Consider the following 72,089-nt stretch of genomic DNA (forward strand, 5'->3'; position numbering starts at 1 on the left):
AAATGTGCATGAAAAAGAGATGAGCAGTTTCTTCTTTTTCTAAAGCCAATGATTCCTTAATGATGCTATCATTTGTGTGGTGTGCCAACAGCCTAATATTTGGATGTTACCTTGACTTAAGGGGCTATATTCCTTCACTTTGTGTCTTATTTCTGATTACATGAAGAAGACTGTTAATTGTGCTTCCAATCCAGAGTATATATAGAAAATGAGCATCAAAGAATGTACAAAACTACTTCTTTAATATTTCTGGCCTCCAAATAGCCATTTCCTGAGGGAAGAAGCAAAGAAGAATAGATACTATATGATACTAACATAAGTATATATTTCTTAATTTATGTCCTTTTGATCTTATGATCCTAAGAGAAGTACATGGTCACAATTTAAAGAGAAAGAACAAAGCAAAACACAGTGTCCCAAAAGTTTTAGTGCATTTTTAAAGTTTTGATAGCATAAAATTTTCAGATGCTAGATGACCAACTATCAGGTGAGATCAGGGCAGTCTTGTCCAGTTATGTATTGGATTTAATGAGATGCCTTAAGACTAGAAGATTCTCTAAATATTTTAATTTTTATCAATTTATTTTTTGAATTTATTTCAGTCTACATAGTGGTGAAGCACCCAGAAAACCAAACTCTTGTTTTTCATCACCGAGGATGATAATCAAGAGTTCAGTTTCACTTTTGATCCCATTAACTTTTTTTCTATGACTTCTTTAAGGGATTTGGGGTTTAATGTGTCTGTTTTATCAGATTCTCAAATCTTGTTATGTGAATTATTTTCAAAAATGGTACTCCATACTCCTATGTTGGAATCTTTTAAAATGTACAACTCCCTGGAAAACAGACTCTCCTAAATAAATTGTTAGAAATTTGAATTATTTTTAGGACCAAATAAGTTTTATATAACCTTCCTTATAATTAAATGCAAATACACTCACACATACATACACACTCTCACACATACAAATGATGCATTCCCATATTGACAGACTACAAATATTTTATTCCACTCCATGGTCATCCTTCAGTACCAGCAGACATTAACTTAGATTTAGAAAAGAAAAGGAAAAAAAAAGTATTTGTGTACATATTTATATATTTCCATTGTGCTGATTGAAGATGTCGCATTCGAATGTTGTGTACTACCATAGACTGTTAGTAACCCATTCATATTGAGGAAACAGAAGGAGACATATTCTGGGATCTAAGATATTGTTTACTAAAACAATTCTGGTCTTTTGGAAGAGTTTAAAGCTTTGCAAAACATTTACTTACTTCTTTGCTTGATTACTCTTTCTATTCAAAATTCTCTTCACTCTCATTTTGAGTTTAATATGCTTGGGGATTTTCTGAGACATGGGTGAATTGTGTACAATGGTAGCATTTTTCACATTTTATTCATATTTAATGCTTTTGAACATTTTTCATATGACTGTTGATGATTTGCATTCTTTCTTCTGAAGCCTGTTCATACCATTCACATAATTTCATGTCATTTATTACATTTATAATAGAGAAAAACTCTTTATCTTGCTTATTTATGTTAATCACACATATAGTTGGATGTCAGACTTCAATCAGAGATGTTTGATTAAAATATTTTTATCCATCCCTAATTTTTCTTCCTATTATAGCTACATTGATTCTGTTGGCATAAAAGCTTCTTGAATTTTATTTTATTCAAAGTACTTGACTTACTTTTATTCTCTCCCTATCCTTTATCAGAATGAATCCTTGCCTTACTACAGTCATGAAAAATATCACCTTTTATAACTTTATGTTTTAATAGTGACATTTAGGGGCAGGTAGGTAGTACGTGGATAGAGCACCAGCCCTGAAGTCAGGAGGACCTGAGTTCAAATCTGACCTCAGACACTTAACACTTCCTAGCTGTGTGATCCTGGGCAAGTCACTTAATCCCAATTGTCTCAGAAAAAAAAAAAAAAAAAAAAAGTGGCATTTAGATCACTTATCTATTTAGAATGTATTGGATAAATGGAAAGATGTTACCCAAAAAACACTTCTTGGTTTAAATATCAAGACAAAATAATATTGATAATGTGACTTGTCCCTCTACTTTATTTTAAATTTTTTTCTCACATTTTAAGTTCTTAACTGTATCCCTCCCTCCTTCTCTCCCTACCCCACATTACAGGAGAGTACCATTTGACACAGATATATAGATTCAGATATAAATATGAATTTATCAAACCATATTATGTTTCTATTTGTCAATTCTTTCTCTACTGATAAATATTATTTTCCTTAAAATGTCCCTCATTAATATTTTTCTGACTCAATAAAAATAATTTAAAATAATTCAATTTGGATAGCATTGAATAAATAGATTAGTTTATGTAGAATTGTTGTTTTTATTATATTGATTCTGTATCTACAAACAATATTTCTCTAATTATTTAAATCTAATTTTAAATTTTTTTAATTTTAAAAATTTTTCCCTAGTAAATTTATTTTATTTGTAGTACACATTGCTTTATGAACCATTTAGGGAGAGAGAAATTAGAGCACAAGGGAAAGACCAAAGGAAAGATTAAAATAAAAACAGAAAAAGAAGTGAACATAGAATGTGTTGTGAATATCACTTTTTTTGTAAAACAAAAAAGTGTTTTATTATTAAAACACCTCATGCAATTCATATATGTCCAAGTAGTTCCTGAGTTTGTTTTTGCAAGTATACTCCATGTATTTTATGTTACCAACTGTGATTTTAAATGAGTTATTATTCTTATTTCCTGAAGGATTTTGTTTGATGATATGTAGAAGTGTTGATGATATGGATTTGCTATATATCCTACTACTTTGCTAACAATATTTGTTTTTTTCAAGTAGCTTGTTATTTGAATATTCAAGATTTTCCAAGTATGTCATATTATCTGCAAAAAGAGATATTTTTCAAATTTTTCCTTCCCTTATTGCTATTAAAGATTGGTGATGATGAATATCCTTATTTCACTCCTGATTTTATTTGGAAGGATTCAATCATCCCACTACAGATAATGTTTGCTAATGGTTTTGATATTTCCCTTCAAAAATTTTTATTTATTTTGAACTTAAATAAAAAAGACCAAAAAAAGGAAACATTTCGATGTCACATATGATAACATAAAAAATAAATATGTATATTGTATATGTATGGATATATGTATGTAGACATGTAAAACCATACTAGACATTTTTCTATTTATCAGCTTATTTATCTTTCTTTTCCTATCTAGCATCTTCCTTAATAGGTCCTTCGATGATGATTTCAATTGTAATATTCAAATGACTTAGTTATTTAAACCCATTGTTAGAATAATAATTGCTGTTATTGGTCCTACTCATTTCACTCTTCATTATTTCATACAAGTCTTTTTTTCTTCAATTGTTTTTAATAGGAATAAGTGTTGCATTTTTTTTCAAATAGCCCTTTAAGTATCTATTGATATAATTATATGGCTTTTGTTATTTTTGTTATTAATAAAATTAGTTGTATTAATAGTTTTCTTTATGACAAACTATTCTTGTACTTTTGTTATAAACTCCACTGGTCACAATATATAATCTTCATGACTTACTATTGAAAATCCTAGCTAGTATCTTGTTTAAGATTTTTATTCCATATTGATGAGTGAAATTGGTCAATAATATTGCTCTTTTTGATTTAGTTTTCATCACTTTGTCTTAAAAAAGGAATTTGGTAGAACTCTTGCTTTTCTTATTATTTCAAATAATTTATTCCATATTGAAATTAGTTGATCTTTAAAAAATTTGGTAAAGTTCATTTGTAAATCTCTCATGTCCTGATGCTTTTTTCTTAATTAATTCTTTTAGGTATGCTCAATTTCTTTTCCTATAATAAGTGTATGTATATATGCTATTTCTTTATCCATTAATTTAGGCAATTTATATTTTATAAGTATTCTTCTGTTTTACTTAAACTACTAAATTTACTGTCATGTACTTGGGCAAAATAATTCACAATAATTGCTTTGATTTTATGTTTTTAGTAGCATATTTATGTTTTTCATTTTTGGTATTAGTCATTTGATTTTCTTCTCTTTTTTATTATATCTATATTTTTTCGTAAAACACCTCCTAGTTTTATGTTTTAATTTAGTGGTTTTCTTATGTTCAATTTTATTATCTCATGTTTGATTTTTTGGATTTCTAATATGGTGCTTAATTGAGAAATTTCTATTTAAAATTTTATACCAATTTTATATCCATTATGAGGCAATTAGTATATTTTAAAGCCAGCAATTCTATTATCAAAAAGAAAGCAAAATAATTTAAAGGTTATTTCAGTGTCATCTCTGAAACTGGTGCCTGGGTACATAGAGAATTCTCAACTCATTGATTCTAAAATAAGAAAATTTCAATGTATTCTGCCATCAGAGACTTAGAAAATTCCCAAGTCATTTGGATGCATACTTATTGAACATTTTTCTGGTTACAGGAAATTGAAGAATCTGTGGAATGGAACTTTGGAATATCACCTCAATAAATAGTTTCTTCCTGGTTGGAATTCTCCAGGATAGCAAGTTCCCTGAACTTGTCTGTGCTGCTATCATATTCCTGTATCTGGTGGCCATAACTAGTAATGGTCTTCTGCTCCTATTGATTGCTATAGACAATAGACTTCATATGCCCATGTACTTCTTGCTCAGCCAGCTCTCCCTTATGGACCTGCTATTCACAACAGTTGTTGCCCCCAAGACATTGGTAGATTACCTATTTGGACAAAACACTATCTCTTTTATAGGCTGTGGACTTCAGATGTTTCTGGCCCTGACACTTGGGGGTGCAGAAGACATTCTATTGGCTTTCATGGCATACGATCGCTATGTAGCCATTCATCACCCTTTGAACTATATGGTCTTAATGAGACCAAAAATTTGTTGGTCCATGGTGGCTGTTTCTTGGCTCTTGGCATCTCTAAGTGCCCTTGGTTATACTATTTATACTATGAATTTCCCTTTTTGTAGAAATCAAGAGATTCACCACCTTCTCTGTGAAATCCTTCCATTACTAAAGCTTGCATGTGCTGACACTTCACAGTATGAATTTATGGTATACACAATGGGTGTGACCTTCCTTCTTATCCCCCTCTCTGCTATCCTTACTTCCTATATCTTAGTATTGAATTCTGTGTTTCACATGCCCTCAGCACAGGGGAGACAGAAAGCTCTCTTTACCTGTTCATCCCACCTGACAGTAGTTGGGATGTACTATGGAGCTGCCATGTTTATGTATGTCCTGCCCAGTACCTACCATAATGCTTGGCAGGACAATATCCTTTCTGTGTTCTATACCATTGTCACACCAGCCCTGAATCCCTTAATCTACAGCTTGAGGAACAAGGATGTGCTAGGGGCTGTGAAGAAAGTTATAGGGAAAGAACCCTCAGAGCCAAAATGGTAGCATCTTTATAAGAATATTTTCTTTTTTAGTACTCTCTGTTAGTCTATGAATTCTCCTTCCTGTTTCCACCACTCTGAGATGCTTAGTGTAATATGTCTTAGATGCTTTATGTCTTAGATGCTTTCTAAACTCATAATCTGAGTTCATTCCTTTATCTTTTACCAGTCTAGATTTTGTTTCTAGAGGGCACATCCATTTAGTTCTTATACCTAGATTTTATATGACATTATTAAAGTTCTCTTTTTAGTCTGATTTTAACAGCACTGAGTTCCACACATGAAATAGTGTACATTCTTTTCTTTTTACAAACTGACAACAATTTAACCCAAATAAAAGTATTTTTTCTGTGTAATATATAAGGAATCTCTAGGAGGGTGGTGCCAATGTGGTGGAGTAAAAGGAGGAACTTAGTCAAATTATCCCCCTAACTGCTCCAAATTCCTTTAAATAATGATTCTAAACAAATTTTAGAGCATCAGAACACCCCAAAAGACAGAGTAAAACATTTTCCATCTGAAGACAACTTAGAAGCTCAGCAAAAAAGGTCAGTGACATGGGAGGTGGGAATCCATCCTGCAATGTGGGTGCAGAGGATAATGGTGCAGTTTCAGCCCAGCCCCACCCCGGCATGGGCCAACCTCGGAATCAGCAACAGTACTGGTGGCTTCCAAATATCTCAGCCCAGAAATATCAAAGAGAACCTGGAAATTTAGCAAAAAAAAAGTCTGTAGAACCAGAGTGGGACCCTATTCTGCAGTCCCAGGGAAAACTCAGCTTTGGCCTCATCCTGTCCCTGACCCCAGTGTCAGGGAAGCCAGATCTCTAAATCAGGAGCAGTTCTGGAGGTTTCTGGACCACTCATCCCAGGAACACCAGGAAGGACTCTGAAGGTCAGTGGACAGGATATATGGCAATGAGATGAGAGTCTGGTGGGCAGTTCCAGCACAGTCCCAGCCAGTGGATCCCTAGGCCCAGCTAGCACACTAGAACTTACAACTACAGTGGGGCCAAGACACACCAACAGCTCCAGAGCAGAAAAGAGGCCTTGTGATCAGATTCCTAGAAGAATTTCTGGAAACAGCTGCACAAATCCTTTGAAGTTTGGGACAGTGCACCCCCAACTCTGAAAACAAAGCTCTACTTTTGACAGTTAAAAGCAGCAGAAAAAAAATGTTTCTTACCATTGAAAGTTATTATGGTGACAAGGAAGATCAAAACACACTCAGAAAATGATGACAAAGTCAAAACTCCTATATCCAAAACCTCTAAGAAAAATAAGAATTGGACTCAGACCATGAAAGAGCTCAAAGGGATTTTAAAAATTGAGGAAGAGAAAGAGAGGAAAAATTATATAAAGAATTTAAAGAGCTGCACAAGGAAATACAAAAAACTAATGAGAAGAATGACTTAAAAACGTAATTGGCCAATTGGGAAAAGAGGTACAAAAGCTCACTGAGGAAAATATTTCCTTAATAGAATTGAGCAATGGAAGCTAATGACTATGGGAAATCAAGATACCATAAAGCAAAAACAAAAAAAATGAAAAAAATAGAAAAAAAATGTGAAACATCTCATTGGGAAAACAACTAACCTAGAAAATAGATACAGGAGAGATAATTTTAAAATAGTGGCCTATCTGAAAATTATGATAAAAAAGAGCTTGGACATAACCTTTCAAGAAATTATCAAGGAAAAATGAATTGATTTTCTGGAACCAGAGAATAAAATAGAAATTGAAAGAATCCACCTATCATGTCCAGAAGAGATCACAAAGAAAAACTCCCAGGAATGTTATAGCCAAATTCCAGAACTCCCAGATGAAGGAGAAAATATTGTAAGCATTCAGAAAGAAACAATTCAAGTACATTAGAGCCACAGTCAGGATAACAAAAGATTTATCAACTTCTACATTAAAGGACAGGAGGTCTTGGAATATGATTTTCAGAAGCAATGGAATTAAAATTGCAACCAAGAATCACCTACCCATTAACAATGAGTATAATACTTCAGAGGAAAAGGTAATCATTCGGTGAAACAGCATTTTCAAGTATTCATGATAAAAAGAAGAGAGCTGAATGGAAAATTTGATTTTCAAATGCAGGACTCTGTAGAAGCATAAGGAGATAATCAAGAAAGTGATATCATAAAGGACTTAAAAAGGTGTCAATTTTCAGATGAAGAAATTGAAACTTTCTAGATATATGAAAAAGTGCTCTAAACCACTATTGATCAGAGAAATGCAAATCAAGAAAACTCTGAGGTACCACTTCACACCTTTCAGATTGGCTAAGATGACAAAAAAAAAAAAAAAGATAATGATGAATGTTGGAGGGGATATGAGAAAACTAGGACACTAATACATTATTGGTGGAGTTGTGAACTGATTCAACCATTGTGGAGAGCAATTTGGAATTATGTCCAAAGGGCTATAAAACTGTGCATATCCTTTGATCCAACAGTGTTTCTGCTGGGCTTTTATATACCAAAGTGATCATAAAGGAGGGAAAGGGACCCACATGTGCAAAAATGTTTATGGCAGCCCTTTTTGTAGTGGCAAGAAACTGGAAACTGAGTAGATGCCCATCAGTTGGAGAATGACTAAATAAGTTATGATATATGAATGTTATGGAATATTATTATTCTATAAGAACCAAACAACAGAATGATTTTGGAGAGATCTGGAGAGACTTACATAAAATGAAGCCAAGTGAAATGAGCAGAACAAGGATATCATTGTACATGCCAACAAACAAGACTATACAATGATCAGTTCTGATGGACACAACTCTTTTCAACAATGAGATGATTGAAGCCTGTTTAAGTGGTCTTGTGATGAAGAGAGTCATATACACCCAGAAAGAGGACTGTGGGAACTGAGTGTGGATTACAATATAGCATGTTCACTCTTTTTGTTGTTTGTTTGCATTTTGTTTTCTTTCTCATTTTTTTTTCTTTTTTGATCTGATTTTTCTTGTGCAGCAAGATAATTGTAGAAATATGCATAGAAGAATTGCACGTGTTTAACAAATATTGGATTATTTGCCATCTAGGGGAAGGGATGGGAAAATTTAGAACATAAGGTTTGCAAAGTTCAATGTTGAAAAATTATCCATTCATATGTTTTGAAAATAAAAATCTTTAATAAAATAAAAAATAAAAAGGTTTATCTATTCACATTTCTACATGGAAGGTTGATACTTGTAACTCATTAGAATGTTCTCATTGTTATGGTAGTTAGAAGTACATATAGACAAAAGGCATGGGTGTGAGTTAAACATGAATGGACATTATCTTTTTTAAAAAATGATGAAATTAAGGGGTAAGAGAAAAATGTACTGGGAATAAGGGAAAGAAATAAGTGGAATGATAAAGTTATTTGCCATTAAAAAAAGACAAGAAAAAGCTTTTGTAGTGGAGAGGAAGAGGGTAAGTGAGTGAACCTTACTCTCATCAGAATTGGTTCAAGTAGAAATAGCATACATATTCAATACCGGTATAGAAATCTATCTTACCATGCAGGAAAATAGGAGAGGAATAGGATATGGAAAGGGGGAGTAATAAAAGAGAGGGCACATTAGGGGAAGGAGTGATTGGTAGCAAAAAGTTTTGAGAAGGGACAAGGTGAAAAGAGAAAGAGAATAAATGGGGGGAAATACAATTAGCAATAGTAATTGTAAAAAATTTTTTTTTGAGTTTTCTCCGATGGAATATTATTGTTCCCTGGGAAATGATGAGCAGGATGCTCTCAGGAAAAAAAATCTCCTGGAAAATCCTCTCTGAACTAGGTGAACTATACTATATACAAAGTAATAACAATATTCTGGAATGACCAGCTTTAAATGACCATTATTCTCAGTAGTACAATTATCCACAACTCTCTGAAGGACTTATGATGAAAATTTCTATCCTTACCCAGAGAAACTGATTGTGTCTAAATATAGTCTGAAGCACTATTTCTCTATGTTTCTCTTTATTTTTAATTTAATGAGAGTCTTCGTGTTCATTGGGGTGGGAGATTTTTGTTTTCTTTCATAATTTGACTTTTGTGAAAATGTTTTGTATTACCTCACATGTGGTTTTTTAATTGTGGGTAGGAATAAGGGAAAGAACTTAGAACTCAAAAGTCTTTTTTTAAAAGTTGTTTTAAATGTAACTTGAGAAAATGTTAAATAAATAAATACATAAAATTTTTAAAAAAGGAATCTCTAGGGTGGAGGCAGTAGAACATTGGTGACTAAAAGGGAATGTCTAAGATTTTTCTAAAAGCAAAGTTTTAAGTTCTAAGCACCTTTATCCACAGACCCAATTATCTTTTCTTTTTAAAATTTTATTTTTAATTTATGTAATAAAACAAGTATTTCCATAACAATAAAAAAGATGATTACATGCAAAACTCAAATCTATTATGCACAACTTGCTATTCCTTTCAAATGTACAAAATTATCATGTAAATTTCTTTTTCTTCCCTCCCCCACCCTAGAGATGACTACAATTAGAAAAAAAATTATATATTATATATTACATCTATATGTATAATTATTCTATATGTACTTTTATTTATCACTTTCTTCTCTAGATATAGATAATGTCTATCTTCACATGTCCTTTATAGCTAATATTGTTGTTGTAGTTAAAATAACTTATTTGCTCAAAGTCATTCTGGAAACAATATTGCTTACTGTATACAATATTCTCTTAGTTTTACTCATTTCCCTTTTCATTATTTTGTGCACAATTCTCCATTATTTTCTAAAATCATTGAACACATCCTTTCTTACAGCACAGTGGTATCCCATCAAAATCATGTACCACCATTTGTTCAGATGTTCCCCAATTAATAGGCATTCTTGCAATTTCTAGGTCTTTGTCACCAGAAATAAAGCATCTGTAAACATTTTAGAACATGTAGATTCTTTTCCTTTTTTCCTAATATCTTCAAAAATAGACCAACTATTAGTATTGTAAGGTCAAAGAGTATAGATAGTTTAATAATTATTTGGCCATAATTCCAGACTACTCTCCAAAATGGCTGGATCAATTCATAGTTCCACCAGCAATGAATTAGTGTCCTAATTTTTCCACATCTCTTTCAACACTTGTCATTTTTCATTTTCATCATTTCGGCCAATCTGGTAGAGGTAAAATGCTATCTCAAGATTGTTTTAATTTGCATTTCTTTAATGAATAATGATTTAGATCATTTTTGTATGAATATAAATTATTTTGATTTCTTCATCAGCAAACTGCCTGTTCATATTCTTTGACCATTTCCTATTGGGGAATAAATGAGATTCTTATAGTTGTTACAATTTTTATGTATTTTTCTGTTGTCCTTCTGATTTTAGGTGTTTTATATGTAAAAAATGTTGGTTTCTGTCTCTTGTTTATTTGTAATTTATTTGCCTATAAATTACGTCTGATAAGTTATATATTCTGTATTCTTCTATTTTTTTCTAAATTCTTTTTATATCTTGGTCATGTATCCATTTTGATTTTTCTTGGTAAATTGTATAAAATATTGGTTTTTGTCCAATTTTTGTCACACTGCATTACAGTTTTTCTAACAATTTTACCAAATAATAAATTCTTAATCTCCAAATCTTGACTTTATACTTACTTATTATGTTTATTTGTTGCTATAAATTTTATGTCCCATTGATCTATCTTCCTATTTTCAGCTAGTAACAGACAATTTTCATAATTATTGTCTTACAATGCAGTTTAAAATTTGGTGCTGCTAAACCTCCTTCCTTTACATTTTCATTCAGTGTTTCCTTTAAAACTCTTGACTTTTTGTTTTTCCAAGTAAATTTTGCTGTAATTTTTTTTCCTAATTCACATTCAAAGTTTTGTTTACTATTTGTAAATTTCCTACTATCTTATTTTTACTGAGCTTCTTTTTTCATCTATCCCTGTTTTCCTCTTACTTTCTTTTTCTTTACTTTGGCCACTCCTCTAGAAATTCCTCCCTTATCTATTCACCCCATTCTTTTAATCTTAATCTATATATCCTTCTGAAAGTCCTTTCCCCATTTTATCCCCCAATTTTTTTCACCTCCCTAGAAGTTCAGAAGATTTCTAAACCTCTTCTGATGTACAGATTGTTTCCTTTTTAACCATGATGAGAGTTAGGCTCCAATATTACCAGCTCTCCACCCTAATCTACTTCCTCTATACTAGTTCTTTATTTTAAGCCCTGTTTTCATAATTTCATTTTTATCCTTTTCCTAACCTATTTTATTTTTTTAGAATCACTTAATCATCCAATTGAGCCTGAAGTTTTTTTTCAAAGTACCTTAATAATGATAATAGTTTTAAGAATACTGTAACTACTACTAATAAAACTAATAATCATTTATATTGATAACATTTTCACATAGTACAAATAAATATTTTATCCGTGTCTTAAAATTATTCTTCATTAATTTTCTAATATTTCTTCTGGATCTTTCATATCAAATTTTCCATTGAGTTCTGATTTTTTTTGCTCCAAACATTTGAAAGTCTTTTAGTTAATCAGATATCCATTTATTTCCCATTCAGGATTATAATCAATTTTTGATGCAACCCTGTTAGGATTACTAAGTGAGAACTGAGGTTTTCTGGACAATTACAAGGTGAGAACTCAGGTTGACTTGATAGAGGGGGCAAGCTCATTGGCTGGGGTGGTTCTTCCCAGAAGCCCTTGCATTATCCCACGCCCATTCTCTGGGAGAATAAAAGAGAGGACTCCCAGAGACAAGGAGAAGACTCTCTGCATTACATCAGGCCTGACGGGGCTCTCTGCAGGAAGGGAAGTCACTTCTAAGGACAAGAGTTAACAGCAACTGCCTGGAGACAACGGTTCACTACAGGAAGAAGAATCTGTCTTAAAGATTTGAGTAGACACAGCAGATCTCTTCCCAGAGAGCGATCCGGCAGCTTCTAGAGACGACAGCTCGCAACAATTGGCGTCCACACGTGGGGCAAGGACATTTGCTTATCCTGACAAGAGGAGCTAGACCAGACCTTCGCAATTTGGCGCCCGAACTAGATCTCAGTCTCTCTGACCCAGAACCGTGAGTAACGAGGAAACTTTGTTAAAGATTAAGTGAGCGTGCTAATAGATAAATAAGGAACTTAACTTATTAAGGGCTAAACCAGGAATCTCTTATAGTGAAATGGGGCAAACACCTTCTGTTCAAGGAAAATGTTTGGAGAGCATCATCAAGGTTATGAAAAGCCAAGGATTGATTATAATTTTAGAGGAGATTACTGAACTTTTAAGAACTGTGAAGGTTATATGTCCTTCTTTTTCTCTGGAAAAAGAATTGGATCCAGATGAGTGGAAATTAGTAGGAGAGCAATTAGGTGAACACTACAATTGCCTTTGTGACATTTTGCCCTTTGGTTCCAGACCAAACTCAGTTTCCAAAGATACAATTCATACCTACAATTTAATCCAAATGGCTTTAAAAAATGTTATTCTAAAGGAAGAGATGAAGGAGCAAAATGGGGAGGTGTCAACTAAACTAGGTGAAAAGGATGAATCAGATAACAATGAAGTTAAGTACAATTCTGAGCAACAGGAGCACCTCCCATCTCCTCCCTCAATTAACCCTTCATGGGTGGAGCAAGAAGGAGGAGAGGAAGAGGCAGAAACACAAACAGAATTGCCTGTGAAGCAGCCTAAGCCTATGACAAGATTAGAAAAAGCATTGGTTAAAGCTAAGAGAGAAGGACAGGATATAAGTGATTTTATACATGCATATCCTGTGATTGAAAATACTGACTCTGTAGGTAAAAAAAGGAGAAGATATGCACCTTTAGATTTGAATAAAATTAAGGATTTGAAAAAAGGTTGTACCCTTTATGGGGCTACATCAGCTTATGTCAAAATGTTACTAGATGGTTTGTCTTATGAAGTCCTAACCCCAAATGATTGGAAATCCATAGCAAGGACATGTCTGGAACCTGGAGAAAATTTATTATGGCTTGCGGAATTTCATGAATTATGTAAAATTCAAGTCAGATGCAATTTGGAAATAGGAGTTAACACACAATTCACTTTTGAGCACTTAGCTGGTGAAGGTCAATATGGAGAGAATTCGGAACAGATTCATTATACCATGACAATATATGAACAAATTGCTAAGGCTGCAATAAAAGCTTGGGGTGTCCTTCCTGGACAGAAAGATCGTGGAGAGGCTTTCACTAAAATACAGCAAGGTCCCAATGAACCTTTTGCAGATTTTGTGGGACGTTTGCAAACTGCTGTCAAAAGAACTATTGGAGAAAATTCAGCTACAGAAATAATGACCAGACATCTGGCTAAGGAAAATGCCAACGAGATTTGCAAAAGAATTATATGGGGATTAGACAAAGATGCTCCTTTAGAGGAGATCATAAGACGCTGTGCTACAGTGGGAACAAATGCTTTTTACACCCGGACAATGATGAATGTGGAAAGACAGGGTCCCTCCTGGCAAGGGCCTTCTAGAGAAACTCGGCGATGTTTTCAATGTGGAAAAATTGGGCATCTAAGAGCTCAGTGTAGGTATGGAGATACAGTGAGAAGACAGGGTGAAAGAAGACCTAAAACCCCATGTCCAAAATGCAACAGAGGACTCCATTGGGCATCAGAGTGTAGAATAATTCAGGGAAATGGGATGAGGGGCCCAGGTCCAGGGCCCCAGGCAAAAAAGACTTGGGGCATGATGGCAGCTGATGTTACACCCAAAGAGCCTTTAGAAGGTCAGGACTCTGATTTGATCAACCAACAGAAAAGCAATCACATGGCAGAAAGGGATTACCTGATAAGTGAGCCAAAAGGCAATCAGATTGCAAAAATGGATTACACTTGGGGAGAATACAGGCCTTTTAAACCAACATGGCTGTATCCAGTGCAAACAATTCCAATGTAATTGCCAGATGATGAGAAGAGATTTAGAAAGTGGTAAATAGAAGGTAATTAGATAGGTTAACTGCCTGGGGGAGAGGGTTTGCTTGTATTTCTTCAGCAGGAGAAGGAATCAGATGGGTGCCAACGAGTCATATTCGCCTTGTCCATCAGAGAGAGACAGAAAAAGAGAAAAACCTCAAAATAAAGGAGAAGATCTAAGAAACATCTGACACTGAAAGAGCATGGATAATAAGAAGACTGTTAAAGAACTTTAAAAACCAGCAGGAATCATTGGACTTCCTCACACAAGATGAGACTAATGGACAATGGACTTATGGACATTTATAAATTTTCAATTTATGATTATGTTATATACTTCTAGCATGTGTTATGTTACTATGTTACTATATGCTTATGTAATTTATGTAATTATCTGTAATACTTCCCATATTGATGGATTTATGTTTCAAGGTCATTTATGTAATTATCTGTAATACTTCCCATATTGATGGATTTATGTTTCAAGGTCATGACTGTCCTATGTTCTAAATCAAAAGAAAGGGGGAGATGTTAGGATTACTAAGTGAGAACTGAGGTTTTCTGGACAATTACAAGGTGAGAACTCAGGTTGACTTGATAGAGGGGGCAAGCTCATTGGCTGGGGTGGTTCTTCCCAGAAGCCCTTGCATTATCCCACGCCCATTCTCTGGGAGAATAAAAGAGAGGACTCCCAGAGACAAGGAGAAGACTCTCTGCATTACATCAGGCCTGACGGGGCTCTCTGCAGGAAGGGAAGTCACTTCTAAGGACAAGAGTTAACAGCAACTGCCTAGAGACAACGGTTCACTACAGGAAGAAGAATCTGTCTTAAAGATTTGAGTAGACACAGCAGATCTCTTCCCAGAGAGCGATCCGGCAGCTTCTAGAGACGACAGCTCGTTACACAACCCCAGCTCCTTTGCTATTTGAAATATAATGTCCCAAGATCTATGGCCTTTTATTGTAGAAGCTATTATGTCTTGTGAAATTCTAATTGGTTTTCCACAGAATCTAATTTCTTTTCTTGTTGATTAAAATATTTTCTCTTTAACTTGGGAATTTTGAAACTTGGCTCATGACATTCCTGTAATTTTTCTTCCTATGATCTCTTTGAGGTGGTGACTGGTAATTTTTTTTTTATTTCTGCTTTACTTTCTAGAACTTAAGGGAATTTTTTCTTAATATCTTGTAATATTTTATTCAGATTCTTTTTTTAAACACAACTTTCAGGTAGTCTGACAATTCTCATATTGTCTCTTCCAAATCTGTTCTTCAGATCAATGATTTTTCAAATTAGATTTTTTTCAGATTCTCTTATAAATATTTAATTCCTCTTGCCCAATTCTAGTTTTCTGAGTTATTTTCTTCCTTAAAATTTTGTATCTCCTTTTCTAATTGGTTAAGTTTCCCTTCATTATTTTCTTAGATTGCTTTTATTTTATTCTATTTTTTCTTGTTCTCTCTTTGATTTTTGATTCCCTTTTTATTTTCTTCCTTATGATTTTGTATCTCTTCTCACAACTGTTTAACTTTCTTTTCATAATTGTCTTGAATAACTTTTCATTTTTTTCCCTAACTTTCCTTCATTCTCTTTAATTTTTAAAATATTTTTTTAAAGTTTTTCCAAGATTTCTTTTGGGACCAATGACCATTTGACATTACTTTTTATGGTAGGAGTCACTCTTTTACCTCACTATCAGCCCTGATCTTCTTTTTATACTGAAGTACTATCAATGATTAGTTTCTTGTTTCTTTGCTTACTCACTGTTATTTATTAATTGAATGGCTTTAACTAGTATTTACTGGTTTGAACCAGTTTGGGCTTTTTTGAACTGGTTTAAACTTTTGGTTTTCACATTTGTCCAGATTAACCTAGTCCAAGCTAACTTTGACCTGTTTAAACTGGTCTATCTAGTTTTGACTGGTTTCAATTGGTTTTGATGAATTTGAAATGGTTTTTATTGGGTTTAATTGCTTTTAGGATTACTACAGAGAAAATTTGATCAATGTGGTTTCTAATTTTTTTTTTTTGCCCAGGTCTCACAGGTCCTCCTAACTTCAGGGCTGGTGCTCTATCCATTGCACCACCTAGCTGCCTCTTGGTGTCTAAATTTTTAAACATATTACTCTTTTTTATAATAGTTTTTATTTACCAGATATATGCATGGGTAATTTGACAACACTGACAATTGCCAAACCTTTTGTTCTAAATTTTCCCCTCCTCCCCCCCGCCCCAGATGGCAGGTTGACCAATACATGTTAAATATGTTAAAGTAAAAATTAAATACAATATATGTATATAAAACATAGTGCTCTTAAAAAAAAAACTTTCCTTTACATCATTTTGGTCATTTTCAGAGGCCATTATCAAGTTTTATCTATCTATCTATCTATCTATCTATCTATCTATCTATTCATTCATTCATCCATTTATTTATTTACTTATTTACTTATTTATTTATTTACTTACTTTTTTATTTATTTCAGTATCAAGATCTTAAGAAAAAAAGGGAATAGTTCCACCAGGTAGAAGATAGTATGATTCCCACCCTGACTTTTCTGTGAATAGTCTCTTCCTATCCAATAGCCATGGAATACATTGTAACTTCAAATTACTTTCCAATAACTACATTTACAATAAGCTGCTGAGGTTATAGTTCCACTTCCTTTAATGTCTTCAAGATGGCAACAAGGCAAGAGAAGACAATGGAGAAGGGAGAATTCCAGGGAGGGAAATAAGTATTTCAAACATAATATATATATCTTACTTCTTGATGAATTTGAAGTCTTTTCAAAATTATACAAGTTATACTTGAACAAAATAAAAATGTAACTATGCATACAAATGTACATCATAGACAACATTATAAAGAAAGTTAGAATATTTATCACATTATGTGTTTTAAAAGAGGGTTTTTTATGAAAGGAGAATATCTATCACAACTTTATGTGTTTTAAAAGAGAAGTTGAAAGAGTAAAGATATTTTAAATTTTACTAGAAAAAATTATCTAATAATGAGAAAACCTAATCTTCCAATGCTGATCAATATCTGTTCCACAATTTCTAATATTGAGAATGAAGAGGAAGAGACACTAAGAAATCATATTACTTGGTTAAGGTCACTCTGTTAATATGTATTGGAGTCTGGAATCCAGTTTTTCTGACTCCAAAATCTATACTGTTTACACTATTTCAGGTTTACTTTTCTATTAAGATTTAGTATATTAAGAGATGAGCAAAAACAAACCCACATGCAGAGAGAGAAGCAAAAAGAGGTAAAAGTCAAGACAAAGATCATAGATCAATCTGTAAAGATAACAAAAAATGTGAGTTTAAGATGAATAAAGTTAACATACATATTTTAAATAAACTCCACTCAATTCTATGATGTACATATTTGGATAGAAATCCTTAGGACACAAGAGTTGCTCCCTTTCTTAGCAGGTAAGGGAGTCAGGGGAATCAGGTCAAGAAATGTTTCCTTTGGGACTCATTAAAGACTCTGACCCTAGAACAGAAGGTCCATGATGATGTCAGATCAGGTAATCAAAGAATTCCTTCTATGCTGAGATTAAGACAGAGATCCAATCTGCAGAAGAGGCATCTGATGGGACACAGATATGACTCCCCCAAGAACATGACTCTTACTGATTTCATTCTTCTTAGAAGACAATAAAACCTGATTATTGAAAAATCTTACTTTAGCACTCTTCCATTTCTTCTACTGCTCTTCCCACTCCATGTCATTTTTCTCTTAAACCTTGAAAATTCTGAGCTCCTGGAGCTAGAGATTTCAGTTTGCTTCCCATTGCTTCCCCCAGGAAAAACTGATTCAGTGAGAATTTGATAAAATAAGTAGCTTCTTCCCTTTCCTCACCCATGGAAGAAAGAAAAAGGCAATGGATGCATGCTACTTTAGTATGAATCCTGAGCTGTGAACATACCTGTCCAATTAAATCAGCAGAGAAACCAAGCATTACTAAAAATAGATGCACTACAAATCATCTCATTGTAGGAATTGCATCCTACATCAATAATTGGTAGAAAACATATTTTTTCCCCACAGGTTTCCACTTGATTACTTCCAACTTTCTGTTAACCATAGAAGAACCATAGAGTCAAAGACTGACCCACTCCATGACAGGTAAGTGAGAAACTACTACCTCAAAGAATCACACAGAATCTGAATTTGCATTTGCTTTAGGGAGAGGAAATGGGAGGGGGGATAGACTGGGAAGGGTAGAAACAAAATAGATCTAAAATACTCTGCTTCAAGTAAGGGGAAGAATGATAACATTCATAGTGTCTTTATAATGAAAACATTACTTACACCTGCATACATATCTTTTTTTTTTCTTTTATACACATTTTTTTCCATTGAGACATAGTCCCGGTTGATGAAGACAAAACTAAGGACCAGTGATGGGCATTAATTGGTCCAGTGTCATTCAGGGAGTTATATTCAAAGCTGATGCTAGAACTTATATCTTTTTAGAGTGCCTTAATTTCTGATTTCTACCAGAGTGTTTCCTGCTGTAATCAGCCCCTTGAACTATATTCAACCATAGTCCACGCCTACTATATCTTCCCATGACAGACAGGCTGGAATAGTTAATAATTTTTTTAACTAGAAATATTTGGTTATTTTTAATCAGCTATTGATATATAATAAAATAAAAGAATTCAAATGTCACCTAATTCAAACATTTAAAATATCCCATTTACTGTATCCTTCTAATCTGAAACACAGTATAATTTAAGCCTAATCTTCAAAATTGTGCCTTTTATTTCCAGGAGAGCAGAAATTTAGTCATCCAAATATAATTTACAATTGGGGAGGCTTATTTGGTGCATTTGGCAACATGTGATTTTATAGGCATAGTGGTAGACACAATGTTGAAGAATAAGCCTACCAGATGGAAGAACAATGCTAAATTACAAAAAGCAAGGGACATGTAAAACAAGGTACAAGGTATATCTGTTGACCAATTAAATGTTCAAAGTATTAAATAATTCACAGAAATCAAGTTCTCCATGCTGTCTGTACAAATTAAAGAACCTGTGCATGCCCCCAAAATTCAATCTGGCAATAGTCTCTGAACAAAAGAGACAGCTCACAATTTCAAAAGAATTTAAAGCATTACAAAAGTGACCCGAACCTTCTTTCTTTAACCATTTACTCTAACAGCAAAGATTACAATTACAGAATTTGAATGATCAGAATGTAAAAGTATTTGTGCAAAACTGCATTAATTACTCTTACTATCTAAGATTTGTGAATAACACCAATGACAGCACAGGGACAATGATGAAAATTAAATACATTTGAAGGAGCTCTCTACATTAGTGTTTTTTTTTGTTTGTTTGTTTTGTTTTGTTTTGTTTTGTTTTGGAGGCTGGGGTTAAGTGACTTGCCCAGGGTCACACAGCTAGGAAGTGTTAAGTGTCTGAGACCAGATTTGAACTGGGGTCCTCCTGAATTCAGAGCTGGTGCTCTATCCACTATGCCACCTAGCTGCCCCTCTATATTAGAATTTTTTTTAAAATGTGAACTATATTATGACTAAACATTAAAAGAAAATGTGGCACTATGAGCAGCAGGAGCAAAAACAATCTGGCAGTTATGTCAGCAAAAGAAAGCTGACAATGGTATATGCCAAAGTTTCTTTCCAAAGCAGCCATTGATCCTAAAATCTGAAAACAACTGTAGGACTTTTTCCATTCAATGTCCATATCCTTGGCTTTGCAGATTTAAAATAAAATGTTTGAGAATAAGCAGTGTTTTGGTTTTTTCTCTTCCTTTTAGGAGGGAGGAGTGTGCTTCTTCACTGCATCAGCAGTCCTTAAAAGAGCTGAATCATTGATTCTCTGGATTTTCCTACACCAATCCATTTAATTGGAATTTGAAGCTCATCTTGAATAAACTGAACATAATTCTGTGCATTGACAGGAAGATCTTTAAATGTCCTTGCATTTGATATGTCTGTATTCTATCCTGGGAGAGTTTTATATTGTACTTCAACTTTAAGACTTCCTGGTTTGCTGGAACATGAGGTATAATTTCACCATCTAACTTGTAGGAAACTCCAACTTTTATTTCTGTAAACATGTCCAAAATACCCAATTTGGTAAGAGCCAACGCAGTAAATCCATTAATCATATGAGAATATAATCTTGAGAAAAACAAGATCCAACCAGCAACACCTTCTTTTTCTTCCAGTGGTCACACCAAATTCTCTACCTCAGGTCTGTAATAATTCCCCAATTTCGTTGTTCTGTTCTGTTGGAAAGGCTCCAATTCCAACTCTAGTTGTATATGCTTTAACAACTCCATATACCTCACCCACGTTCTGAGGAGGCATACCCAAACCTGTGCAAACACCTCCAACAGTACAATTTGAAGAAGTCACTAAAGGATAAGTACCAAAATCAATATCAAGCAGAGCTGCTTTCGCACCTTCTACCAAAATTTTCTTTGGAGGGCCATGAAGAGCCTCATAGAGAAAATAGACTCCATCCATTACCATTGGCTTAATTCTTTCCATATAACCCTTGAGTTTTTGTAATTCACCTTCAATATCAATTTCCAAAGTGAGATATATAGATTTATATTGATTAGCTAAAACTTTGAACTTCTCAGAGAAGCCATCAAAGTCCGAAACAAGATCATAGATCCTGAGTCTACTTTGAGAAGCTTTAGAGGAATAAACTGGGCCAATTCCCTTTTTTGTAGTACCCAAATTCTTTCCAGCTTGCTCCTGTCTCTGTTGTTCTTGAATGCCATCTGCTGCTTGATGGAAGTCAAATACAATATGAGCTCTGTCAGAAATTATAAGTCTTTTTTCCCAATCTTCAAGACCTTTTCCCTTTTGCACATTTTTCTCTGCTTCTTCAAATAATCTTGGTAGATGAATTACCACACCATTTCCAATGAACGCAGTGACATTTGGATTGATGATCTCACTTGGTAGGAGATGAAAATCATATTCCACAGAATCCACAATAACTGTATGGCCAGCATTGTTTCTTCCCTGGCAGCGGTAAATGATGTCGGTGCCCTCTGCCAGCAGATCCACCACCTTCCCTTTGCCCTCGTCGCCCCACTGTGCGCCCAGCACCACCGTCACTCGTTTTCCTCCTGGCCAAGCAGACGGGCTGCTGCACTATCTGTTGGGCACCGAGGCCCCGGCAGGACCAGTCTTGCCAAGCAATATGGTTGTTGCAGAGGGGCACACAGGGAAGGCGACACTCGGGAAAGGAAAGAGGCTCTGATAATTTTTATTTTTTGAAAGCAGTTTCTCACTCATACCCTTACTTCAATAGAATTACTCAGGTCTCTACTAGCCCCCCAAAATAATTTCTGCTCTTATGTAATGATCAAAGAGATGTCCATCACATTATCTTCTTCTATCTCACAATTTACATTAGATATTCAATGCCTTGTGATTATACTTTGTCCTAAGAGAAGCCTGTTGTCTTTGGGCAATAGCTAAGTCCAATTTTGTCCAGTAAACTGTTAATATAGCCTCAGGGGAAAAAAGATGGGGAAAGAAGTTAATGAAATGTTTTTCAATTTTTATTTTCTCAAACTTTCTGCTAAATGTCACCTCAAATTGGATGATACCCCAGAAGGCATCAGGTTTTAACTTGGGTTTGAGGCTTTAAGACTACATTTGTTTTTCCTGATTATAAGTAGAGGTCAAAATTGGCCCACTATTGATATTAGTTGTTTGCTATCTTGGGTAGAGTATAAATACAAAAGTCTTAAATGGCTTTTGAATTATGTGTGGAATTTTTTTTCTTCTCCAGCACAAACTTTATAATAAAGTAGTCACTCATCCCTCAAATTCCCATCATTTTTCTTGAGTAAGCACTTCCTCATCATTACTCAAAATCAGGGCCAGCAAAGTTCATCAACTGTTATTTCCTTGTTGATTCATCTGTAATTTAAAGAATAAAAATTTCCATTTAATCAAAGCATAAAATTTTCAACTGCTCAAACACCAATGCAATGTCCAGGTTGTATGGGAGTTCCCTATCACTCTACCATCATACTGCTATCTCATATATGTGAACTGATTCTCAAACTTCTTGTGTAAATTATTCCTTCTGTCTAGCTTATTTGAATTATATTCCCACAGTCATGCCAGCTCTGATTCTCTATCTATCACAATCACCCAAATGTTCTAGACTATATTCCCCCCTTGCAGCTTCCAGGATATTACATAAGTTCATATGTATATAACTTCTTAATATGCAATGCTAATTCCCTTCCTCTTTTAACTTTTATGAATATGGTGTACTCTTCTAGAAGCTACTCTTATCATAAATATTTAATCTCCTTTAATTTCAATTGAATCTACAAGGACAAATTTTCTTTATGAGTTAGTACTATTTGACCCTTTAATCCTTCTTTGGGCTTATATACACATTTTATAGGTTCTTTATTTTATTGTTGGATTACTTATTTTATTTCTCCTGAGAAATACACTTATTAATAAATTGAACTTAAAAGCTTTTTATGTTAACTAGATTAGTAGTTCCATGCATACATTTTCCTCTTGTATCTGTCCTTTTCAGTTTAAAGTATATTAGTTCCAACTAAGTGATTCTTCTTTATAATATGGTCTATTCTCAAACTTCCTAATACATATTAGAATCTAGCTTTCTTTTCTCAGATGTTTTCTTTCTCTCCTTAAAGTAATATTCTTTTCTTTTCTTATCCTACTATCACTTCCTAATGATTCTCCTCTCACCAAGTAGAATTTCCTTAGTAACACACACACACACACACAAGAAACAACAACATTGCTTGTGTCATTAAATATATATTCATTATGTACTGATAGTTCACCCTCTCTATGCTGAAAAACATAAGATATGGTTCATAATCTTCTGAATTCCAAATTCACTGCTATTCTTTCAAAGAATACTTTGTCATCACTAAGAATTGAAAGTAGAGAAACATTCCACTAGGACTTTCACCTTCTCTTTCAGAATGGAATCCTATTTTGGAGGGGTAGTAAAGCAAAAATACCATAATCCCAGAAAGTAACTGCAAAATTATGCTATCACAGTTCTTTAAAATTGGAAGGTTAAATTTCTTGGGAAAAGGGTGTGATTAAATATTGTGAAAAATTATCTGATTGCCCTACATATACATTGATCTGTATTTGTGACAATGTTCCAAGATCACACTAAAAATTCTCTAAAGGTTCTTTAAGCAGATATGATAGGCTAATTTTGACACAAATATACTGTTCTTCTGTGGCAATAAGCACTTGTATATTTGAAATTGTGTGAGTTTATTTCTGGAGTGATTCACATGATTATGTTCATAACAATTCTTGTTTTTGTGCATTAATTGCCTCTAATCTTATCTCTCCTGACTAAATGCAGTATGTTCTTCCCATTCCACAATTTGTCATCAAATTGTTTCCAAACCACAACTATAAACATTTTTCAAGTCATTATTTAACTAAAGATATTGTATGTATTGAAAGGATTTGGGCCTTAGTCCTGGCTGCACTTGTGGTGATTGCTAAACTGAAATGAAGGTTGCTCCCAGAGAACCCCAAGAAACCCCAACAAGAGAATATTACATTTTAAATAAAATATTACAGAAAGCAAGAATATTAGCTACAGGTATGTCTTTGCATTTCTATTATAATGGTTCCATACCATAAATATATACACAGAAGGAGACCTGCTTAGGCACAAGTGTCATTGATAGACACTCTACCTTGAAGTTTGTACATGATCTGAAGGTAGAAGATTTAATTAAGTTCAATGGTTTCTTTGTTTCCCAGAAATTCAGAAACATTTTTTTTCCCTGTTAACACAGCTTTACTTCATAAAGTAGCTGATCACTGTGAAGAAGTGTTTGGATCTATGGTTCTATCCAGTAAAAATTAATGGACTTTTCTGCCTCATCCCTTCAGTCCTGCCTTCTTCAATTGTTCTAACTATATTTTCTTGAACATTAGTCATGGGAACTTTGCATAATGAAATTGGCTATCCATAGAAACAGATATATGTAATATAAATAATCAAACAAACAGTATTTAGTAATATTGCAATGCAAAATTAAACAAAGGTTTTAATTTATGAAGCAATTGTAGACAGCTTATCTCTCACCCAATCCCTACAAAGTTTCCCCATGAACCTCAGGCATAGGATCAATCTAGATAAAAGGGTTCTAGAACATGTATAGTTTGAATTTGTTTAATTTCTCTTTTATGGAAAATTATGCCCACTCAATACTGAACAGTACATTCCAAGGTATTTTATTGTTCTGCAAACTCTTTCAAGACCAACAGCCGCAATAACAAATATGCTGTGAATCACTGGAGTAATTTAGTAACTATATTAAATGCTTACATGAACTATAATACTTTTGCCCAAAAAAATTCAAATTCAAATTTATACTATATAATTATGTTCATATATTAAACCAATTTATCTTCTTATAATTTTAAAACTTCATAAATTTTTTAAATTGTATTTATAAAATTACAAATATTTTATATAATTATTTTGTAAAAATTTAAAGCAATCTAACAAGATCTTACATTTATACTGATATCTGAAAAACTTCATATTAAATTTACTTTATAAATTGTATTTAATACATAAAATATCTTTAGTTAAATGACTTGAAAAAATGTTTATAGTTGTGGTTTGGAAACAATTTAATGACAGATTGTGAAATGGGAAGAACATACTGCATTTAGTCAGAAGAGACAAGATTTGAGGCAATCAATGCACAAAAACAAGAATTGTTGTGAACATAATCATGTGAATCACTCCAAAAACAAACTTACACAGCTTCAAATATACAGGTGCTTATTGCCACAGAACAACAGTATATTTGTGACAAAATTAGCCTATTCTATCTGCTTAAAAAACCTTCAGAGAATTTTTAGTATGATCTCCTTGGAACATTGTCACAAATACACAGAAACCATTAAATGAAAACAATTGCTCTGAAAAAGGTGGAAAATGAAGATTACAGTTTTATATAATAGGTGAACACAGAGTTCCCTTTCATACACTGGGCATGGAAATCAATCCTACCTGTTTTATCATTGTCATTAACTACATGGAGGCCATCATGAAATAGAATGAGTAAATTTGTCAGAAAGCAAAAAGGATGTTGCCATCAGAGTTCTGGAAGCCATTTATCTCTGACCTAGAACTTCAGTTTCTCTTTCTCTCACAACTCTTATTCTTCCTGTTTCATCTTCAAAAAAATTCCTATCATTTGAATTTTAGGGGAAAAGAAAAACAAAATTAAAGGAAGGTAAAACAAAAACATAAACTCATAATATCATAGTGTAATGTTCTGTTGTCTACAGAAACTGCCGATCGCTCTCTGGGAGGAGATCTGCTGTCTCAACTCAATCCCTCGGTAGCCAACTCTGACCTAGAGCAGAGACCTTTTTCCTCCAGAGAGCCGCCCCAACTCTGGCCCAGACAAGACTCTCCCCTTGCTCAATGGAGTCTTCTTTTATCCTCCCAGAGAATGGGCACTCAGGGGCTTCTGGGAAAAAAATACTTCAACCAATGAACTTGCTCCTCCTAAACATGTAAGCTCCTCCCCAGGAGTTCACAGGGGTAAAACTTCCCTAAAGGCCGGAACTAGAGAATTGTTAAGTACCGACTTAGCACTTAGTAGGAACCTAACATCATAGGACTGAAACAAATAGAATATCTATTCTTCTTACTACTCCCCTTCAAAATTCATTCTAAGTTCCCTGCCCACTTGAACTTCTCAAATTAAAACACAACAAATAAATAAATAAATTGTTTTGGGACAGAAAAGAATAAACATTACAAACCCAAACAAGAATTTAAAAAAAAAATTATTAAGAAAATCTAAAGGAATAATTCTGTCATATCGCTCCAGATATTTTGAAAGTTGTTATATGCTTTGTACAGCAAAATAATACTGTTTAGACTGCAGGGGTTCTCAAACTATGGCCTGCAGGCCAGATGCAGCCTGCTAGGTTATGGCAAATGGGCTGAGGGGAGGAGACAGAGTATGAGTTTTTTACTATAGTTTGACCCTCCAACAGTCTGAGGGACAGTGAACTGGCCCCCTATATAAAAAGTTTGAGGACCACTGGTTTAGAGATTTATACTTCTACATATATTTTAAAGTATTTCATGACCCTTTATTTAGTTCAATTTGATGGTCATCTCTGTCAATTCTTAGATAGGAAATAGTTTTATCAGAAAGTAAAAACAATAATTGTTGGCATGAGTCCAGTTAGACAATGGGAAGACTCTCACAACATTAGCTTAACACTTCAAGACTTTTAATGGCCTGTAACATCACATATTTACAGTTTTCTTGGATTTGTCATTCCTATGCATTTATCTCTCTGTTGTGATCCAGCAAAAACTAATCTATGCAATGGAATTCTGGAACACCACCTTGGAGAACATTTTCTTCCTCATTGGAACTTTGCAGGACAGTAAGTCTCCTGGTCTGGTTTGGGCCACAATTGCCTTCCTCTACCTGGTGGCCATAATCAACAATGGCCTCCTGCTATTATTGATTGCTAGGGATAAGCGGCTCCATGTGCCTATGTAATTCTTACTCAGCCAGCTCTCATTTACGTATTTGCTCTTTACAACTGTCATTTCCCCCAAAACACTAGTGGATTACTTGCATGGACAGAGCACCATCTCTTTTTCAGGCTGTAGATTTCAGATGTTTGTGATAATGATACTTGGAGGAGCTGAAGACATTCTGTTGGCCTTCATGGCATATGACCGCTATGTGGCCATTCAGCATCCCCTGAACTATATGGTTTTCATGAGACCCAAAGTTTGCTGGTCCATGATGGCCACATCCTGGTTCTCAGCATCTTTAAATGCCCTTGTGAATGTCACATACATTATGCACTTCCCTTTCTGTAGAGCCTGGGAGATTCACCACCTGGTCTGTGAGATCCTTCCACTGCTGAAGCTCACATGTGCTGACATCACAAAGTATCAGTTCATAATATACACAATGGGAGTGACATTCCTCTTCATTCCCCTCTCTCCTATTTTGCCTCTTATGCACTAATTTTGACTACTGTGTTTCATATGCCATCAACACAACGGAGACAGAAACCTCTCCTTACCTGCTCATCCCGTCTGACAGTGGTTGGGCTCTACTATGGAGCTGCTGTATTCATGTATATTTTGCCAAGTTCTTACCATAACCCTCAGCAAGATAATATTCTCTCTGTGTTCTATAGTGTTATTACTCCAACCCTAAACCCCCTGATCTACAGCTTGAGGAACAAGGATGTACTAGATGCTCTGAAGAAGGTGCTAGGGAAAGGCACCCATAAACCAAAATTGTAGGAGCCTAGATATGTCTTTGCTTGATCTCTCAGCTGATAGCCAGTAACTAGGAAATACTCTCTAGGCTTGTTTCCACTTGTCTGAATCATTTCATATGGCATAGTAATAAAATTTTCTCTTTTATTCTTACTTGGATACTATTGCATTCTATCCACAAGAGAGAAGGTATAATAAAAGGGAAATTTGAGTAAAATATGAAATATTTGACTTTTCTAATTCATGGCAATAATTGTGCCCAAGTAACATAATTCACACTTAATAATGCATTCTGCAATTCTATTTAAGGATTTGTAATCAAAAGTAATAGCCTATTTTTTTGAAGAATACACATATTCAGTTTTGAAAAATAACTTAAAACTTGTCCCTCTCAGTATTGTGATGCTTCTCTCAATCTTCATGATTTTTCAAAGATCACAAATAAAGCTCAGCAATCACTTATGTGAATAGCATTGCCTATATAGTAATTTCTCCCAAAAGTCCATTCAGTCTCTACTTGAAAGTATCACAAAAGGATAAATTCACTATTTCCAGGGGAAATTCAATTCTGATCAACTATGTTAATTAGTTTATACTTTCATCAAATAAAGTTGAGGGGCACTCAATGAGCAAGAGAGACAAAGATACATGCTAGAAATGGAGAATTACACTAGAAATGGAGAATTATTTTGAAGATACAGTGGAAAGGTGCTATAAGTAGGCATGCATAACTAGAAAAATATGGGCAAGTAACACAGTGATAGCAAGAAATAATCTTTAGACATTGTTCCATTAATGTCTATGTAATGTCAAGAAAAATTTTAAATTTCCTTCCAAGATTTTCAGAAGGACATGTAATAATTTGTATAAGATGCATAGGAATGGATGTGGTACTCTTTCACATGAATGAGAATACTAAGCTGTCAAAATATAAAAATAGTGTTTGATCTGGATGATTTTTGAGTCACATTTGGATTTTAGGATTAAAAAGGAGTTATATTCCTGGGATCATTATGGGGATTGGAAGGAGGTACTCTTCATATTTCGTAATATAACACCTGTATTTAAAAAGAAAAACTTGGCATTTAATAATGCCATACATTGTAAAAGTACTTTTCATAGTTGTTAATGGAACTATTTGAGTCCATAAAACTCCAAATCTCTTTTGGTTATTCCTGAATCTAAACTACCACTATGATGGGGGGTCTGCAGCAAATTTCCCTCCTGGGTCAAACCTCTTGCATTTTCCCTCTCCTTCCAGGATCAATAGAATGTCCTTTTCTAGAGCCAAGCAGACCTGACTAAAAATACAACCTCATACACACACCAGTTGTTTGACTTGGGAAAGTCATTTAACTGTTTCCTTATTATTTTTATTTTCTTCAAAGGCATAAACTTCATCCACACCTAGTATAAAAAAATTACCTGCTATAGAACTGATTAAAGTATCTCAAAGCAGATTGGATAAGAGAGGGAAAGGATAGATAAAATAAAGTTATTTCTTTAAAATAACAATTTTACTCAACAGTTTTTCAGTCTTCTTTTCCTCTTTGTTTTTCTTTTTAAATATTTTCTTTATTCATTCCTTCAATGTTTTACATTTTCCAAAATAAGCTAAAGAACAGAGGAATGTTGGGAGTTCCAAGGAAATATCCTGGGTTTTTTAACATGTGTAGTTTTTTTCTCAACTTTGGAAGAAATATAAATTATTGCAATAGGAATTCCCCCAATTCTCTCTCCTGTGTAGCACCCTTCTCTTTTCTCTATATCCTCTCAATTTCAGGTCTCATCATACCACATAGATTCAAAATATCATCTTTGTGCAGATGATTCTCAGATCAATATATGCATCCCCAATCTCTCTCCTAAGTTCCTAACTCCTTTTACCAGCTGCTTTTTGAACAACTCAAATCAGATGCCCCATAGTCTTCATAAACCAACATATCCAAAAAAAATCTCATTACCTTTCCTCCAAAGTCTTTCTTTCTTTTAAATGCTCAAGAAATCATTATTCTCCCTGTCACCCAATTTCTAAACGTTGGTACATATCTTTCTCTTTCTCTGTCTCTCTGTATGTGTGTGTGTATATATATATATATATATATATATATACGTATATATATATAATCTATTAGAAGAATAAATTTTCCAAAGAATTGTCTTATTAACTTCAATTATGCCAAAAGAAGATTCTAGAATGGGATGTATACATTGAGTAATCATTCTAAATAATATGAACTAAATAAGTTGCTAATTATGAAACATTTTCAATTAATAGTCATGTTTAAATAATAACCCAGAGTAAAGGTAGATATTTCTTTAAAAAAATGCAAGATAAATCATAATTCATTCATCTTTTAAGATAACTAATAATATTGAATTTCTTTTCATTAACAAAGAACAGAAACCAGTTATGATACTAATGAATAATAGGATTATAGCCTGGTTTCACAAAATTTTACATCATTGCTTAAATATTCTCATACAATTGTGAGATGTCAAAGGATTTAAAGTCCTATATGAATAAATCACTAATAAAGATAGATGAAAAGATAAAATACTCATTTACTTAATTGTTCAGAATATAGAAAGAACTGAAATTCTAGGCTAAATAGCTCAGTACTTACACTTTATTATAGTATCTCAGATATGTTCCAATATTAGCCTTTGAGATAAAAATCTGATATTGTGTTCACACTGATCACAGTATGATCAATAAAAGAATAACAGGAACATATCTTTAATGTAAGAGGAAAACATTCCCCTACCTTTAGGTCAGGTTTAGACTAGAGTCATATAGTAAGTCACTTGTTTTGAACCAAGCTTAAATGATGGGATACAGTTCATTCAAGAAGAAATTAACACCTACTAGGCAAAAGAAAACAAAACAGTTCTACCTGAGCCAATGCCAGGACTCAACCTTCCAGAATTTCGCCTGAAAATTCCACCTGCAATTCATGTACTTTAACCCCATAGCTGGCATCATGGTCTATAGCAAATCTAGCTTAGGGAATAAAATTATAGAAGCATGAAAGCTTTATGGTCTTCTACTAGTTGTTGAATCATTTTGGTTGTGTCCACCTCTTTGGAACCCTATTTGAGTATTTCATTTTTTTTTCTTAATAATATTTTCTCAATTACATGTAAAACTAGTTTTCAACATTATTTTTTTTAATAAAACCAGTTTCAAATTTTTCTAATTCCCTCACTTCTCTTATCCCTTCCCTAGATAGCAAGTATTCAGATATAGGCTATACCTTTATAATCATTTTAAACATTTGTTTCATATTATTAGTCTTGTTAAAGAAGAATCAGAACAGAATGGAAAAATCACAAGATAGAAAAAAAATAACAAGATACATGAAAAATAATATGCTTTAATCTGCATTATCTTTTTCTAACCCAGGGATATTAAGTAATTTATTTCCTTATCTGTTAATATGGGCAATTTATATATTTATAAATATTCATCATTTTACTTAGATTATCAGATTTATTGGCAGACAATTGGGCAAAATAGCTCTTTATTTTCATTTCTTCTTCATTGGTGATAAGTTCACCCTTTTCATTTTGATACTGGGAATTTGGTTTTCTTTCCATTTTCTAATCAAGTTAACCAAACCTCTTTGACTGCATTCTTTACATTTTGGTATGTTGTCTCATTATTGTCATTCTCTTGGATGAAATTGTTGATTGTTTTTATGATTTGTTATTTGACCCACTTTTTAGGATTAGATCGTTGAATTTTTTAATTTGTTTTTAATCTATTTTTCCATGGCCCTTAATTGCATGAATTTTTTCTTGCATCATATCTGAAAAGAATACTTTTATTATTTCTGGCTTTCTGCATTGAATTGTGAGGTTTATGCCTGAACTTTAACATGGTTAATTTTTGTGCCACATACCACTGAGGACAAAAAGTATTTTCCTTTCTATCTTCATTCAATTTTCTCCGAAGTCCTATCATACATAACTTTTTTAGAATTCTATTCACCTCTTTAATTTTTTTTATTTATTTTGTGATTAAATTTATCCAGTTCTGATATACGGATGTTGAGATCCCCCTCTAGAACATTACTATCTATTTCTTCTTGCAACTCACGTAACTTCTCTTCTGTGAATATGGATGCTATACCACTTGGTGTATATATCTTTAGTACTGATATTACTTCATTATCTATGATACCCTTTAACAAGATGTGGTTTCCTTTTTATAATTTATAATTAGATCTATTTTTGCTTATGCTTTTTCTGAGATTAGGATCACTACCCCTCTTTTTTTTTAACTTCACTTGAAGTATATATATTCCATTTCAGACTTTTATCTTTACTTTATATTTATCATTCTGCTTCAAATGTGTTTCTCATAAACTACATATTGTAGGATTTTGATTTTCAATCCATTCTGCTATTCTCTTCCATTTTATGAGAGAATTCATGTCATTCACTATTAACATTACTTATTGTATTTTCTGTCATCCTATTTTTTTCAGCTTATACTTTTATCTCTTCTTTTACCCTTTCCTTTTTCACTAGTGTTTTGCTTCTAACCACCACCTTTCTCACATTGGTCTCCATTTTTTCACCCTTTTCTTACCCCTTTCTCCCTCTACTTCTGCCCTCCCTTCTATTAGCCTTGCCCTTCCCTTTCCCTTTCCCCTTTTACTTTCCTATAGGGTAAAACAAATTTCTATGCCAAACTACATATATATGATATTCCCTCTGAGCCAAATCTAATGAGACTAATATTCAAAACAATGCTCATCTCTCTCCCTTCTTTCCCTCTATTGCAATAGGTTTTTTGGTGCCTCTTCAAGTGATGCAATTTACTCCATTTTACCTCTCTTTTCTCTTCTTCCAATACAATCCTTTTTCCACTCCTAATTTATTTCTTATGTCATCACATTAAAGTTAACATGCCTACATGCTCTGCCTAAGTATATCCATTCTAATTGCCCTGATAAGATAAAGATACAGTTCTTAGAGTTACAAGTATCATTTTCCCATGTAAGGGTATGAAGATTTTAACTTTTAAAAAAGTTTTTTTTTTCTTTCCTGTTTATCTTTTTATGCTTCTCTTGAGTTTTATATTTGGAGATCAAATTTTCTGTTCAGTTCTGGTGTTTTCATAAGAAAGAGTTTAAAATCCCCTATTTTCTTCCATATTTTATATGCTTATTTTGCTTTTTTATTTATTTATATTTTGTTTATTATGTTTATTATTTATTTCATTATTAATATTTATTATTATAATGTTTAATTTTGCTGTGTTGTTGACTCTTATTTGTCATCCAAGTTCCTTTGCCTTCCAGAATATCATATTTGAGGTCCTCTGATCCTTTAATGTGGAAGCTGCTAACTCTTCAGTAATCCCAATTGTGATCGGAATTGCTCAATGTTTCAATTCTCTTTCTTGATGCTTGCAGTATTTTCTCCTTTATAATTCTGGAAGTTAGTCATAATATTCCATGGAGTTTGTTTTTTTTTTGGGGGGTGGGTATCTTTCAGGAGGTAAATAGTGAATTCTTTCAATGACTATTTTACTCTGTTATAATGACAGTATTCCTTGATTATTTGAAGATGTTGTCCAGGCTCTTTTTCTTCATTATAGCTTTCAGGTAATTCAATAATTATTCCATTGTCTCTCCTAGATCTATTTTTCAAGTCAGTAATTTTTCCAATGAGGTGTTTTAGATTTTCTTTTATTTTTATTTTTTTAAATTTTGTTTGATTGTTTCTTGATGTCTCATTGAATCATTCACTTTCATTTGTCCAATTCCAATTTTTAATGATTTTCTTCAGTTAGCTTTTTTACCTCATTTTGCATTTGACCAATTGTACTTTTAAGAGAATTGTTTTATTCAGTGGATTTTTTTCTCCATTTTGCCAATTCTATTTTTAAGAAGCTGTGTTCTTCAGTATATATTTTTTCTTTTTCTATTTCATCAGATTTATTTTTAAGAAGTTGTCTTCTTTAGTATATTTTTCCATTTTGTCTAATTTTTAAGCTTTTTTCTTCAAGAATTTGTGTGCTTTCTTTTCCAAATGGTTGCCATTTCCCCAAAAAGCCTTTAAAATTCTCCTGTAAAGCTCCCATTTTCCTCCCTATTTGTCTTTTATCTGCCTTGTTTGAATGTTTCCAAGAGTCTTTTGAATCTGAGCCCAGTTCATATGCTTCCATTTTGAAGCTTTACCTATGGTCATTTTGTTTTTGCTAACTTCTGGGTTTGTCTTCTGATCTTCCTTGTCTACATCATATCGTGATATGGTCAGAGCTCTTTTTTGCTTTTTTTCCTCACTTTTAGAAGCTGAGTTTTGCCTTCTACTATGGAGCTGCTGTATTCATGTATATTCTGCCCCGTTTTACCACAACCCTCAGCAGGACAATATCCTTTCTGTGTTCTCTACTGTTATTACTCCAACCCTGAATCCCCTGATCTACAGCTTGAGAAATAAGGATATACTAGGTGCACTGAAGAAGGTGCTGGGGAAAGGCATCCAAAAACCAAAATTGTAGGAATCTAGACATGTCTTTGATTGATTATTAGCTGACAGCCAGTAGCTTGCAAATTCTCTCTAGGCTTGTTTCCACTGTCTGGATCATTTCATGGAATACAATAATAAAATTTTCCCTTTTATTCTTACTTCAACACTATTATTGCATTCTATCCATAAGGGCATTCAGAAGGGCCAATATAAGAGAAATTCTAGTGAGATACAAAATATTTGACTTCTCTAATTCCTGGTAATAATTATGACCAGGTAACAAAACTCACACTTCGTAATGCATTCTAGAATTCTTTTGAAGGAATTGTAGTCAAAATCAACAGTCTATAGCTTGAAGGATACACTTTCCCCCTTTTGAAAACTAACATAAAATTTGTCCCACTCCAGTATTGTGATGCTTCTCTCAATTTTTGTAATTTTTCAAAAATTTTAAATGTAGCTCAATAATCACCTATGTGAAGATCATTGAATGTGTAATTTTTATTTTTCCCACATGTCAATTCAATCTCTCTCTACTTGAAAGTATCAAGGAAGGAAAAATCCACTATTTCAAATTAACTATATTAATAAAATTTTGCTTTCATATAAAATTGTGAGTTACTCATTCAATAACACAGAGCAGTGACTGGAAATAAAAGGAAGTTACATGGTAGAAATGGAGAAGTATTCAAAAGACGCTGTAAAAGATATACATGTATGACTAGAAAAAACACATGCAGCTACATAGTAATATCAAGAAATAACCTATAAACATTGCTCCATTAATATCTGCACAATGTCAAAAAAAAGTTTTAAAAAGATAAATCTCTTGTCCAAGATTTTCAGAAGTACATGAAATCAGCTTTAAAAAATAAGTAGGCATGGTTGGCTTACTCTTTCACATCAGTGAGAATACAGAGCTGTCAAAGTGTAAAAATAGAACGTGTTTTAAATAATTGTTTGTTTTACATTTGGGAATTGGAGTTGGGAGAGAGTAAAAATGCTTGGGAACATTATGGGAATTGGAAAGAGGTACTCTTCATATTCAGTAGTATAAAGTCCTGTAATTTTTTAAGAAGTTGGTATTAAATCATATTATACATTGTAAAAAAATATTTTCAATAGTTGGTAATTAGAGCCATTTAAATCCATAAAGTATCCAAGTCTCTCTCTCTCTCTCTCTCTCTCTCTCAGACACACACCAGTTGTTTGATCTTGGGAAAATGTGTTTCCTTATTTTCATTTTCTTCAAAGGCACAAATTTAATTCATCTAGCATAAAACAAATTACCTGCTAATGAATTGATTAAAGTAGCTCAAAGCAAATTGGATAATAGTTGGGGAAGGTCTCATTAGAATAACAAAATTCTATCACTAGCTCTTATTCAAGAGTTTCTCAATAAATTACAGGAAGTCATCTCCAGAATAATACACTATAACCAAGTAGGACTTATACAAGGAATGCAGGGCTGGTTCAATGTTAGGGAAATTATTAGCATAATTGACTATATCAGCAATCAAACTAATGAAAATCATATGATTATCTCAATAGATGCAGAAACTAATTTGATAAAATTCAACACCCATCCCTATTAAAAACAGTACAGTCTATAGGAATAAATGAAATTTTCCTTAAAGTGATCAATAGCATTTATTTAAAACCCATCAGCAAGCATCATATACAATGGGGAACTAGAACCATTCCCAATAAGATCAGGGGTGAAACAAGGTTGCCAACTATCACCATTACTATTCAATACTGTATTATAAAAGTTAGCTTTGGCAATAAGAAAAGAAGATTAAAGGAATTAGAGTAGGTAAAGAGGGAACCAAATAATCACTCTTTGCAGATGATATAATTATATACTTAGATAACCCTAGAGAATCAACTAAAAACTAGAAACAATTCACATCTTCAGCAAAAGTTGCAGGATACAAAATAAATCCACAGAAATCATCAGCATTTTATATATTACCAACAAAGTCCAACAACAAGAATACAAAGAGAAATTCCATTTAATATTACTGTTGATAATATAAAATATTTGGAAGTTTACCTGCCAAGGCAAAATCAGGAACTATATGAACACAAGTACAAAAAACTTTGTACACAAATAAAATCAGACCTAATCAAATGGAAAAATATCAAATGCTCATGAGTAGGCTGAGCTAATATAAAAAAGGCAATACTACCTAAATTAATCTACTTATTCAGTGCCATACCAATCAAACTCCCAAGAAATTATTTTATGGATCTAGAAAAAATAATAACAAAGTTCATCTGGAACAAAAGGTTTAAAAATTTTAAGGGAATTAATTTTAAAAATGCTAATGAAGGTGGCCTAGTTGTGCCAGACTTAAAACCATATTACAAAGCACCAATCATCAAAACCATTTGGTATTGATTAAGAAATAGAATAATCAATCATTGGAATAGGTTAAGTTCACAAAACAAAATAGTCGATGACTATAGTAATCTAGTGTTTGACAAACCCCAAAATCTCAGCTTTGGGGATAAAAACTCACTATTTGACAAAAACTGCTGGAAAAATTGGAAACTAGTGTGGCAGAAACCAGAAATTGACCCATATCTAATGCCATCTACCAAGATAAAGTCAAAACGGGTTCATGATTTAGACATAAAAAGTGATATTATAAGCAAATTAGAAGAATAAAGGATAGTTTAACCTATCAGATTTGTGGAGAGGAAAGCAATTTGTGGCCAAAGAAGAATGGTAAATCGTTATTGATCAAAATAGATAATTTTGATTATATTAAGTTAAAAAAAGTTTTTATACAAACAAGATAAAAGAGAAGCAATAAACTGAGAAAACATTTTTAGATTTAAAGGTTCTAATAAATGCCTCATTTCTAAAATATATAGAGAATTGTCTCAAATTTATAAGTATTCAAGCCATTCTCCAGTTGATAAATGGTCAAAGGATATGAACAATTTTCTGATGAGGAAATTAAAACCATTTATAATTATATGGAAAAGTGCTCTAAGTCACTATTGATCAGAGAAATGCAAATTAAGACAACTCTGAAGTACCAGTACATACCTCTCAGATTGGCTAAGATGACAGGAAAAAATAATGATGAATATTGGAGGGGATGTGAGGAAACTGGACTACTAATACATTGTTAGTGGAATTGTGAAATGATCCAACTATTCTGGAGAGAAAATTGGAACTATGATCAAAGGGCTACAAAACTGTGTATGCCTTTTGATCCAGTAATGTCATTACTGAATCTGCAGCACTTTTTGTCATAGCAAGGAATTGGAAATCGAGTGGATGCCAGTCAGTTGGGAAATGGCTGAATATGTTATGGCATATTAATTTAAGAAATTATAAATAAGCTGATTTCAGAAAAAGCCTGGAAAGGTTAACATGAATTGAAGTTCAGTGAAGTGAAGTGAACCAGAACACAATGCACAGTAATAACAAGATTATGTGATGATGAACTGTGATCAGTTTGGCTCTTCACAGCAATGTAGTGATTTAAGGCAATTCTAATATAGTTGAGATGGAAAATTCCATCCACATTCAGAGAGAGAGAGAAATATTGAGGTTGAATGTGGATTGAAGCATAATATTTTCACCCTTTTTGATTTGCTTGTTTTTTTTTTCTTCCATAATGTTTTTTTCCCTTTTAGGCTAATTTTTCTTGCACAACATGGCAATATGAAAAGATGTTTAAAAGGACTACATCAGATTGCTTGCTGTGTTGAGGAGTGGGGAGTTAAGAAAAGGATGAACAAAAATTTGCAACACAATCTTACAAAAATTAATTTTGAAAACCATGTTTACATGTATTTGAAAAAATACTATTGAGAAAAAAGAAGAATGATAAAGGAAATGAGCAGTATGTTCTCAGAAAAACCTGGAAAGACTTCCATAAACTGATGCAAAGTGAAATATACTGTTTTCAATGTAAAAGCAATATTGTAAAATCATCAGCTATGAACTGCTGAGCTATTCTCAGCAATACAATGATCCAAGACAACTCTGAAGGAACTTTTATAAAGAAAAATAATATTCATCTCCAGAAAAAAAAATACAACTAGTGGTTATTTACAGTCAGAAGCATATTTTAGCTAAATGGTGCAGTGGATAGAGCACCAGCCCTGAATTCAGGAGGCCCTGAGTTCAAACACTTAACACTTCCTAGCTGTGTGACCTTGGGTAAGTCATTTAATCCCAGCCTCAGGGGGGAAAAAAAGCATATTTTGATTTACTTTACTTAGTTTTCTTAAGGGATGGGAAGGGAAGAAAAAAAATTTAGTAATCAAAGTTTTAAAAATTAATGTTTAAAATTATTTTTAAATAATTGGGGGAAAACAAAATACTAAAAAATAAATTTTTCCTTATTATTCATAAATAAAATTGAATTATACTTTGCTTTCATTACTTTATTCCTCCCTTGTATATATATGAATAGATCATATTTGATACATAAAAGAATTGGATATGTGTAATATTCTTCTCTAAAATATAATCTTCTCTGGGAGCAGATTTCTTGGGGGGCTTCTGGAGGCAGCCAGTAATCACCACAAGTGCAGTCAGGGATTAAAGACCAAATCCTATATTGTTTCCTTTTAAGTCTTGTCTTCTACCTGGGGTCTGGTTAGCTTTCTTAGAAGCCTGTCTCTCTCCTTGGTTCTGAGAGTTCCTGCCAGTAGTCCTTTGCCTCTCCCACCTTCTGCCTTTAGCTCCCTCCGAATGAGCTTCTAGTGGGCTTCTCCTTCCTGGCCCTGAGATCTCCTCCTTATATGCCCCACACTGAATATACACCAATCATTATATCACTAGGAAACCATTATTTGTTGTAGATTTAACCACTGTCTCCTCAATTCCACTTAGTACCTTGTTTCAAGTTCTGGCCCATAACATCTCCTTGGATCAGATCAATCATACTGAACCATGCTAAATTAGATAATTATTATCTCTATCAATTCCATTGTCTTAGTACCTTGTAAGAATCCTAACAGATATGCATTTGTTCTCCTAAATCATATTTGACCTAGGAAGTTGAGTCCCTTAAGGATGACTTATATCTCCAATGAATGTCCTATAAAGTTGTGGATTTTCTCTAGTATTATAACTAAGGAGAACACATCTGTTTGGCTCCCCTATTCATTATCAGTTTACATCAATTAGCCAGCTAGATTTAATTAACATTTAGTAGAAAATATTTACTAAGGTGGTATAGTAAAAATAGTTGGTCAAAACATGGCCTTCATCATTTAATAATTTTAGGAACACTCTAACTCATGAGTGGTCCAAAGGAAAGTGGGATCAAGTTCAGAGCACATATTTGGCAAAGGAATTATTCACAGTTTCTGGTTGATTATTTTACCCTTAATGGAAGTATTCATGGAGTTTTCTTTTTGTATAATGTAACCTTTACCTGAGTTCTTCTTAAAGTGCTGAAGCTGCTTTTCCTTATTTTGTCTAATTTGTACTTCCTAATGCAGATAGCTCCTGATCTTTAGGCAACACCAGTAAGAAACCAAAGAGAAATCTAAATTATATAACCTTTTGAAATCTTTCCCTGATCAATGGTGGTGATGGTGGGTAAAAGCTCATATTTTATATTTCAAGGCTTAGAAATGGTTTAAACTGCTGCCTGGTCCACCCTTTCAATACATAGATTTTAACTGGTTTATTATTTTAAACAAACCCTATCAGATTTCCTCTCATCTCATTAATTTAATCCAAGCCAAAACAGTTTCAACTGGTTTAAACAAGTTTTAATTAGTAACCTAGTGTCAACTGGTTTAATGGGGTTTAAAATATTTTGAACTGATTTAACAGTTTGAACTAAATTTGACCAGTTTGAACTGGTCTAAACTGATTTTTGACTAGTTTGGACCATTTTTGATTTTTTTAAACCATTGGTTTTTACTGGGTTTTAAACTGATATAAATCAGTTTTGGCCTATGTAAACTGGTCTACTCTAGTTTTAACTGGTTTGAACTGTTTTTGATTGGTTTGAAAAGGATTGCATCTAGGATTACTATAGAGAAACCTTGATCAAGATGGTTCTTAAATTTTGAAATGTATTGCTCTATTTTTGAATATTCCCTTTACATCATTTTAACCATTTTCAGAAAAGGACTATCAAGTATTTCCTCAGTATCAAGATCTTAAGAGAAACTTGAAACAATTATCCATGCAAAAGGTGGTGACTCCCATCAGACTCCTCTTAAGCAATAGCCAAGCAAAATCTTGTAACTTCAAATTACTTTCTAATAACTCCACTTACAGAAAATTCTCTAGGCTATAAAAGGTAGGTAGTTCCTATTTCTTTTGTGTTTTCAGGATGGGAATAAGACAAGAGAAGACAAAGGGGGAAGGAGGGAATGTCTACGGGAAAATTGTTTAAGATATAATATACATTTGACTTCTTGATGGATTTGTTGTCCTTTCAAAATTACATGATATACTTGAACATCATGAGAATGCAACCATGCACACAAATAGACATGATAGACAAATTTATAAACATCAATAAAACTAGAATATTTATCACAATATTATGTGTTTCAAAAGAGGATTTTTTGGTGAAGGGAGAATGAATGAGACTGTTAAACTTACTAATAAAGTCACTAACAATGAAAAAACCTAACCTACCAATGCAGATTAGCACCTGTTGCACAATATCTAATGTTGGAAAGGAGAGACATTAAGAAATTATATGACTTGCTAAGCATCACTTAGTTAATACTGTTAGGAAGAGTGCAAAAAACAGGTTTTTCTGACCCCATGGCCTATACTCTTTACAATGTTCCAGATTTATTTTTCTATAAATGTTTTGTATATTATGAAAAAAACAAAACAACAACAAAAAAAAACCCCATGGCTATAAAGGGCTAGAACTGAGCAGATGCACTTAACCTAGCATTTAAGGCTAATTGCTAATTGGACAATTCTCTATTAACATGTTTGGAGGATGACCCTACTCAACTCTATACTGGCTCAGGTGTGGTGAGAGAAGGGAGGAGAGATCAGCGGGTGGAATAGGAGAAGGAGGATCATTCTTTGGTGGTGGAGAGAGGGGAAGGAGGTATGGAGATTCCTATATCTAATCCCGACAGCGATGCCAAAAGACCAAGAATAAAAACTTTTGCTTATCCTCACTCTGGCTGATTCTAAGATATCCAGGGTCTCAACACATGACAGAGATAGAAACAAAAAGAGAGAAGGCAAGATAGAAATTACTGATCAGTCTGTAAAGCAGACAAAAAAGTTCAAGATGAGAAAAGTAAACATACATATTTTAAATAAACACCAATCAATTTTGTGACCCATATTTAGAAAGAGCCTACAATATAATGTTTAAAAAGAACCCTCAGGATACCAGAGTAGCTCCCTTGCTTAGCAGGTAAAGGAGTCAAAGGGAATCAGGCCAAATAATGCCCCTTTGGGACTCATTAAAGCCCCTGACCCTGGAACAGAAAGTCCTTGATGATATCAGCTCCAGTAATCAATGAATTCCATTTCAACTGAGCTGAAGCAGACATCCAATCTAAAGAAGAGGCATCTGATGGGACAGCAGAGCTGACTCCCCCAAGAATATGACTCTTATTGGTTTTATTCCTCCTCAAAGACAATAAAACCTGAATATTGAAAGATAGTGCTTTAGCACTCTTCTTCCATTTCACTTATTGCTCTTCTCATTCTGTCACTTTTCTCTCAAACCTTGGAGCTATAGATTTTCATTTGCTCCCATTGCTGATCAGGAGGTGCTGGTTCAGGGAGAATTAGGTAAGACAAGCAGCTTCTTCCCTTTCCTCACACATGGGAGAAAGATAAAAGTAGTGGGTACATGTTACTTTAATATGATTCCTGAGCTGTGAGAATACCTGTCTAATTAAATCATCAGAGAAGCCAAATATCATTAAAATCTATGCAGGCCTAATCATGTCATTTCAGGAATTCCATCCTATATTAATCTGTTAGAAAACATAAAAGTTCCCCCCCCCACATATTTCCACTAGATTATTTCAGACTTTCTGTAAACCATAGGAAAACCAGTAGAGTTGGAGACTGACCGACTTTCCTCCATCAGAAGTGAGGGGCTGTGTATTCTCACACACAGAATCTAAATCGACCTTTGCATTAGGGAAAGAAAATGGGAGAGAGGGGGCAGGGCAGAAATAAAATAGGATCTAAAATTCTGTTTCAAATTAAGGAAAGAAATCTATCATAGGGTCCTCATAATGAAAAAGTCACTGATACCTCTTTACTTATCTTTTCTCCTTTACCCACAATTTTTTCCAATGACACATAGCATTGTTGATGAGGGCAAAAGTGAGGATTAGTAATAGACATAAATTCATTGAGGGTCTTGCAGGGAATTGCATTCAAAACTGATGCTAGAACCTTTTATCACTTTAGAATGCCTTGGTTTCTGACTTCTACAATAGTGTTTCCTGCTATGGCCACTCCCAAGGATTGTACTTCACCATAGTTCATCAAAATTACTCACCACATCCTCCCAAGAGAGACAAACTAAAATATTTAATCATTTTATTTTTGAAAAGGAGTTTCTCCAATTTAGTTCCCACATAGATTCCTATTTCCATATAAAAGCTCAATTCTCTACTAGCCTTCCAAAACAAGTTTCTGGTCTTCACTAATGATCAAAGGGATTTCCAATAAATTCTCTTCTTTCATTTCACAGTTTACATTAGATATTCAACACCTTATGGTTATACTTTCTCCTAAGAGAAAACTCTTGCCTTTGTGCTACAATAGGTAGTCCAATTTTGGCTAGTAATTGTTAAAATATGCACAGAAAAAATGATGTGGGAAGAAGTTAAAGGAATATTTTTTTTCTTTTAATTTTCTCAAAACTGCTAAATGTTACTCAAACTAAGTGAATTGTTCTCCCACTCCAAAGAGGAGATCAAAGACAAGTTCTAGGACATTTCTACTTATATAAATGTCTCCTTTTTTCACCTCACTATTAACATTCTCTTGATAGGATGTGAAGGGACAAAAGAAGGCAAAAATTATAAATGAGATTTTCATATATAAATTCTTTTTCCTCTTAGAACTGAATGTATTCTCAAATGAGTCTCCCATAGATATGTAATATGCTAGAAACCATTGTAATAAATAGCACTGGAACATGAGTATAAAGTAAAGAAGAATAGAACAAACACAAACATTAATTGAACAAACAACAGCTGCCATTCACATGTTTTTTTATGCTATCACAGCACTTTATATATTTTAACTCATTTTATCTTCACAATCACCTGGTGAGGTATATGCTATTATTATCCCTACTTTTCAGATAAGGAAATATTTAGGTGCTACAATGAATAGATCATAAGGCATGGGATCAAAAAGACCTGAGTTCAATTCTGGCCTCAAATACTTACTATCTTTGTTACCCTTGGCAAGTCTCAATGCTTTTTGTCTTAGGTTCCTCAGTTGAAAAATGAATAAGAGAAGAAAATAGCAAACCACTGCAATATCTCTGCCAAGAAAACCCAAAAAGGGATCATAAAGAATTGAAAATGAATAAAAATGTCTGAATAATAACAGATGAAAAAACTGAGGCAGAGAGAAATTAAAGCTACATGGAAACTCAGAAATCTGTAAGGCAGAATTCAGATGCCCATCTTCTTTCATCCAAGTGTAGGACTCTATCCATTATGACACTTAGTAAACTCCATGGAGATAGAATAAACTGTATTTCATTCTCTATCTTTCCCTTCACCCTAGTTTTTCTAATTCCAGATTTCCATCCCCACATATATTCAAACATACATTAAACCAAATCATTTATTATCTTTTCAATATTTCATAATTCCATTGTGTACCAGTTTCCTTCATTCTGAGAAGAGAATAAAAAACATTTTGTTATATTTCTCAGCATGGTATCTCATCTTAGAATAAAAGGAATTATAGTATTTCTTCACCTCCCACCACTTGTCCCCTCTTGAACTGCCTAACACCTTGAGAGCATTCCACCCAAAAGTTAAAACTCCTATGGACATTGACAACCTACTTGCACTAATTCTTCAATGGTTAAGACCTTCCCCATAACATATGACCCACAACTACCCCTGTTCTCAATACTCCATTTCCCAATCCCCACAATTTTCCCAGTTTTCTACTTTGAAGTTATCCATCCCTTTCTGTGTTCTGGAATACTGCTCCATAAGTAACAAACTGGCTTTTTTTTTACCTTTAATATTTTCCTTTCTCATTCTTTCCATCTTCCATTTCTCAATAAGACCCATATCCTTCCTAATAATACATAATCCTTGACCTCCCTTTTCAACACCAGCTTTATTTTTATGCATACCCTTATCTTATTGTTCCATGTGGGATAATATTCCTTTTTCTTGTTATCAGTTTGAGTTACTTCCTCTGCTTCCTTAACTTAGTCATCTCTCCTCAACTGAGGCTCACTCATACCATATCTACCTCACGATCAAAATTTTGGTAACCAGTGGAAAACAAACTTTAAGGTACAGACCTTATTTCCAGAATAAGTTCAATGCCTGCTTTTTAGTCTTTCTTTCCTTTTCCATGCCTGTCTTCTTATTAATAGATGGGGGACATAGATATTGATACTCTGTCTAACCATCCTAACCTTCCTGATCTTCTACATACTTATTTTGCATAATATGCTTCTCCACCCAACTTAGTCACATAAAAAGAAGGTCATGTACTTGATCTTTACAATGGTTACCATTTCACTAATGGCAACAATTCTTGAAATAATAATAAACATCATAATCATGATAGTTAATATTTATATAGGATTTACACACATATTATCCTAATTGATCTTTTCATCAATTTTGTGAAGTAAATGTTATTATTTTACTATGTTGCAGATGAGGAAACTGAGGTCAAGAAAGGCAAGTGATTTATCTGATCCTCCAAAATTGTAAATACCTTTTGCAACATATGAACTTAGATCTTCCAAACAACAAGTCTATCAACAACATCTACTAGCTGCTTAATTTTAATATATTAAGCCATTAAATCTTACTCATTCTTTATTCCCTCCCAAAATATGTGGTAATTATCATAGTATTCATAGTGTTTCTTTTCTTCTACATCACAAAATTCATGATAATATAGTCATTCATCCCTGAAATTCCCATTATTTCTATTTGCCATTCAATATCTAGGTAAGTTCTCTATCACTCTACCACTATACTGACATTGCATGTTTGTGACCTGATTTTTAAATTTTTTGTCTAAATTACTTGTTCTGTCTAGTTTGTTTGAATTATACTCTCACAATAATGTCAGCTCTGATATTCCTTTCAATGACCCTCACCCAGATGTTTTATAACTTGTTTCCTCCCCTTAACTCCCAGGATATTGCATATGATTCTTAATATACAGTGCTATTTCCCTATTTCATTTTTCTCTTTTTTTCCCCTGCTTCTTTTAACTCTCCTGTTCATTATGAATATAGTGTACACTCCTAGAGACATACTTTTAATATGAATACTTCATCCCACATAATTTCAATTGAACCCACAAGGTCAAATTTTCTGCATGAGTTGTGTGATCTGTTTTATTTTGTTTACTATCCATTCTTTGTACTTAGTGCACATATACATCCTAGACCCTTTATTATTATTGGATTTCATGTTTGATTTTTTTCTCCTGGAAAACACTCCTTTTATTCTTATCAATAAACTTGACTTAGAATCATTTTATAGCAAAAAGATTAGTAGATCTACATACATAATTTCCTCCTTTTCCTGCCCTTTTCAGCTTAAAGCCGATTAGTTCCAATTGTTAAGTGATTCTTCTCTATATAATGTTCTCTTCTCAAATCTCTAGTATATATTAGAACTTATCTTTCCTTCCTCAGATGTTTTCTTTCTTTCCTTAAAGCAAAGTTCTTTTTCTTTTTTATCCTACTATCACTTCCCAAAGACTCCAGTAGAATTTTCTTTAATCCTGCTATCACTTTCTAATGCCCCTTTAATAGAATTTCCTTGGTAACAAGTCAAAAAAAAAAAAAAAAGGAAAGAAAAAAGAAAAACATTACTATTTCTTTAAATATATACTTCATTGTATACCTATAGTTTACCACCTCTATGCTGAAAAGCTTAACATATGGTTCACAATGTTCTGAATTATAAATTCACTGATGTTTTCAAAGAACATTTTATTATCACTAAAAATTGAAAGTGAAAATACTTTCCCCTAGCACTTTCACCATCTCTTTCTGCATGGAGTCCAAGTTATAAATTGTGTTTAAGTTACTGCTATTTTGTACTGGAAGGACACAAAGATACCATGTTCACAGAAAGTAACTGCGAAATTATGCTATCACAATCCTTCAAACTTTAGAAGTTGCTTTCTTGGGAAAAGCTTGAGACTGAGTATTGTGGAAAACTGTTCATGTACATATATACATTGATCTGAAAAATTATTGGGAGAGGGCTGGCATTCTGAATAATATTTAATTTATCAAGTTGAGTCTTTCAATTTTTCTCTCAATAGAACAGTACAATCTTTTTGTACTACCTTTCATTTGCAATTACTATAATCCTTCCAGGGTATTATGCAAACAAAATTAAAGCCTTAAGTAAAAAACAAATTGTTTGATTAGGCGTAAATTTTTTTGCATTTCTTTAATATTGATTCTGGACCTTAATTCTGCACACAGAAGTAGACCTACCTGGCTATAGATGTCATAGATAGCTGTCTTCAAGTTTGAACATGACTTGTAGATAGAAGACTAAGTAAATCTGATAGATTCTTTGATTTCCAGAGAGCCAGAAGCTGTGTTGTGTGTTTTTTTTTTCAACATTGCTTCTATCCACAGGGCAATTAAACAACTCATTGTCAAGAAATGTGTAGTTCTGAATTTATCCAAGAAAAATTAGTGGTCTTTTCTACATCACCTCCACAGTCTTGCTTTCTTCATTTGATCTAGCTTTATTTTAGGGAACATAAGTCAAGGCATTTGTGTGCAATAGAGTTGATCTCCATAAAAACAGATATAGATAAATAAGCATAGATATGTGTATCTGTGTAATCAATGTTTAATATAATTTTATAATACATAATTAAACAAATGCTTTAATTTACCAAACTTAAGAGTTTTGCTCTCTCTCTGTCTCTTAAGCCTTATCAAGTCTCTCCACAAATCACAGGATCACTCTAAATAAAAGAGTTTTAGAATATGCATAGTCTGAGTTTCTTTAATCTCCTTTTTAGATTTGAAAATAATGCCCAGACCACACACAATGCTCTGGAACAATAATTCCTAAGGTAATTTTTGTTCTGCAAAGTCTATCAACCATTAATCCAATAATAATAAAATGATCAATCACTTGGATTATTTAATATGCTACTAAAAATATTAAGTACTCACAATAAAAATAATTTTCCCAAATCTCTAAAGTAAAATTTACACTAATTATATTTATAAATTATAAAAATTTATTCTATCTATAATTTGAAACTATGTAAAATTATAAGATTACATTTATAAATTGATTACAAATATATATTTTATAAAAATTAAAAGTAATATAGCAAGACATTATATTTATACTATTATCTCCAAAACTTCAGAGCAAGTGTGTGTTATAAATTTCATTTAATATAGTGGTTTGGAAACAATTTGATGACAGGTTGAGAAATCAGAATAACATGTTGCTTTCCAGGTTCCTGCTCATACATGGGGCATGGAACTCAGTCCTGGATGCCTTGTCATTATCAAAGATATTCAATCTTTTATAACTACAGGTAGACCATAATGAAATAGAATGAGCAAATTTATTAGAAAGCACAAAAAAATAGGATGTTACTATCATCACAATTCTCACTCTTCTTATTTCATCCTTAAACAAATTACTACCATTTGATTTTTAGGGGTAAAGGAAAACAAAATTAAAGACATGAAACACATAAACATAAATTCATACATTATAGGATAGAAACAAATACAATCCTATTTGTATCTATTGAATTTCTTCTCTTTAACACTCTTCTTCAAAATTCACACTAATATCACTAGCTATATGATTTTTTCAATTACAAATATATAATAAATTTATGTAAGTCTACATAATCTATATAAATCATTTTAGGCAGAAAACAGCAGAACTTACAAATATAAGCAAAAATTTTTAAAGTCAAGAAAAAGTAAAATTATGAAGAAAATCTAAAACAATCCTCTAATCACATCACCCCAGATAGTTTTATATTTTATATGTGTTTGTACATCAAAAGAACTATATTTCTTTTATATATTTCTTTTGATGTTCAAACACACACACACATATACATAGATACCTTAAAATAATTAATTCCTTTGCACTTGACTCAACTTGATGGTCATCTTTGTATGTTGTAGAAAGGAAATACTTTTATTAAGAAGTAAGCTCAATAATTGTTGGTGTGAGTCCAGTTGACCAATGGGAAGGCTTTTTCCACATTGGCTTGATACCTCCTAGAATTTAGTGGCTTGGAACAGTTTTCATGGATTCATCAGGTCTATGCACTTATCTTTCTGTTTTGTTCCAGGAAAAACATAATCTATGCAATGGAATTCTGGAACACCACCTTGGAGAATACTTTTTTCCTTATTGGAATTCTCCAGGACAGTAAGTTCCCTGGACTGGTTTGTGCCACAATCACATTCCTCTATCTCATGGCCATGATCAGCAATGGTCTCCTGCTATTATTAATTGCTATGGACAAGCAGCTACATGTGCCTATGTATTTCTTACTCAGCCAGCTCTCACTTATGGATTTGCTATTTACAACCGTCATTTCCCCCAAAACACTAGTGGATTATTTACGTGGACAGAGCACCATCTCTTTTTCAGGCTGTGGATTTCAGATGTTCCTAATATTGATAATTGGAGGTGCTGAAGACATTCTGTTGGCCTTCATGGCATATGACCGTTATGTGGCCATTCAACATCCTCTGAACTATATGGTTTTCATGAGACCCAAAGTTTGCTGGTCCATGGTGACCACATCCTGGCTCTTGGCATTCTTAAATTCCCTTATTCACACCACATACACTATGCATTTCCCTTTCTGTAGAGCCCGGGAGATTCACCACCTGGTCTGTGAGATCCCTCCACTGCTGAAGCTTGCATGTACTGACACCACAAAGTATCAGTTCATGGTATACACAATGGGAGTAACATTCCTCGTCCTCCCTCTCTCTGCTATCCTTGCCTCTTATACACTAGTTTTAACTGCTGTGTTCCACATGCCATCAACACAAGGGAGACAGAAAGCTCTCCTTACCTGTTCATCCCATCTGACAGTGGTTGGGCTCTACTACGGAGCTGCTGTGTTCATGTATGTCCTACCCAGTTCTTACCATAACCCTCAGCAGGACAATATACTCTCTGTGTTCTATACTGTTATTACTCCAGCCCTGAATCCCCTGATCTACAGCCTGAGGAACAAGGATGTATTAGGTGCACTGAAGAAGTTACTAGGAAAAGGCATCCAAAAACCAAAATTGTAGGAGCCTAGACATGTCTTTGCTTGATCTCTCAGCTGATAGCCAGTAACTAGGAAATACTCTCTAGGCTTGTTTCCACTTGTCTGAATCATTTCATATGGCATAATAATAAATTTTCTTTTCTATTCTTATTTCAACACTACTGTATTCTATCCATGAGGGCAACATAAGGAAAATTCTAGTGAAGTACAAAATATTTTCTTTTCTATTTCCTGGCAATAATTGTGCCTAGGTAACAAAACTCATACTTCATAATTCATTCTAGAATTCTTTTGAAAGAATTGTAGTCAAAATCAGCAGCCTATAGTTTGAAGAATATACTTTTCTACTTTTGAAAACTAACATAAAATTTATCCTATTTCAGTAGTGTGATGTTCTCTCAATTTTTGTGATTTTTCAAATATAGCTCAACAATCACCCATTTGAATATCATTATCTATATGATTTTGATTTCTGCCACAAGTCAATTCACCCACTCTCTACTTAAAAATATCAAGGAAAGAAAAATCCACTATTTCAAAGGGCAATTAATTATGTTAATACAATTTTGCTTTGATCAAATAAAGTTGAGGATCACCATAAGTTTATTGAGCATAAACAGATAGTAATGGAAAAGAATTCAGAAGACCTAGGGTAAAAGGTGCTATAAGGCTGCATGCATAACTAGAAAAAAAAATGTGGGCAGTTGCATAGTGTCAGCAAGAAATAACATTGCTCCACTGATATCTCCACAATGCCAAAATATTTTTTTAAAAGGTAGATTTCCTGTCCAAGATTTTCACAATAACATAAAATGAGTTCTAAGAGCTGGGTAAGCATTGTTGGGTTACTTTTTCATATCCCTGAGAATACAGATCTGTGAAAGTATAAAAATAGAATCTGGTCTAAATAATTGTTTGTGTTACATTTGGGGCTTGGAGTTAGGAGAGAGTTAAATGTCTGGGAGTATTAAGGGAATTAGAAGGAGGTACTTTTTATATTCAATAATATAAAACCCTGCTTTTTTTTTTTTAATAAGTTGGTATTTAACTGGACTATACATTGTAAAAGTATGTTAATTCTGCTAATTCGAGCTAAGTCCCCAAAGAAAGCAAGTGTCTTTTTTGGTTATTCCTAACTTTGGACTACAACTATGAAAGGGGAAGCCTTCAAGAAATGTCCCTACTAGATCAAACCTCTTGCATTTCCCCTCTCCTTCCAAGGCCAGTAGAATGTCCTTCCTAGACTATGGAAGAACCATTAGATCTAGACTCCAGGAGACCTGAGTTAAAATCCAGCTTCAGTCACATATTAGTTATCTGACCTTGGGAAAGTCACTTAACAGTTTCTTTGTTATTTTCAACCGAGGCCCAAGCTTCATCTACATAGCATAAAACAAATTATCTGCTAATGAATCAATTAAAGTACTAGCAGATTGGATAAGAATTGGCCAAGGGATTGAGAAAATTAAGTCTCTTCTTAGAATAACAAATTCCTATCACTAGCATTCACTGAAGAGCCTTTAAATTTTCCTCTTTGTTTTTTTTTCTTTTTTTTTGTTTGTTTTTGTTTTTCTTTTTAAATATTTTCCCCATTCATTCCTTCAAAGTTTTCCATTTTTCATAACAAGTTGAAGATTCAAGAGGCACTCCTTCAATCCTTTCACCTTAGGGGTTGGAGGGAAATTTTTACACTTGCATTTCTTTCTCAACTTTGGAAGAAATATAAATTAATCCAATGGGAATTCCCCCAATGTTCTCTGCTGAGTAGCACTCTACTCTTTTCTCTTTATTCTCTCTCAATTTCAGATCTCTTCAGATCACATGGGTTTAATATATCATCTCTGTGCAGATGATTCCCAGATCAATATATCAAATTCTAATCTCTCTTCTAATTTCCTAGCTCCTTTTACCAGCTTTTTGAACAGTTCAAATCAAATGTTCCATAGTCTTCTTAAAATCAACATGTCCAAAAGAGAACTCATTAACTTTCCTCCAAAGTCTTCCTTTCTTTTAACTGATAAAGGAACCATTACCCTTCCTGTTACCCAACTTCCTAATCAGTGTCATTCTAGACACCATAGTTATTGATCTTTTGTCTAAGTTTGTGTTTTTCACTTTAATGTCTTTTATATATTATGCCTTATTACCACCCAACCAAGCAACACCATTATATATAGGTATACTTCAGAGACATTGCAGGTTCAGTTCTAGACCACTACAATAAAGTAAATGTCACAATAAAGAGAATCATCTTTTTTTTTTAATTTCCTAGTGCATATAAAAATTAGGTTTACATTGTAATGTAATTTATCAGTATTTTGTGGGACAGTGACCCTTACCCAAATTAAAAATCAAAGACTCGAGTTTAAAAAAAAAAAAAAAAAAAAAAAAAAAAAAGGATTTATTACGAATTTGCAAGAAAGGACAACTCCCAACAGACAAGGGATCAGTAGAGAAATGCAAAGCACAAACTGCAAAATACAAAATTAAATAAACTCTAAATGCAGAAGCCCTCATCCCCCCAACCTTTTCTCCCATTGTTTGGGGAAGTCCAGGCTTATACTCTAAACATGGAAATCTATCCCAGAAACAAAAAAATAAATAACAAACTCTCCATTCAAATTTCCCTAAAGAATTGCTATACAAGCAGATATTCTTGGATGAGAGAATTCTGTGACTTGAATTTATAAAGCTGTCATAGTCTTTAAAAGACATACTTAAATGCTAATTAAGAGGTGGGGAGTGAAACGGGGAAATGTTCATCCAAGACAATTGAACACCTGCAACTTTTTAGCTATAGCTCAAATTGATGTTGCAAAAAGTCTCAAGTCAAAATCACATTGAATACACACACACACACACACACACACACACACACACACACACACACACACACACACACACACATATAGGTTGAAACCATATTCCCATGAGAAGTCTTTATTTAGTTTATCCCATTCAAGTATTGTGTCTAAAAAAATGTACACCTGCAAATTTTTAAAACTACTTTCTTGGTAAAATAGAAAAAAAAATGCTAATCTAAGCCTCTAACTAGTCATAATCTTTTGCTGGTAGATGATCTTGCTCAAATTTGATGACTGCTGACTGATCAGAGTGGTGGTTGCTGAAGTTTGGGGTGACTTGAGCAATTTCACAAAATGGGATAACAATGAATTTGCTGCATTGGTTGACTTTTTCTTTCACTTAACATTTATAGGACATTATAGAATTATCAATTGGTTTAATTTCAGTATTGTTGTATCTCAGGGCAGAGGAGACTGGAGAAGGGGGTGAAAGAGGGTATACCAAATCAGTGCAGTAGTCAAAACACACACAACATTTACCAATTAAGTTCACCATCTTTTATGAGTGATACTTTTTTTTAAGTAGTTTTTTTCAGATTACATATAAAAACTATTTTGAATATTTTTAAATAAAAATTTTAGTTCCAAATTTTCTCTCTTCTCTTTCCCCTCCTTAAGAAAGTAAAATTTGGTATAGGTTCTATATGTTCAATTATGTAAAACATTTCTATATTATTCATATTATGAAAGAAGAAAGTTTGGAAAAAATTATAAATTGCAAAATAAATACAACTATAAAAAAATGAAATAAAAATAGTGATGAGGTATAGAGGGAACCAAAATGATGAGTTTAGATTTGGGGTACCCAATTGAAATTAGGGTTACTGGTCTAGTGTCAGGTTTGGGGTACAGGGTAGGTTTGGCTCCCCTGTAACCCCTCAGGATTCAGCGCAATTGTAGGAAGTTCTGGGGAACTTCCTTCTAGCATCGCAAGCAGTTCTCTGTAAAGGAATTTACAGACCCAAAACCTAGATTGATAAAAGAGGTTTATTATGGGAATTGGAAGTAAGGTTTAAGTCTAGTTAAGGAAACAGGTGAAGGTAGAGATAAGAAGGGACCGAAAACAGTATTTCAGTGGGCAGAGACCCTTGGCATGCCAGGCATAGGGCTGGCATGTTTGGAACCTTTGCAAAGAGAGGACTCCAGCTCTTTTTATAATGAGAGATTTAGCTAAAGGGGCCTGGGTAGAGTCCCAAGTTGGCTCAGATCCCGTTGGGGCTGAGACAATCCCTGATCTCCTATTGGAATTCAAAGGGAGTGCTTTTGACCAGGATTTGTGAATCAAAGGTGCAGGCTTCCTGAACTGATAATGCATCAGCCAGGAGGGGCTGGGAGTAATCTCAATCAGAAAGGAATAAATCAATCTGAAAGGACTAGTTTCTTAAAGGGACCACAACCCACTTCAATAGTTTGATCTACATTCAGATTCCATCGGTTCTGGATATGGATAACATTTTCCACCATAAGTCTTTTAGAATTCTTTTTGATCATTGTATTGCTGAGAAGATTTAAGTTAATCATAGTTGGTCATCAGACAAACTTGCTCTTACTATGTACAATATTCTCTTGGTTCTGCTCACTTCACTTTGCATCAGTTCATCTAAGCCTTTCCAAGTTTGTTTTTTTTTTTTTTTCTGAAAACTGTTGCTCATCATTTTATATAACAAAATAGCACACCATTACATTCATAGATCATAACTTGTTCAGTCATTCCCAAATTGATGGGAGTCCTCTCAAATTCCAATTTTTTACCACCACAAAAAGAACTGCTACCCATATTTGTTGTATATGTAGATCCTCTCCCTTTATTTATGATCTCCTTGGGTTACAGACCCAGTAATGGTATTACTGGATCAAAGGGTATAGACATTTTGATTATTAATTAGGTTAGCTATTAATTAATAAATTATGATCAGTAACCTCTCTCAGAAAACAAAAAACAAAATCATGGAGGCACTGAATGCTTTAAATACTTTTAGAAAATTGGATGTACCTGACAAGTGAAGATCAAATAATTTGACAATTAACAGGGAAATGAGTTAAAAATTTTCAGCTTCTTGTTAATTTTCTTCTTTCTGAGATGAGTGAAAGAGCACAGACTCATTGTTTTTGGGCAAGAATTAACCTAGCTTAAATTCTGTTTATACTCTAAACAGAAGTAAGGTCTGCCCAAAACCAAGAAGCATTTTCCCTAAAGAGAAATGCAATTTCCTTTATTATCCAAGATCTTCAGAGACTGGTTGATCTACAGTGGCCAATTTTTCTAGTTCTCTCACTTCTGTCTCTTCTTCTCCAGGACAGCAAGGAATCAAATATAGGCTATACCTGTACAATCATATTTAATTTTTTTCCATATTAGTCTTGTTGTGAAAGAAAATCAAAAGAAAAGGGGAAATCTATGAGAAAGAAAAAAAATTTAAAAATGAAAATAGTATGCTTCCTTCTACATTCTTTCTCTGTTCTTTCTCTTTCTCCAAATGTGATTATAAATTATTTTCTTCTCCAAATATTTATCAGGTAAACTATTTTTTGCTCTCCTTATTTGCTCCTAGTATTATCCTTTATGTCTAAATCATGTTCCTACTTTGACCTTATCTTGGTATAAATAGTGCATGCCTAGTTTCTGTCATACTATTTTCCAGTTTTCCCATTTTTCATTTTTTGTTGTCTTGGATCATTGTATATTTCTCAGAAGAACTAAGGCTGTCATAGTTGTTCATCTGCATAATCTTGCAGTTATTATGTACATTGTGCATGTACAATGTATTATATACATCATGTACATTGGTCTTCTTTATCAATTGCTCAACTCAATCAGCATCAGAACTCAGCAAATCTTTTCAGATTTTTCTGAAAACTTTCTGCTCATTATTTGTCTTATCACAATAGTATTCCATTACATTTATATACCACAATTTGTTCAGCCATTCCCTCAACTGATGGGCTTCCCCTCAATTTCCAATTCCTTGCCAACACAAAAAGAGCTGCTGTTAATAATTTTTATAAGTGAATCATTTTCTCTTTTTTTATAATCACTTTGGAATACAAATCTAGTAGTGGTATTGCTAGATCAAAAGATATTCATAGTTTTATAGTCCTTTTTTGTAGTCTAAATTTCTCTCCAGAATGATTGTATCACTTCACAACTCCACTGACAATGTATGAGGGTCCCAGTTTTCCCATATACCCTCCAACATTTATCCTTTTCTTTTTCTGTCACATTAGCCATTCTAATAGGTGTGAGATGGTATGTCAGAGTTATTTTAATATTTATGTCTCTAATCAATAATGAGTTGGAATGTTTTTTCATACAACTATAGGTAACTTTAATTTCTTCATCCTTTGACTATTTATCAATTGGAGTATGATTGTGTATTCTTATAAATTTGATTTCAGTTCTCTAAATATTTGAGAATTGCAGCTTTTATCAGAAACATTATTCATGGCTGCCTTGGTTTGGGCAAAAAAAACAATTTAATATAATCATGCATTTTGTAAAGTTCTCCATTTCTTGTTTGGTTATAAATTCCTCCCTTTTCCAAATATCTATCAGATAAGCTATTCTTTTTTCTCCTTATTAGCTTCTAGTATCATCCTTTATGTCTAAATCATGTACCTATTTTGACTTTATCTTGGCATGAGATGTGAGATGATAGTGTATAAGATGATAGTGTATGCCTAGTTTTGGTTATATTATTTTCCAGTTTTCCCATTATTTTTTGTCAGATAGTGAGTTCTTATCCAAGAAACCAATGTTTTGGGGTTTATCAAATGGTAAAAAATCATAATAATTGACTATTGAGTCCTGTGAACTTAATCTACTCCACTCTTTCACCATTCTATTTCTTAGCAAATACCAACTTGTTCTGATGATTTCTACTTTATAAAATAGATTTACATCTGGTAGAGGTAGGCCCCCTTCATCTGGAATTTTTTCATTATTTCTCTTACTCTTTTATTCTTCTAGATGAATTATTTTGTGAATTTTTTCTAGATCTATAAAATATGTTTTGGCAGGTTAATTGTTATGGCATTGAATAAGTAGATTAACCTAGGCAGAATTGCCATTTTTACTATATTAGCTTTCAGCCCACCCATGAGAAATTGATCTAAATATTCATTAGATCTGTGTGAAAAATGTTTATTTGTTTCCCATTCCAAATTTCCTCTATTGTTTTCTTTTTTCTGGCTATATATGTAGATTAATTTTTAATACAATTTTTTTTATAAATCACATTGAGAGAGAAAAATTAGGAAAAAAGGGAAAACCCATAAAAAAAACAGAAAAAAAGAAAAAAGGTGAATATAGTATGTGTTGATTTATATAATTTTCCATAGTTCTTTCTCTGGATACAAATGGCATTTTCTATCCAAAGTTTATTGGAATTGCCTTAGACCACTGAACTTGGGAAAAATAAAGTCTCTCTTAGTTGATCATTATATAATCTTGCTGTTACTGAGTACATAGTATTCCTAGTCCTACTTGTTTAACTCAGTATCAGTTAATACAAATCTTTCCAGGTCTTTTAAAAATGAGCTTGTTCATCATTTTTAATAGAACAATAACATCCATTATTTTCATATACCATAATTTATTCAGCCATTCTCCAATTGATAAACACTTACTCACTTTCCAATTCTTTGTCACTATAAAAAGAGCTGCTACAAACTTGTTTGCCTATGTGTAAATCCTTTATGATTTCCTTGGGGTGTAGACCCAGTAGTAGCACTGTTGAATATGAAGTGTTTTTTGATAATCTTTATGTAGTGTTTGTTTTCACAGATAAATTTCCAAATATTTTATGTGGTCTACAGTTATATTAAATGGAATTTCTCTTCCTATCTATTGCTGCTGAGCTTGATAATATGTAGAAATGCCAATGCTGTATTGGAATTTGTTTTATCTATCAACTTTGCTAAAGTTGTTAGTTACTTCAAATAGCTTTTTAGTTTTTTAGTAAATTTAGTGTACTACTAAGATACCACCATCTTATTTCCAATGAATGATAGTTTTGTTTCCTCCTTGCCTATTCTAATTTCTTACATTTTTTTTCTTCACTTATTGCTAAAGCTAGCTTTTCTAGTACAATATGGAATAAAAGTGGTGATAATGGGCATCCTTGTTTCACTTCTGATCTTATTGATAAGCTTATCTCCATTACATATGATGCTTGCTGATGCTTTTAGATATTTACTATTTATCAGTTTGAGGAAAACAATTTTCCAGCCTAAAATAGTTTGGAAATAAATTAGGCAGGTTTCTTCAGAAGTCCCAGGAGCCAGGCAACAGAAGGCAGGACTAGGTGGAGCTATCCCAGAGAAGTGAGCGAATCACTAAATACCTGAGGCCACAGTATTCAAAGCCAATGTTTCCATCTATGTCCCCAACAAAAGAAGTTAGTACAGCACCCCCTATACCTCAGGAGCAGAGCTCAACTTGAAAAAATATAGAATAGGCCAAAAATCAGGAAGAAACACAAAATACTCTAGTGCCAGCAAATATCAAGACAAATTGCCTACATGTGAAATGTGAATTGGTCTCAAGTCCAAAAAGGAATTTAAAAATCAAATAAGAGAGGTAGAAGAAAATTTGAGGGGGATGAGAACTATGCAAGAGAGAGTCTTTGAAAAGGGAAAGGCAAAAAAATGACTGAAGAAAACAACTCCTTTAAAAGAATTAGTCAAGTGGGAAAAAAATGTACAAAAGCTAACAAGGAAAACATATCAATTGCTCTTGAATAGGCTGAGATAATACAATAAAATGACAATTCTACCTAAATTTGTCTACTTGTTCAGTGCCATACTAATCAAACTGACAAAAAAATTATTTTACAGAGCTAGAAAAAATTAGAAGAAAAAAAAGGCAAGAATACCAAGGGAATTAATGGGAAAAAATACAAAGTATGGTGGCCTAGCAGTACCACATCTAAAACTCTATTATAAAGCAGCAGCTATCAAAACCATTTCATACTGGCTTAGAAACATAGTAGGGGCAGCTAGGTGGCACAGTCGATAGAACACCAGCCTTGAATTCAAGAGGACCCGAGTTCAAATCTGGTCTCAGATACTTGACTTCCTAGCTGTGTGACCCTGGGCAAGTCACTTAACCCCAGCCTCAGGGGGAAAAAAAAAAGAAAAGAAAAAGAAACAGAGTGGTAGGTTAAATAATCAATGACTATAGTAATGCAGTATTTGCTAACCCCACAAACACCAGCTTCTGGGATAAGAACTTACTATTTCACAAATATTTCTGGAAAAACTGGAAAATAATGTGTCAGAAACTCAGCATATACATACATCTCATATCCCATACCAAAATAAGATCAAAAAGGGTACACAATTTGGGCATTAAGAATACATACACAAGGGATGGTTTACCTATCAAATCTTTGGAGAAGGCAAGAATTTATGACCAAAGAAGAACTGGAGATAATTATGAAATGCAAAATGGAAAAATTTGATTAAATTAAATTAAAATGGTTTTGCATAAATAAAACTAACACAAACAAGATTAAAAGGGAAATACAAAGCTGATGGGGAAAATTTTGCAGCCAGTGTTTCTGACAAATGCCTCATTTTTAAAATATATAAAGAACTGTGTCAAATTTGTAGGAATACAAGTCATTCTCTACCTGATAGTCAGAGGATATGAATAGACATTTTTTCAGATAATTAAATCACTGTTGATTAGAGAAAGGCAAATTAAAACAATTCTGAGGTACTAGCTCATACCTCTCAGAATAGCTGAGATAATGATAAATGTTGGAGGGGATATGGGAAAACTGGGACACTAATGCATTATTGGTGGAGTTGTGAAATTATCTAACCATTCTGGAGAACAAATTGAACCAATTTCTAAAAGGCTATAAAACAGTGCATACCCATTGACCCAGCCATGTCACTTCTGGATCTGTATCCCAAGGAAATCATAAAAAGGGGAAAGGATCCACATGTACAAAAATGTTTGTAGCAACTCTTTTTGTTGTGGAAAAGAATTGGGAAATAAGTAGATGCCCATTAATTGAGAAATGAATGAATAAGGTATGGTATCTGAAAGTAATGGAATAGTATTGTTATATAAAAATCATGGGCTGATTTTAGAAAAGCCTTTGAAAAGTTACATGAACTGATGCTGAGAGAAACAAGTAGAACAGTATACACAGTAACAGCAAGACTGTATGATGATCAACCACGAAAAACTTGGTTCTTCTCAGTGGTTCAGTGACCCAAGGCAATCCCAAAAAACTTTGGATAGGAAAAAAAAAAGTCACCTGCATCCAGTAAGAAATTGAAGATTGAATGTAAATCACCACATGCTATGTTCACTTTTTTTCCTGTTTTTTTTTCCTCTAGTAGCTTTTCCATTTTGTCCTGAGTTTTCTCTCCCAATATGATTCTTTTTTTTTTTTTTTTTTTTTTTTTTTTTTAGGCTGGGGTTAAGTGACTTGTCCAGGGTCACACAGCTAGGAAGTGTTAAGTGTCTGAGATCAGGTTTGAACTCAGGTCTTCCCAAATTCAAGGCTGGTGCTCTATCCACTGCACCACCTAGCTGCCCCCCCCCCAACATGATTCTTAAAGAAATGTGTATCTACACCTCTCAGATTGGCTAATGGAAAAGATAATGATGAATGTTGGAGGGGCTATAGGAAAACTAGGACACTAATACTTTGTTGGTGGAACTGTGAACAGATCCAACCATTCTGGAGAGCAAATTGGAACTATGTTCAAAAAGTTATCAAACTGTGTATATCTTTTGATCCAGCAGTGCTTCTATTGGGCTTATATCCCAAAGAGATATTAAAGGATAGAATGAGACCCACATGTGCAAAAATGTTTGTGGCAGCCTTTTTTGTGGTTGTAAGAAACTAGAAACTGAATGTATGCCCATCACTTGGAGAATGGCTGAATAAATTATGGTATATGAATGTTATGGAATATTGTTATTCTATTAGAAATGACCAACAGGATGATTTCAGAGAGCCCTGGAGAGACTTACATGAATTGATGCTGAGTGAAATGAACAGAACCAGGAGATCATTGTACATGGCAACAACAAGATTATACGATGATCAGTTCTGATGGACATGACTCTCTTCAACAATAAGATGATTCAAACCAATTCTTGTTCAGTGATGAAGAAAGCCATTTACATCCAGAGAGAGGATTGTGAGAACTGAGTGTGGTTTACAACATAGCATTTCCACTTTTTTTGTTGTTGCTCATTTGCATTTTATTTTGCTTCACTTTTTTCTCTTGTAAAGCATGATAATTATATAAATATGTATGCATACATTGGATTTAACAAATATTTATACCATGTTTAACATATATTAGACTACTTGCCATCTAGGGGAGGGTATGGGGGAAAGGAGGAAAATTGGAACACAGGATTTTGCAAAGGCTAATATTGAAGAATTCTTCAAGAAAATAGTGTAAACAGCTGGAAAGAAAAAATTTCAAATAAAGGATTTCCCAGAATTTAGCAATTTGTAGATTAAAGGATCAGAAGGCCTGGATTATAATATTCTAGAAGACAAAATAACTTGTATTACAACCAAGAATCAACTACCCAGCAAAAGTAAGCATTATCTTCCAGGGGGAAAATGTACATTCAATGAAATAGGAGACTTTCAATCATTTCTAATACAAAACACATATGCACCCAGTGGTATAGCATCTATATTCTTAGAGGAAAAGTTAAATGAATTACAGAAATAAGCATTCAACAAAACTATATTAGTGAGGGCCTCAATCTCCTCCTCCAGGAAATAGACAAATCTAACCACAAAGTAAACAAGAAAGAAGTTAAGGAAGTAAATTGAATTTCAGAAAGATTAGATATCATAAACTCTGGAGAAGATTGAATAGGCATAGAAATGAATGTACTTTTTTCTTTGTAGGACATGACACCTACACATTTTCACATACACAAAAGTGAGGGCATAAAAACCTCACAATCAAATGCAGAAGCCAGAAATTGTAAATGCATCCTTTTCGGATCACTATGCAATAAAAATTTCATGCAATTAAGGGCTGTGGAAAGATAGACTAAAAACAAATTGAAAAACTCAACAATCTAATCCTAAAGAAAGAGTGGATCAAACAAGTCATAAAAGCAATCGATATTTTCATCCTAGAAAATGACAAAAATGACACTATATACCAAAACATATGGAATGCAGCCAAAGCAGTTCCTAGGAAAAAATTTTTATATCTTTAGATGTTTATATGAATAAAATTGTTAAAGAGAATATCAGTGAATTGGGCATGTAATCAAAAAAGCTAAAAGAAAGGAACAAATTAAAAACCCACAATTAAATACTAAATACAATTGAAAGTAAGACTATTGAATTAATAAATAAAATTAAGAGTTGGTTTTATGAAAAACCTTTGGTTACTTTTATTTAAAAAAAAGAAAGAATAAAACTAAATCATCAGCATCAAATATGAAAAGGTCAATTCATGACCTATGAAGAAGTAATTAAAACAAGAATTAGGAGCTGTTTTACCCAATTGTATGCCAATAAATCTGACAATCTACAAGTAATGGATGAATTTTAATTAAAATATAAATTGTCCACATTAACAGAAGAGGAAATAAAATACTTTTAAAAAATCATTTTTAGAAAAAAAAATGAAACAAGCTATCAGTGAACTTCCTAAGAATAATCTCCAGAATTAGATGGATTCACAAGTGAATTCTACCAAACCTTTAAATAACAATTAGTTCAAATACTATATGTTATCTGATAAAAACATAGGTGATGGAATCCAACCAAATTATTTTTATGACACAAATATGGTGCTGATACTTAAACCAGGAAGGGATTCCATTGAGCTCTCCAAGGGACTAAATTTAATCTTGCTCTCTAGCCCTTTCATCTTCTACTATGATTATGTATCCTCTTATCTGCTCCCAGTAGATGGCCCTGTATACTACTGCTCTAGCCTACACAGTCATATTTGTCATCTGTATCCCGTTTTTGTTATTGATGTTCAATCATTTCAGTCATGTCCAATTCTTTGTGACCACATACAAAGTTTTATTGGCAAAGATAATGGGGTGATTTTCCACTTTCTTCTCCAGCTCATTTTATAGATAAGGCAACTGAGGCAAAGTGCATTAAGTGACTTACCTAGGGTCATGTAGCTAATAAGTATCTAAAATTTAATTTGATCACAGTTCTTCCTGACTCCAGTCCTGGTGCTCTATCCATTGTCCCATTAGTGTGCTATAATCTTGATGCAGAAAATATAGGAAGATTAAATAACTTGCCCATGATCACACAGGTATTCATCCTTGGAAATTTGAATCCAGGCCCGCTATCTCTAGATCCTGTGCTTTTTTGCACAGGTTTTTTTTTTCCATTTATTGTAGTAACAATTATAAAGAGAAGTATGGAAAGAAGCCTAAAACTCAGAATATAAGGATACATATTTTAAAAATTGAAAAATGACAAAAAAAGATATTTTTTAAATTATAGGTTGGATAAAAAGTAGAATCTTAGCGAAGGAAGGGGTACTCTAAAATCCAAATAATCTAATCCATATCTAAACAGGAGTTTCATCTACTATTTTCCCAACAAGTAGGTCCATTTAGCTATCACTTGAAAACATTTACTAAGGATAAATCTACTCCATACTGAGGCAGCCTATTCCCACTAGGTTTTTTTTCTTATATTAAGCCAAACATAACTTCTTTGCAATTTTAAATTATAGACTAAGGATAAGAAGAACATTGGAGTCCATTTAGCACAAGTCCCTCATTTTACTTATGAAGAATTAAAACCAAGAGTTTACCTGCTAAACTTTAATCAAGTCCTGTCAACCCCATTATGTACCTTCAAAATTAATTATTTGAACTCAAGTGTTAGATCTTATTTTCATCCTTTGTAAAAAAAAATTTCTATAAATAAGTACAATTTATACTTGACAAGAACAGCATAAAGTTTTTTTATTAACACAAAAAACAAACTTTCACAATTAAAATTTTGCATATATTTTCTGTTACAAGGAAAATCATTGTGTAATCATATGTTTATATAAATAATAGACAATATATAAACAAATGATAGTTAAGCAAATTTATTGTCATTTGTCTTCACAGAAATATGGCAACATAGAAGCTCAAAATTAGAAGGAAGTTCAGAGATTAACTCAAACTATATTCAAATAGGCTCTAGAAAAGCAATCATTAATCTCCATTTAAAGATCTATTACTTTCTAACGTTGTCCATATAAAATTTAGATAACATTAATTATTAAGAAGTTATTTTTACATGGAAATTAACTATACCACCCTGAAGCTTTCAACATTTGCTACTGATTATTCCCCCTGGGTCCAGAGTAGGCTTAAACTATCTTCTACATGAAAACCCTATTAATATTTTAAAACAGTCATCCCATGTTTTCTATTATTCAGACTAGAGTAATATATTCAAAAAAACCTATGCATTGCAATCAGGTTGAATTTAGACCTTGAATGCAAATGCAGAAAAATATTGAAGGGGTAGGGGAACTGTTCCCCTTAAGATTTTCATTCTTAGATTGTGTCCTCTTTTCTGATATCAGAGATTAGGATCTCTAGGGCTCCAAGGAGTCTAGAGAAGACCCATCAACATTTTTAATTAATTCATATAATTATTTACATGACAGACAAAATATTTTTTCTGTTAGTGAATTAATATTAAATTATTAAAAATGTTATTGAAGAAAGCACAGGAATAAAATAATGTTCCTTCAAATTTGCTGATACAAGAGTTAATATTATTAAATTCTTGAAATTTTTCCAATCAGACTGAAAATGAAATAAGGATATACAGTTTTATTATGTTAAGTGTAATAAATGATATACCATTGAAAAAATAAGTTCAGGAATTAAACAGAGGTTAAATAATGGGAAAACTATGCCTATCTACAAATGTTATGACAATTTATTTATTCCCTGAAGAAACAACAAAATCAATACAATTAATAGTTTTTGTAAAATAGCAAGATCCAAAACAAATCTACAAAAATAATTATTAATTTTTTTTCTTCTAATTACTAGCAAAACCTAGAAGGAAGAGAAATACCACTAACTATAAAAACAGAAGAGGAAAAATAAAACAATGGGAAAAAATGAATTAGGGGAAAATCTACTACATAGTTAAAAAGATGTTTCAGCTCAACCTTTCCAGCAATCCACATTTATCTAATATTAATTAAAATTTGGAGATGCAAGGAAGTACTTCCTGATAGTGATTATTTTTATTTCCCTTTGCATAAGCAATTATGAATATGTCAGTATAAAAATATTAAGTCTATTTCACGTAGCAAGTTCTGGAGCTAACAAACCAATACAAAATTCAGCTATCTTGTAAGTTAATGTAAATATAGTTGATTTTTAGCATACTTGAAAATCATGAAAATTGTCCATTTTCTATCTATTGTTTGTGCCATGTTGGGTCAGAGGGAAAGACAGAAACTATTTGAAAACTCCTTAACTACTTTCAGCTAGGGAGCTCTGTGGGCATTCAGTATTGTTGGGGGGGCTATCAGCATTTTTAAAGCAGCCCACAGACAGGACCTGATGCATTTCTACATCCACAAAAAAAAATCCACACATGGTTATATAAATATAATTATAAATGTATTTTCTTTTCTTCCTAAGTTTCTATCTCACCTCCTTCATGTAAAATGGATTCATTTTCTTTTGTAACACATTCCAAAGCATAAATCAAATATATAAATTAGTTAGCACAGAAATAAAACAATTACAACATAGGATTACAAATAGAAATTTATGACAACAGATAGTCTAAAGGAAATTCACAGAAGACCAAAAGACATTCATTAAATGACCTAATTTCTCTGAGGTTGTAGAGTTTGAATCATGTTTTTATCTTCTTCTCAGGAAGGTTATAAGTGTTCATATACAATTCTCTTCTGACACTGAAATCTTAAATTGGGCTTGACCTGTAGCCTGAGCTTATTGAAAAAATTGAGAGAATTGAGGCAATTGAGTGAACTACACTGACACAATTTTGAAACTAACTCAGTTCCTTTTTTATTCAATAATTGGATCTAGTATCTGAGGATACTATTCAATTGGGACAAAAACTTACTGCAGTGTTAAACCTAGTTCTGAATTTCTGAGAAGCTGGACCACCTCTATTTGCTATTTAGAGACTTTTTACTGAGGACCTAGGTTATACTGACCAGAAACCCTAAGTTTGATACAAGGAATTTTCTCACAATGATATATTTCAACTTAATAGGGATTACAACAAGCAAATAATATTTACAAACAAGCCATATAAAAGATAAATTGGAAGAGTATGAAGAAAGCACTACAACCAAGAGGAATTGGGGAAAGGGCTTCATGAAATACATGGTACCTTAGCTAGAATTTAGAGGAAAATAGGGAAGCCAACAATAGAAGATGAGAACATATTGATGCATTGGGGAGGGTAGGTGAAAAATGGTTGGAGTGACTTCAGTTGACCTTCCAGCCCAACTTCCAGCCCAACCCTTAATCTTTTAGCTTGATCTTGGCAAAACTCACAGAAAATGGAGGCTTTACACCTTTCCTTGCCTTTTCTGTCTTTCAGACCTAGAAGAGGCTAGGAAGTATTACTTCCTATGTAAGTCAGACTAGAATTCAGTTACTTGCTTATTTACCCTTTAGTTCAATTTTTCTCTTTTTCTCTTCTCTTCTCTCCCCTTTACTTGCCTATTCTGCCTTTCCCTTCTTTTCCCCTCTTCTTTCCTCTTCTATTTCCCTGACATGCCCCCCATCTCTATTTTCCTCCCTTAAATTCCAATCTCTTGATTTCACTCAACTCAGATTTTCCTTCATTCCCTTTCCACTCTTTCTTTCCCTCCCTTAGCATTCTTGGAGCGATAAAAGGAGAAGACTCAAAATACTCTGGCAATCTTGGGGCTTTTGACTTTTTTCTCTTAATTCCCCATTTGTTTTGCACCTTTTTTCACCTTTGGCAAGACCCCAGAAGGACAGAAAAATTAAATCTCTAGATTCCCTTGATTCTCTGCCTTCCAGTTATGGTTCCAGGCCAGAAAGAATTTCTTCCAAAAGAAATATGTTACCATTTTCCTAGTGAAGTGCACATCACCTGCATGCCATCTGGTTTTCATGTATATAGCACCTGATTTTCACTTTTTAACACTTCTTATTTATGTGTTCATCGTTTCATCTTCACAGGCACTTCAATCCTGTCATGTTAGTTTTTGAACAACCATTGATGATATACCAATAATTAGGCAATGTTTCAAGGGGAGAATTACCTGAGTCCTCCAAGTCCAACTGATAAAATTGGGGGAAGTAAAGGAGAAATTACATATATATATATATATATATATATATATATATATATATATATATATATATATATAATAAGGTAACTTTTTTTAGATTATGAATTAGCCCATTTGTGTTTTTAAAATTATATACCTCTTTTGGACTTTGGCCATTGTAAAGAAAGTGTTAAGAAGTTTTTGTACTTCTTTTCTTCTTTAGGAGACATGAAGAAATATTTCAAGCAACTTGATGAAATTACAGGTTAACCATTGACTCAATGGATATAAGCGATTCTCCTGATATCCTTCAAAAGTAGCTGCAACTTCTCTCTGAGAGCCATTCTTGGCCACTGAGAAGAGAGGCAGCTATAGATAAAGAACCTACTTCTTAAAAGGAAATGATCCTTAAATGAAGTAACTTTCAAGTAAGAAGTACAGCACCTATACTGACCTAGAAAGTCAATCTATGAAGTTCGGATGAGCTACAGATCAGAATAGCCTCAAAGAGCTCAATGTAACAGTATTACAGGTCAATCCCAGCACGTGGAGGGAGCATGACATCAGAAAAAGGAAAAAAAAAAACAATTATGAAGTATTGCAGTTATTTTGTTCCATTTATGTAGTGAATTTCCATGCAGGATAGTGTTCCATGTGTGTGTCTGTGTCTGAGGATATTCTATTTTGATGTTTACTAATACAATCAAATCTATGCTTTAGGAAAATCACTTTGGAAGCTAAATGGAGAATTAATCAGAATGGGGTGAGCTATTACTGAAATATCTCAGTTTCCCTGAATTGTAATACCTTAGTTTCCCTCAATTATTATGCTCTGAGAGGCCACCCCCTTTTCTAGTCATTAAGATTGAGAGAATTGGGCCTTGGAAGCTCTGGCCACTCTCATATTCCAAAGACTCTATCTCAAATGCTTGGGTATCTCCTGGTCTCAGACTTCCTCTCTCCTGCTCAACCATCTCCCTGACCCCCAATCGGTCAGAATTTAAAAGTTATGGTCCTTTCCTGGAATTTCCACACACCCAGTGTTCTTCTTCTCCCTTGCCTTTGTTTCTTTCATGGCTGGAACCCTATAAAAGTCTCTGGAATTACTTGCTGGGTGACACTTTGAAACAACAGTCCCAATCAGCTGGCTGGCTTTGACAGCCCAAATTCTCCACTATTAAAATATTAGAAACCTAATCTCTGTTTTGCCTCAGTTTCTCCAGCATTACATTTCAATTATCAAAGCATGAGATAAAAGGGACTGCCTGAGAGTAGTGACAATATCATTAGAATTTGAGACATGTTATAAAAGTTAAATAGGTATGCCTTGGAAATAGGATATGTTGCAGGGGATAGGGCACACCTTCATTGTGAACCTGTGGCACTGGGAACAAGGTGGTGCCCTCAATAGTAATTAATAGGGAATTTTGCAAGAGTGAAAGATTTAGAAGAAAAGATCATGAAGTCAGTTTTGGACATAATTTGAACAAGTTATGTAACCTCTCTTGCTATCAGTTTCCTCCTCTGAAAAATAAAGGGGTAGACCAAATGATTCCTAAGGTGCTACTTCTAATTATCCTCTATATAACTAGACTGGTAAGGGGCAGTTTTAGTGTACTTGCTCTTTAGGAAAGAAATAATTTTATGGATTTATAATCCCAGTGGTAAGCAAATATTCCAGGCTTATTAGAAAGTTTGGATGCATATAATTTATGTTTTATTTAGATTTAGCATATTGTCCTAGTCTGATAATGCACCCTAAAATAAAATTTCAGGCAAATTTTTACAGTTTTTAGATGTGTTTTTTCAAAAGACCACAAGAGAGCACTGTAAGTTCAGTTTCTTAAAGCTAAAAGGCAAGAAGCAACTTTATAGATCACTTAGTGCAATCTTTTCATTTCACAAATGAGAAAATCAATATTTAGAAAATCTAAATAACTCTTTCCAGGTCACATGGAAAATAAATAACAGAGCTGGAACATGAACCAAGTCTCCTAATACCAAAACCAGGGATAAGTCTATTCTATTGTGTTGCCTTTTAGGAATCCCAAATTCATCTGTATAATCATAGACATCCTCTTGATCATGTATACATAATTAATATACTTAAATGTTAGCTTTTAAATAAAGATAACTAGAATGGAATTAGGAACAAAGTCTTAGTATACTTAACTTACTTTGACTATATTGAAAAGGAAAATGAGAATTCTTTGAATCTTTGTTCTATTCTGATCCCATCTTCAATATGGTTTTTAATTCTGAGCTCCAAGTTTTAAGGACATTGACAACTTGCAATATAGCTAGAATAAAGTAATAGGATAGTGAAAAGACAAGAGATCATGAAAACTGACTCTATTCTAAAAAAGATGGATTTCATTCATTCATTCACTTCATTCATTCAATCAATTATAAAAAAAAAATTATGTCTAATCAAGTTAGGTATTTAATGAAATGCAAAGCAGATAAGACACAATATTTGCCTTCAGAAAGCTTATAATCCAATATGTTAATGTGTTCAAAATGTCTGAAGTGATTTCGTGATGAAGAGGGATTCAGCTGTGAAGTCTTCCAAGCAAGAACAAGAACTGAGGGCTAGAAATTAAAGAGAGACCAGTTCCCTTTGGTATAAGGAAGAATTTCTTTATAATGTAAAATTTTTGAAAATGGAATGGACTCCTTAAGGAAATAGGGAATTCCTTCTTGCTGGAGTTCATAGGTTTATAAATTTAGAAATGGAAGAGATTTCAAAGGTCATATCCCACCTTCCCAGCAAACTGAAACCTAAGAAATTAATTGCTTGCTTAAACCTAAGAAATTAATTGCTTGCTTAAAAGTCACATAGTTGGTAAACAGGAGGATTTAAATTCCAAAAGACTCAGGACTCCTTCTACTATTAGAAGTCTGCCTCTACAAAGGTCTTCCAGTTCATTACTCCTTGATGAAAACATGAATAGATCATTGGTGCTGGGATGGAGATTGCACAAATGCTTTCTGAGGGTCTATTCCATCTCTATAAGTCTACAATTCTCTGAGATATGACAGTATTATATATATATGTAATATATATACATACACACAAAAATATATATGTGCATGTGTGTGTAAAAATTTATAGATGATATAACTTAGATCTGGAATGGGACTTAATTTTATTACCTCAATCTAAGCCTAGTGAGTCTATTAACTACTTCTCATACAGTGGATAAAAGGATGTTTAGTAGAAGTTCTTCAATGTTCTCTCTAGTTTACAGATGAGGAAATTAAAGTCCAGACAATATCACATTGGCAGGAATAGGATTAGGATTCAGACCCAAATCCTCTGACTCCTTTCCCTCTCCTCTCCTCTCCTCTCCTCTCCTCTCCTCTCCTCTCCTCTCCTCTCCTCTCCTCTCCTCTCCTCTCCTCTCCTCTCCTCTCCTCTCCTCTCCTCTCCTCTCCTCTCCTCTCCTCTCCTCTCCTCTCCTCTCCTCTCCTCTCTTCTCCTCTCCTCTCTTCTCCTCTCCTCTCCTCTCCTCTCCTCTCCTCTCCTCTCCTCTCCTCTTTTCTCCTCTCCTCTCCTCTCCTCTTTTCTCCTCTCCTCTCCTCTCCTCTCCTCTCCTCTTCTCTCTTCTCTTCTTCTCTCCTCTCCTCTCCTCTCCTCTCCTCTCCTCTCCTCTCCTCTCCTCTCCTCTCTTCTCTCTCTCTCCCTCTTTCTCTCTCTTTCTCTCTCCCTCTCTTTCTCTCTCTCTCTCTCCCTCTCTCATCTCCCCAAATATATATTATTTGACTGAGAAAATCACTTTTCCTCATCATTTAGCCTGTTTTCTCTTTGGTGAAATAAAGATAACAGGTTTAATGCTGCCAGTCTCCAAGGCTTATGAGGAAAATGCTAATAAACCTTAAAGCATTTGTGCAAGTATGAATTATTCTTACTATTACTACAATGCAATAGTTCTTTTCATACGGAATTTCTCAGATACATTTTAAAATAGGATTAACTTTATCAAAAACTGATCAGGGACATGACTTTTACATAAAATAAGGCATGCTATGCTCCTGGGCACATGGTCCAGATACTCATGAATTACTTGATTAGAGTTTGATAATGATCCATCTTGCTCCTCAGAGTATTTCCAAGAATTGATATATTGAAATGCCAACAGATATGCTCTCCTTTCTGTGTTGTCTAACTGACAATACAGTAGGGGCCTTCTTACAGGAAAGAAAGGAAATAAGTGTTTTTTAATTTCTTTTTTTATTTTAAAGGCATGTTATTTTTCCAATTACAAGTAAAAACATTTTTCAATTTTCACCTTTGCAAGACGTCAAGTTCCAATTTTTCTTCTACCTCTCTCCCTTGGCTTCCCTCTCCCCAAGACAGCAAATAAACCAAGAGAGGAAATATATGTACAATCAATTTTAACCTCTTTCCATATTTTCATATTGGGAAGGAAAAATCAAAACAAAAGGATAAAAACATGAGAAAATAAAACAGAACAAAAGGTGAAAATAGTATGCTTCTATCCTCACTATTTTCCCATCCTGAGTATTTTGGAATTGTTGTGAATTACTTTGTTGATTAGAGGAGCTAAGTCCATCTTAATTGACCATCACACGATCTTCTTGTTATTGTGAATTTTTTCCCCTAGTTTTACTTGCTTCATTCAGCATCAGTTCGTGTAAGTCTTCCCAGGCTTTTCTGAAATCAGCTTTTTTATTATTTCTTATAAAACAATTGTATTCCATTCCATTCATATAATATAACTTATTCAGCCATTTCTCAATTGATAGCTATCTCTTCAATTTCCAATTCCTTGCCACCACAAAAAGAGCTTCTAAAAACATTTTTGCCCATGTGGGTTCTTTTCCCTCTTTTTTATGATCTCTTTGGGATATAAACCTAGCAGTAATACTGCTGAATCAGAGTATGCATAGTTTTATTGCCCTTTTGACATAATTTCAAACTGTTTTCCAGAATGGCTGAATCAATTCACAACTACAACAACAATGCAAAATAAGTAATTGTTAAACACTATTATCTGCCAGGCATTGTGTTAACTGCTTTACAAATATTATCTCATTTGAGTAGCTTTTAAATTGTTGAACTCTTTCATTCCATAATTTTTTTCTTTTTTTTTTTTCTTTTTCTTTTTTTTCCTGAGGCTGGGGTTAAGTGACTTGCCCAGGGTCACACAGCTAGGCAGTGTTAAGTGTCTGAGATCAGATTTGAACTCAGGTCCTCCTGAATTTAAGGCTGGTGCTCTATCCACTGCGCTATCTAGCTGCCCCCATTCAATGCAT

At 33.4% G+C, this 72,089-nt stretch overlaps 2 protein-coding genes and 2 pseudogenes across 2 annotated transcripts; 3 read left to right on the forward strand and 1 right to left on the reverse strand.

The window, feature by feature from the left end:
• The first annotated feature begins 4,482 nt into the window (after positions 1-4,482).
• On the forward strand, positions 4,483-5,427 carry LOC141553358 (olfactory receptor 2AG1-like). The gene has a single exon (XM_074285056.1). The coding sequence runs from the start codon at positions 4,483-4,485 to the stop codon at positions 5,425-5,427; it is 945 nt and encodes a 314-aa protein (XP_074141157.1).
• Positions 5,428-20,046: 14,619 nt separating this feature from the next.
• On the reverse strand, positions 20,047-21,758 carry LOC141553359 (adenylosuccinate synthetase isozyme 2-like; annotated as a pseudogene).
• Positions 21,759-26,766: 5,008 nt separating this feature from the next.
• Positions 26,767-27,710, forward strand: LOC141553360 (olfactory receptor 2AG2-like; annotated as a pseudogene).
• A 21,017-nt stretch (positions 27,711-48,727) lies between these two features.
• LOC141553361 (olfactory receptor 2AG1-like) lies at positions 48,728-49,672 on the forward strand. Its single transcript, XM_074285057.1, has one exon. The coding sequence runs from the start codon at positions 48,728-48,730 to the stop codon at positions 49,670-49,672; it is 945 nt and encodes a 314-aa protein (XP_074141158.1).
• Positions 49,673-72,089: the final 22,417 nt, after the last annotated feature.

Source organism: Sminthopsis crassicaudata, chromosome 2 (assembly GCF_048593235.1).
Source record: "Sminthopsis crassicaudata isolate SCR6 chromosome 2, ASM4859323v1, whole genome shotgun sequence".
NCBI classification, from domain to species: domain Eukaryota; kingdom Metazoa; phylum Chordata; class Mammalia; order Dasyuromorphia; family Dasyuridae; genus Sminthopsis; species Sminthopsis crassicaudata.

Coding starts and splice junctions, on each gene's coding strand:
- LOC141553358 (XM_074285056.1), top strand. CDS start 4,483: ATGGAACTTTGGAATATCACCTCAATAAATAGTTTCTTCCTGGTTGGA.
- LOC141553361 (XM_074285057.1), top strand. CDS start 48,728: ATGGAATTCTGGAACACCACCTTGGAGAATACTTTTTTCCTTATTGGA.